General features: G+C 41.5%; 1 protein-coding gene across 50 annotated transcripts; it reads left to right on the plus strand.

Moving 5' to 3' along the window:
• The first annotated feature begins 26,094 nt into the window (after window positions 1-26,094).
• Window positions 26,095-58,419, plus strand: LOC111965695 (gastrula zinc finger protein XlCGF58.1). Of its 50 annotated transcripts, none has more exons than XM_023989926.2 (24): window positions 26,095-26,200; window positions 27,781-27,949; window positions 28,253-28,438; window positions 28,939-29,085; window positions 29,654-29,780; window positions 30,035-30,118; window positions 30,883-30,966; window positions 36,032-36,115; window positions 38,244-38,327; window positions 38,657-38,740; window positions 39,407-39,490; window positions 40,837-40,920; window positions 43,425-43,508; window positions 44,434-44,517; window positions 48,250-48,333; window positions 48,891-48,974; window positions 49,219-49,302; window positions 50,105-50,188; window positions 51,088-51,171; window positions 52,104-52,187; window positions 52,614-52,697; window positions 53,688-53,771; window positions 54,243-54,361; window positions 55,002-58,419. In XM_023989926.2, exons 2-24 carry the CDS (start codon window positions 27,905-27,907, stop codon window positions 55,173-55,175), a joined length of 2,226 nt encoding a protein of 741 aa, XP_023845694.1. In that variant the 5' UTR covers window positions 26,095-26,200; window positions 27,781-27,904; the 3' UTR covers window positions 55,176-58,419. The 50 variants fall into 50 exon arrangements, with proteins under 50 accessions (XP_023845694.1, XP_023845711.1, XP_070300341.1 ...); XM_023989943.2 differs by having other exon boundaries at window positions 28,939-29,055; XM_023989935.2 differs by lacking the exon at window positions 26,095-26,200 and adding an exon at window positions 26,364-26,573.
• Window positions 58,420-72,089: the final 13,670 nt, after the last annotated feature.

The raw sequence follows: 72,089 nt of genomic DNA on the forward strand, positions 1-72,089 counted from the left end.
TATTCTTCTTCCAAAAAAATGTCTCCACTCAACATCACAGACATAGACTGAGTGTATAAAACATTAAGGACACCTTCGTGACCCCCCCTCCCCCCTTTGCCCCTTAGAATAGCCTCAATTCGTCGGGGCATGTACTCCGCTGGCACGTGAAGTTGGCTGGATGTCCTTTGGGTGGTGGACCATTCTTGATACACAAGGGAAACTGTTGAGCATGAATAACACAGCAGCGTTGCAATTATTGATACAAACCGGTGTGCCTGGCACCTACTAGCATATCCTGTTCAAAGGCACTTCAATATTTTGTCTTGCCCTTTCATCCTCTGAATGGCACACATWCACAATGTCTCAATTGTCTCAAGGCTTAAAAATCCTTATTTAATCTGTCTCCTCCCCTTCATCTACACTGATTGAAGTGCATTTAACAAGTGACATCAATAAGGGATCATAGCTTTCACCAGGATTCACCTGGTCAGTCTATGACATGGAAAGACAAAAAGTTCTACAGGGGCACCATCGAGAGCATCCTGACAGGTTGCCTCACTGCCTGGTATGGCAACTGCTCGGCCTCCGACCGCAAGGCACTACAGAGGGTAGTGCGTACAGCCCAGTACATCACTGGGGCCAAGCTTCCTGCCATCCAGGACCCCTATAACAGGCGGTGTCAGAGGAAGGCCCTAAAAATTGTCAAAGACTCCAGCCACCCTAGTTATAGACTGTTCTCTCTGCTACCGCACGGCAAGCGGTACCGGAGCACCAAGTCTAGGTCCAAAAGGCTTCTTAACAGCTTCTACCCCCAGCCATGAGACTGCTAAACAGCTAATCAAATGGCTACTCAGACTACTTGCATTGTCCCCCCCTTACTGACATGCTTACTTTTACACTGCTGCTACTCTCTGTTTATTATCTATGCATAGTCACTTTAACTCTACCTGCATGTACATATTACCTCAATTACCTCGACTAACCTGTGCACCCGCACATTGACTCTGTACCGGTACCCCCTCTATATAGCCTCGGTACTGTTATTTTACTGCTGCTCTTTAATAATTAGTTATTTTTATGTTTTACTTAACACTTMTTTTTCTTAAAAACTGCATTGATGGTTAAGGGCTTGTAAGTAAGTCTTTCACTGTAAGCTCTACATCTGTTGTATTCAGCGCATGTGACAAATACAATTGTATTTTATTTTATTTGAAAGAGCAGGTGTCCTGAATGTTTTGTACACTCAGTGTATATCTAGTAGTGAGTCTACACTACAGATGTAGAAAAGATTTCCATCTGCATCCCCGAGCCGTGCAATGAGGGTGTTATTTTATGCTGGCCCTTGTCGAACCGGATAATGGCCCGTCACATCATCGAACGAAAGCCGAGAGGGAGGAGCATATTCTCAAATCCAACAGTAATCGCAAATCAAATCAAATTTCATTTGTCACATGCGTCCTAAACAACCGGTTTAGACGATGACCTGAAATATTCTGCTTATACAAACTGTTCTGCTGTTTTCAAATGAAACGCAATACCTTGCTCTTGTTAAAGCTTTTAGAATGTATTAAACATAACTATGAGCATGGATAGATTGTTGTAACAATAATGATGTGAACTACTCAACCAGTCTTTGCCTCCCGAGTGGCACGGTGGTCTAAGGCACTGCATCGAGGTGTTAGCTGTGCCAMTAGAGATTCTGGGTTCAAGTCCAGGCTCTGTTGCAGCCGGCCACGACCGGGAGACCCATGGGGCGGCTCACAATTGGCCCAATGTCATCCGGGTTAAGTGGGCATTGTGTTGAGAAGCAGTGCGGCTTGGTTGGGTTGTGTTTCGGAGGACGCACGGCTCTCGACCTTCGCCTCTCCCCAGTCCGTACGGGAGTTGCAGCARTGGGACAAGACTGTAACTACCAATTGGATACCACAAAATTGAGGAGAAAAAGAGGGAAAAAAATAAAATAAAAGCAGGTCTCGACAAACAGTGACATCCTTACTTACGGGCCCTTCCCTACAATGCAGAGAGAAAGAAAATATAGAAATAATAGAAAATAAATAACATGTAATAACAAAAGTAATAATAAATGCACAATGAGTAATGATAACATGGCTATATACACGGGGTGCCAGTACCGAGTCGATGTGCAAGGGTACGAGGTAATTGAGGTAGATATATACATATAGCTAGGAATAAAGTGACTAGGCAACAGGATAGATAAAAAACAGTAGCAGCAATGTATGTGATGAGTCAAAAAAAGTTTGTGCGAAAAGAGGCAATGGTTAACTATTTAACTAACTGTTTAGTAGTATTTTGGCTTAGGAATAGAAGCTGTTGAGGGTCCTGTTGGTTGCAGACTTGGTGCATCGGTACCGCTTGCTGTGCGATAGCAGAGAGAACAGTCTAACAGTCCACTACAGCCACGTCGATGTGAATGGGAGGGTGCTCAGACCTCCGTTTCCGGTAGTCCACAATCAGCTCCTTTGTCTTGCTGACGTTGAGGGAGAAGTTGTTGTCCTGGCACCACACTGCCAGGTCTCTGACCTCCTCCCTGTAGGCTGTCTCATTGTCGTCGGTGATCAGGCCTCCCACCATCGTGTCGTCAGCAAACTTAATGATGGTGTTGGGAGTCGTGTTTGGCAACGCAGTCGTGGGTGAACAGGGAGTACAGGAGGGGACAAAGCCTGCACCCCTGAGGGGCCCCCGTGTTGAGGGTCAGCGTGGCGGATATGTTGTTGCCTACCCTCACCACCTAGGGGTGACCTGTCAGGAAGTCCAGGATCCAGTTGCAGAGGGAGGTGTTCAGTCCCAGGGTCTTTAGCTTAGTGATGAGCTTCGATGGCATTGTGGTGTTGAACGCTGAGCTGTATTCAATGAACAGCATTCTCACATAGGTGTTCCTCTAGTCCAGGTGGCAGAGGGCAGTGTGGAGCTCAATAGAGATTGTGTCATCTGTGGATCTATTAGGGCGGTATGCAAATTGGAGTGGGTCCAGGTTGTCTGGGATGATGGTGTTGATGTGAGTCATGACCAGTCTTTGAAAGCATTTCAGTTAGGATCACCACTTTATTTTAAGAATGTGAAATGTGAGAAGAATAGTAGAGAGAATGATTTATTTCAGCTATTATTTCTTTCATCACATTCCCAGTGGGTCAAAAGTTTGCATACACTCAATTAGTATTTGGTAGCATTGCCTTTAAATTGTTTAACTTGGGTCAAACATTTTGGATAACCTTCCACAAGCTTCCCACAATAAGCTGGGTGAATTTTGGCTCATACCTACCTGAAAGAGCTGGTGTAACTGAGTCAGGTTTGTAGGCCTCCTTGCTCGCACACGCTTTTTCAGTTCTGCCCACAAATGTTCTATATGATTGGGGTCAGGGCTTTGTGATGGACACTCCAATACCTTGACTTTGTTGTCCTTAAGCCATTTTGCCACAACTTTGGAAGTATGCTTGGGGTCATTGTCCATTTGGAAGACCCATTTGCGACMAAGCTTTAACTTCCTGACTGATGTCTTGAGATGTTGCTTCAATATATCCACATAATTGGCCTCCCTCATGATGCCATCTATTTTGTGAAGTGCACCAGTCCCTCCTGCAGCAAAGCACCCACAACATGATGCTGCCACCCCCGTGCTTCACGATTGGGATGGTGTTCTTCGGCTTGCAAGCCTCCCCCTTTTCCCTCCAAACATAACGATGGTAATTATGGCCAAACAGTTCTATTTTTGTTAAATCAGACCAGAGGACGTTTCTCCAAAAAGTACGATCTTTGTCCCCATGTGCAGTTGCAAACCGTAGTCTGGCTTCAGTAGATATCTACTGCAGCCCTCTTCCTCCACATACAACACCCGTTCTGCCAGTCACATTCTGTTAAAGGTCCCCAAAGGACACACATCCCTGGGTCGCTCCTCTTTTCAGTTCGCTGCAGCTAGCGACTGGAACGAGCTGCAACAAACACTCAAACTGGACAGTTTTATCAGAATCTCTTCATTCAAAGACTCAAACATGGACACTCTTACTGACAGTTGTGGCTGCTTTGCATGATGTATTGTTGTCTCTACCTTCTTGCCCTTTGTGCTGTTGTCTGTGCCCAACAATGTTTGTAAACTGTTTTGTGCCGCTACTATGTTGTGCTGCTGCCATGTTGTTTTGCTACCATGTTGTTGTCGTCATGTTGTGTTGCTACCATGCTGTGTTGTCATGTGTTGCTGCCATGCTATGTTGTCGTCTTAGGTCTCTCTTTATGTAGTGTTGTTGTCTCTCTTGTCATGATGTGTGTCTTGTCCTATATTTGTATTTAATTTATTTTTWATTTTTAATCCCAGCCCCCATCCCCGCAGGAGGCCTTTTTCCGTTTGGTAGGCCGTCATTGTAAATAAGAATTTGTTCTTAACTGACTTGCCTTAAGGTACAATAAAAAATTAAAAAACAGAGAGGGTCACCTGGCTCACGCCTGAGTGGCAGCCTGGTTCCAAATCATATGCAATCAACTTTCAGCCAGTCAAAACACACCTACACGGGCGCCTGTGCGAGATTAATCGAACCACCTCAATCACAAGCTATCAGGTGAAAAGGATCTTGGAAAGGTTCTTAGTACCACCTAGTGGTGAAAACTTAAAAGGATAGTTCATCCAAATGACAAAATGACACATTGGTTTCCTTACCCTGTAATGACTAATGGACAAGGTATGGCGGCAATTCATGCTTTGGACAAGGTATGGCAGCAATTCATGCTTTGGACAAGGTATGGCAGCAATTCATGCTTTGGTTTAGTTTCCCTGGCACTGTTTCCACATGCTAACGTTTAGCAGATGCTGCACAAATCCCATTCAAGTCATGGGACTGATATTAGCATTTTTCTCACATCATGTCCAAATCATCCAAAAGTATCTAAAATGTATTGCGAAGCTCAAAAAAGTAACTTAAAGATGATTTGAAAAATGCTAATATCATTCCCATGACTTGAATGGAATTTGTGCCACATTTGCTAAAACTAGCATTTGGAAACAGTACCAGGGAAACAGACCAAAACATGAATTGCTGTCATACCTTGCCCATAGACTGCTTACATGAAAGGAAACCAATGTCATTTTGTAATTTGGGTGAACTATCCATTTAATAAAGACAATAAAGCTTGGCAGTTATAAAGCTTGACAGAGATATTTATTTAAACAGTTTTCAGACAAACAGAGAAATAAACAAACACGCTTCGAAAGAGTAAAATGAATAATACATTATAAAATTTGAATTAAAATAAATAACTTGAAAGACAAACCAAATTGTATCCCATCTTAGATGATGTAATACGCTATGGCAGTAGGCTATAGTAAAATAATTACTACAATTCATATAGGCCTATAATTTGAACTCTAACCCTTTCAAAAACAAAGTGTCGTACAGACAAATACACAATCTTAGTAAAAACGGATGCTTAAGCTACTGTGGGAGTATGCTATCCCTATTAGGCCAATGTAGTATAACAATGACTACTTTTAAAATAGGCCTATACTTTGAACAACATAACAGTTGCAATACAATATGTCATAGACATAGATATATACCCCAATTCAGCAAAACATCTGATGCTTAAGCTACGGGAATATGTTGCAAAATATATTTTTTACAAATATATGTGATCTACCTCTCGCCTACCTAGGTTTAATTTAAAACATTTAATACTGTTGAAGTATTTTCAAACTTTATTCACATTTCTGAGTGCTTCAGCTCACTACTGTAAAGTTGAGACAGATTCTACGAGAGGCTACTCGTGAATTGCACTCAACACTATTTTCCAAACCATTCCTTAATTGTACTGGACAGAAAAACTGAAGAATGGAAGGGGAATGCATCATTACCCTCTTTTCCATACCAGATACCTTAAAAGTGGTCAARCAACTGTTTGGAAGGCATATGCTATTGCAAGGCATAACAAAAAAACAATTTCATAAAAAAGGTAATCCTCCCCCTTGTCTTAGGAAGCAGCACTAAAATACTTTCCCACACCCATACATGCTTGATAAACACAGATTGGAGAAAAACATGTACGTAAAACTCATATTAAACAGTATACAATTTCCACATGCAATTGGCACTTGATGTTTTAAGATAATAGAATAGGAAGTAATACAATTAATTTTTWAAAAGTGGACAACTCTACACTGCCAGATATAAAATCTTATTTTTTGAAGTGATATGCTATTGGTGTGTTTACCCAGCTTCTTGTATGAGGGTGTTTTATGTTGTTGACAGAGGAGTTCTATCATTTTGCTTTTGTAAAATAAAAAAAATACCTAAAAGGTGTGAAGCACCAAAGTACAGGCTGGAAGAGAGAGACCTCAGGTAACAAAAGTATCCTCTGTGTTCTAATTCGGATTATCTTTGCTATCCGAAGGATGTTTGTTTTTTCCAAAGTTGCTCGGAATCCTGGCTTCAACTTCCAGCCTCGTTCATGTGACATCACACACACTGTGTCAGCTTTTGGTGTGCTCCTGAGAGAGGAAACATGCAGTATTGCTTTTAAGTAATTTATTTTGAGTGAGATAATGTGCCAAATAAAACAACACAATTGTTGCATCCCGTGCAATGTATAGATTTTGATGTCCGGACAGGGGGGTGCCTCACCTGAGCACCTATGAGTGCTGCAGTAATTGCCTGATAAGATAAATAGGCCAACTATATACATTATACTTTAAATGTGGTTGAATGAGCTCTTTACCTTTTTTGTACACCTTTTTGCGCAAGCAAATCAAGGCCATGGACAGGATCGAGATAATGAAAACAAGGACCACAAGGGTCACGATGACACTACAGAAAGACAGGCACACAAAAAGACAGCGAGTTAGCTAAGCATTTTTGGAATCACTTTATTTTAAGGTACACACACACACACACACACACACACACACACACACACACACACACACACACACACACACACACACACACACACACACACACACACACACACACACACACACACACACACCTGTCTCTTATACACATCTAGATGTGTATAAGAGACAGGACACAGACACACACACACGCGCAAACACGCACACACATATATATACAAATGTGTTGTTTATAAGTGTGTATATACAGTGCCTTCGGAAAGTATTCAGACCCGTTGACTTTTTCCACATTTTGTTAGGTTACAGCCTTATTCTAAAATGTATTAAATTGTTTTCTTCCCTCATCAATCTACACACAATACCCCATAATGACAAAGCAAAAACAGTTGTTTWAAAAAAAACATTTTTGCTAATTTATTACAAATAAAAAACAGAAATATCACATTTACATACAGTAAGTATTCAGACCCTTTACTCAGTACTTTGTTGAAGCACCTTTGACAGTGATTACAGCCTCTAGTCTTCTTGGGTATGACACTACAAGCTTGGCACACCTGTATTTGGGGAGTTTTTCCCATTCTTCTCTGCAGATATTCTCAAGCTCTGCCAGGTTGGATGAGGGGAGTTGCTGCACAGCTATTTTCAGGTTTCTCCASAGATGTTTGATCGGGTTCAAGTCTGGGCTCTGGCAGGGCCACTCAAGGACATTCAGAGATTTGTCCCGAAGCCACTCCTGTGTTGTCTTGGCTGTGTGCTTAGGGTCGTTGTCCTGTTGAAAACTGAAACTTCGCCCCAGTCTGAGGTCCTGAGTGCTCTGGAGCAGGTTTTCATCAAGGATCTCTCTGTACTTCGCTCCGTTCATCTTTGCCTCRATCCTGACTAGTATCCCAGTCCCTGCCGCTGAAAAACATCACCACAGCATGATGCTGCCACCACCATAATTCACCGTAACCATCACGTCTGGTTTCCTCCAGACGTGATGCTTGGCATTCAGGTCAAAGAGTTCAATCTTAGTTTCATCAGACCAGATAATCTTGTTTCTCATGGTCTGAGAGTCTTTAGGTGCCTTTTGGCAAACTCCAAGTGGGCTGTCATGTGCCTTTTACTGAGGAGTGGCTTCCGTCTGGCCACTTTACCATAAAGGCCTGATCGGTGGAGTGGTGCAGAGATGGTTGGGTTGTCCTTCTGAAAGGTTCTCCCATCTCCACAGAGGAACTCTAGAGCTCTGTCAGAGTGACCATTGGGTTCTTGGTCATCTCCCTGACCAAGGCCCTTCTTCCCCGATTGCTCAGTTTGGCCGGGCGGCCAGTTCTAGGAAGAGTCTCGGTAGTTCCAAACTTCTTCCATTTAAGAATGATTTCCAGTGTGTTATTGGTGACCTTCAATGCTGCAGAAATGTTTTGGTTCCCTTCCCCAGATCTTTGCCTCCACACAATCCTGTTTCGGAGCTCTACAGGCAATTCCTTCGACCTCATGGCTTGGTTTTTGCTCTGACATGCACCATTTGCCTTCCCAAATCATGTCCAATCAACTGAATTTACCACAGGTGGACTCCAATCAAGTTGTAGAAACATCTCAAGGATGATCAATGGAAACTCAATTTAGAGTCTCATAGCAAAGGTTCTGAATACTTATGTAAATAAGGTATTTCAGTTTTTTTTTTTTTATATATATTTGCAAGAATTTCTAAAAACCTGTTTTCCCTTTGTCATTATGGGGTATTGTGTCTAGATTGCTAAGGATTTTTTGTTATTTAATCCATTTTAGAATAAGGCTGCAACATACATTTTTGGTGAAAAAGTCAATGGGTGTGAATATTAGGCCTTACTCCAGTGATTTGTTATTCAAACAATATAAGGTAGTTATGTATTACTGGACCATCCTTAATAACCTTATTGTTAGCCATAATAAAGATAAAGAAGCAAGTTACATAACAAACAGATTCTTAGTAAGCGGTCTCAGTGTGGGTGTACCTTAAAATGTGTTGTCTATTCTAAAGTGTGACCACATTTTTACTTGCAGTTAACTTTCTCCAGAAATGACCTCATTGGACAGAAAGGGGCACACCTCCCCACATATACGCAATACAGCCACATTTCAAGTCGCAATTTCATGTAAACAATTAGCAACTAATTGATCAGAGGCATGCAGACTTACATTGCTATAGATCTCATGCACCCAACAGAATCCAATGGAAGCTGAGTTGGACCTGAAAAAAAAAGACAGTGTGGATCAAAACATGACCAATAAACATAGAATGGGGCAGCTTTCAGACATGACGTGAAATCTCTCAGTAGTACATGTGGGCAATGAATGCAATTTGTGGGCACACAAACCAAGTGTTGCATAATACAGAAGGAGTCGGGACTCGGGACAAGAATGGAATTTGTACTGTATGGGCTGTATTTCTAGTCATAGCACATACAATCTCAGACCACATATGTTGACAACCGGTCTTGTTTACTCAGTAACCATAGCAACTTTAGGCAACTGAAAGCAAACAACAGAACTGCAAAGTACGGTACAATATTAAACTGGAGATTGCATTTCTGTGTCCTTGTGGCTGTAGATAGGAAAAACATTTAAAAATGTATTATCTTCAAATACAACCGCATAATCACCCAATGCATAATTACCCAATGATTCATGTTTCTGGCAATCACCCATTGAGGATATGTTGTATCCATCCTTGCAGCCACACACCGTGTCTGAGAAGGTTGAGCAGGAACTAAAAGTAATCTTGCCTTCACCTGCCATGGGTCAAACAGACATATAAATACACTTAACAACAGATTGACCAGTCTGCAAGCACATAAGGAAATGAGTTACTGGCATGAATCAGCTCCTAAATCTGGGTTGTAGCAAACAAAGRATGAATGGAATAAAAAAATGTCAAGTAATCTGTATTATCCAGCTCTTCAGTACTGTGTCAGATATATACGTACATTTTAGAATTATTTTCAAGTCACATCTGTTGGGCATGCCAGTAAGAATACCAGTTAATTTTCTCCATCAAGTTATACATTATGCAAAATAATAATCTTATTTCACAGATTTTGTGTGTTTTTTACCTCTACAGTCACTGCATAGAATACAGCTAGGTCCTGTCCACGCCCCATCCAGCTGGCTGCAGTTTTTGACGGTATATCGTTCTAAATGAGAGGACATATCATGAATAACCATAAACATGAGAGGGACTGTGAAGAACAAAACAGATTGAAATGATGATTGAAACATAAAACCATCATTTGTAGGACAATAATGCTTAGATGAAATGTACCTGGAGGACAGGATGGACAGTGCTGTCCAATGCAGAGATTTACATATGCTATGGCCAGCAGAGAATGCAAGAGAATCTAGAAAGGGCAAGACAGGGTTAACCCAGCGGCTCTAGTAACAGGCAGCAGAAGAGGTGTGTGCCTGGCTACAGGTAGCTACTTTACTGTCCACTATCAGCAACATGCAGCATTGTAAAATAAAGAGGGGCATCTATAGGCAATTAACATATTTGGGACTAGGACCTAGGCGTAGGGCCCTCACAATCGGCTGATAACCTACTGCAACTACTGCATGTGCACTATTAGCCTTATAGTATAAAACTGGTAATACTAATCCAGGCTACTGTTTTACTAATTCCTACACTATATTTTATAGACCTGTAATTACATGGTTTTTGATTGGTCAATGAATTTAATGTAACAAAACATGGGAGGAACAAATGAAATACAACAATTATTAAAATAAACAGAAGGGTAGGGCAGAGGGAAATGTAACTGAACTTCATTTCATAGACAGAGCTATAGATGTAAGGTTGCCATATTTTTTTAACTATAGCCTACATTTTTACACAGTCTTGACAACAAAAACATCAACAATATTACAAAATGCAGCCCTAGATCTTGGGTTATGATAGGATAAGACACTTAATTGTATACATAAGTTAAAAATGATCAAAAATCTATGTATGACCATCGAACAGCAGGACTGTGGATTTATTTTGGTTTGTTATGAGCAGCAGAATGTAGGCTATAATGTGTTTTGGTTTGTTCTGAGCAGCAGATAGGCTATAATAAATTCGATAATCAATTATGTAGGTTTTGGATGCACTTACATTTCTGAAGAACCACATTATTCCGTTGACATTAAAGTCGATTCAAATTATTTTCACCTGAAATGGTCAGGGGTGCACTGTTGCAGACAACCAGTAATGTCCAAATAACTGTATCTCTCTGTAGCCAAAGTGAAGAAGTCCGATATGCTCAGTCTTGACGCACAGAAGTTATATGAGCTCAGACTTGCTCAGATATGAGGAGGTAGTTCGAACCAAACCCAGAGATTGTACCTCATTGGCCAATTCGAGGGAGAAACGACACACGTGGTTTTGTTCATGGCAATGACATATGCGTGTATTCATAGTTACATTGCGTTATGTTTATTGTTACACTACTGCTTATTAAGTGTGATTCAATTATGCTTGTAAAAAGTTGCCACATTTTTATTAGTCGAGACTCCTACAAGTTCTAACCCACTTTTATTTCTTATGAATACTTTTTCACAACTTAACAGGCTATACCTGTTTTTGGACCGTTTGGAATACATTTTTGGAACTTCAACTACTGCAATACTACTAATTTTGCCCAAGAAAAAATATATCACAGTGAAGGGCAACAAATCATATAATCCTTAAGTATGGATAAGTTTGTACAATGCCATCAAGACATTTGAAACCCTAAAATAGTTTCGTTTCACTGTTTGTAGGGAGCCATGAAAACAAACTGCTTGAAATGCAGGTCTACGTAACATCCGGAAAAATTGTTGTGGCCATGGCAACCACAGTCGTTATAATCAGAGTGCCCTATCACCATCTGGTCACACCCAGAGCCATATGCCTATACCTAGTTGTAATGTATTGCACAAGACATTGGGGACGTTCAAGGATTATGGGTATAAACATTTTCTGACTTTCAACTACATTTTGACTGCATGACCTTTACAACAACCATGTGTTTAAAGATCATGAACTTTCAACTGCAGTCGACTGGAAATTTCAGCAGTTGCTCCTCACTAAATGCAACTTGAAGTCGGAACCAAAGCATTATGGGAGAAAAACTTTTTTTCTGTTTATTATGATTATTTTTTATGGTTGATTTTGCCACCTATCTTTGGATATTATCAATGCATGTTTACTCTTTTAAGTGGATGACTATTTAGAGCTTATTAAATACATCTTCATCCTTACATCCTTACGATTTAATTACATAGGCCTGCCTACATGTGAACCAAATGTTTAACATAAATAAATCAAATATCCTACTTGAGCCAATATAGCTAATGTATTTATCTATGTTACTGTAATGCTGTGTCCCATGTTATAGCCTACAATTTGTCTTGTCTGTAATATTGTCGTCACCAAACACGTTGTTGTTGATTGTCTATTAAGTGTGAATAAAATGTAATACATATTGTAGGCTACACAAGGGTTATTTTAGRGGATTTCTAGTAGGTTACTGAGAAATGCATGAGGAGGCAAGCAACACACTACTGAAGCTGTACTCGGGAGGGTTAATGAGATCAATTGGGTGATATCACACAGACTGTGTCATTAAGGGGTTAAGCACAAACTAGTCTTTGAAGTTGTTGAGATATACCAAAATCCACTACTCTCTGGTTCTATACGTGAGCGCTTAGGACTCATAAATGTCACAATACCAGCGTAGCTAAACAAAGTGGAGTAGTGCCTCAAAGGACCTTTAACCAAAGAACAGCTGCTGAGCGCATATTATGACATTTTCGAAGATCCAGTGGACTCTGTGCTTCATACTGGACATAAGTTGCACCACGGAATGTGCCTGTAGCCTTGAGTGAAAGCCCAACTGGAGAAATATGAATGTGATGGACATATCACCCCAGTCACTGAGCCGACGCCTTGAATAAGCAACATGGTCGTAGTTGCCAAGACAGAAAATATCAGATTATGCATGGATCCAAAACCAAAATGCTGGTGGATGCCAGAGATGCCTTTCTCAAGTGTGAACTTGATAACGACAGCAGCAGGATGACGGGGGAGGATGAGATGGCTGAAACTTCCCTTTGGGTTGTCCGTGGCCCCTGATATTTAACAACGTAAGCAACATGAACTGCTGGGGCACCTCAGAGACATCGAGCCGATTGCAGATTATATTCTTGTTGTCGGATGCGGGGACACTGATGAAGAGGCGGAGTGTGACCACGAGAACAATCTGCATGGAATGATGGACCGGTGCAGGGAGGTGAGACTCAGGCTCAGTGTGCAAAAGCTGCAGTTCAAGCTGTAAGTAGTTAAGTTTCATGGACACTTACTATCCTCCGAGGGACTGAGAATAGACCCAGAGAAGACCACGCCCACTGATGCCAAGGCAGTACAGCATTTCATTGGATTTATGACACACCTGGCCAACCTGTCTGAGGTGTGTAAGCCACTTCGCCATCTCCTGGACAAGAACAGTGCGTGGCACTGGCTGCCTAAACATGAGCAAGCTGTACAGGAAATAAAGCATCTGGTGTCTGTCACGCCCCTCTGAGGTGCAATGACGTCTCGAAACCGGTCACTGTGCAGAGTGACGCAAGCAAAAATGGATTAAAGTGCTGCCTAATGCAACATGGTCAGCCCATGGCGTTTGCTTTGTGAGCATTGTTGTCAACAGAGCAAAAGCACGCTCAAATAGAAGGAATTTTTGAGTACTGTATTTGCTTGCCAGAAATGTCATAATTATCTGTATGGCAGAGAGTTAAAAAAAAAAAATTATATAAGGGGTGGATCAGCTTAATATTGCGGAAAGATTGTTGCTTCCATCAATATAATTGTCTGCATCATTTGGGTAAATATATATATCCATATACATACATATATGCATACATATACACATATATACATACACATACTATATAGACATACATACTTTTTTTTAGAATATACCTTTATTATTCCCCGCAAACCCTACCACCCTTCCCCCAATTGGAGTAAACTAATAAACAATAACACTTAGGCTTCTACCTTCAGTTTATACATCTTATACACATTTTACAGACACAATCTATTTTACAATAGTTATATTTTGTTTGTTTTTAGTCCTTCCTCTTTTTCTGATCTATCCAGTTTGATTTCTATTTGTAACTGTGCTATTTCACAACATTTCTGAATCTATATACATTTTACAGACCCCGTATGTTTTACATTGGTTATCTTGTTATTAGTCCCATCCTTCAGCTCCATTCAACCCCTCTCATCTATCTCGCAACACCATCCATTTTGGATTTCTATTTTCCAACTGTGCTGTGATGCTTGACAAAAGTACTGAACCTTTCTATTCTCATAGCTTCTACAGATTGAAAATTAAAAATATATTTTTTTACTAAAATAATTATTATATTATTGATTGACTATGGCTTTTCAAATCACCCAGTATTGCTATCTGCAGCGTTAGTTCTAGGCAAATGCTGCAATTCTTCAGCCATTCCTGGACCTGTGACCAAAAATGAGCTACATATGGACAATACCAAAATAAATGATCTAATGACTCTGCCTCCTCACAGCAGAATCTGCAGAGCTGGGAAGATTGTATCCCCCATATATATAACATTCTATTGGTTGCAAGAATTTTGTATATTAATTTAAATTAAAAAATTAGAAGTTTTGAATTCGGTGTTGTTATGCGTATCAATTCATTAACTATGTGCCATGGAATGGGTACATCGAAAATCTCTTCCCAACTATTTAGCAATTTATTTGGCACAGCTGTCAGTTTTTTGGTCCTTAAATGAAATTGGTAAATGTTTTTMTTTATCACACTTTTCTTTAACCATTTACAGGACCGACATACAAGTTCCTTACTTTTTTGTATGGCAGAGAGTTAACAACAGCTGAGACAGATCATAAGCCGCTGATTACAATCTTCAAGAAGCCCCTCCTTTGTGGCCCTAAGCGTCTCCAAGGCATGTTAATGCAGCTGCAAAACTAAACTCAGCAAAAAAGAAACTTCCTCTCACTGTCAACTGTGTTAATTTTCAGCAAACTTAACATGTGTAAATATTTGTATGAACATAACAAGATTTAACAACTGAGACATAAACTGAACAAGTTCCACAGACTAACAGAAATGGAATAATGTGTCCCTGAACAAATGGGAGGTCAAAATCAAAAGTAACAGTCAGTATCTGGTGTGGCCACCAGCTGCATTAAGTACTGCAGTGCATTTCCTCCTCATGGACTGCACCAGATTTGCCAGTTCTTGCTGTGAGATGTTACCCCACTCTTCCACCAAGGCACCTGTAAGTTCCCGGACATTTCTGGGGGGAATGGCCCTAGCCCTCACCATCCGATCMAACAGGTCCCAGACGTGCTCAACGGGATTGAGATCCGGGCTCTTCAATGGCCATGGCAGAACACTGACATTCCTGTCTTGCAGGAAATCACGCASAGAACGAGCAGTATGGCTGGTGGCATTGTCATGCTGGAGGGTCATGTCAGAATGAGCCTGCAGGAAGGGTACCACATGAGTGAGGATGATGTCTTCCCTGTAACGCACAGCGTTGAGATTGCCTGCAATGACAACAAGCTGAGTCCGATGATGCTGTGACACACCGCCCCAGACCATGACGGACACTCCACCTCCAAATCGATCCCGCTCCAGAGTACAGGCCTCGGTGTAATGCTCATTCCTCCGACGATAAACGCGAATCCGACCATCACCCCCGGTAAGACAAAACTCGTCAGTGAAGAGAACTTTTTGACAGTCCTGTCTGGTCCAGCGACGGTGGGTTTGTGCCCATAGGCGACGTTGTTGCCGGTGATGTCTGGTGAGGACTTGCCTTACAACAGGCCTACAAGCCCTCAGTCCAGCCTCTCTCAGCCTATTGCGGACAGTCTGACCACTGATGGAGGAATGTGCGTTCCTGGTGTAACTCAGGCAGTTGTTGTTGCCATCCTGTACCTTTCCCGCAAGTGTGATGTTCGGATGTACCGATCCTGTGCAGGTGTTATTACACGTGGTCTGCCACTGCGCGGACGATCAGTTGTCCGTCCTGTCTCCCTGTAGCGCTGTCTTAGGCGTCTCACAGTACGGACATCGCAATTTATTGCCCTGGCTACATCTGCAGTCCTCATGCCTCCTTGCAGCAAGACACATTCACGCAGATGAGCAGGGAGCCTGGGCATCTTTMTTTTGGTGTTTTTCAGAGTCAGTAGAAAGGCCTCTTTACCTGTTTGGGAAAGGCGTGCCGCTAGTGGGACACCTCGACAACATCCGGTGAAATTGCAGAGCGCCAAATTCAAATKAAATTACTATAAATATTTAACTTTCATAAAATCACAAGTGTAATTCATCAAAATAAAGCTTACCTTCTTGTTAATCCAGCCGCGTGTCAGATTTCAAAAAGGCTTTACGGCGAAAGCAAACCATGCAATTATCTGAGGACAGCGCCCCGCATACAAACACATGAAAAACATATTTCAACCAGGCAGGTGCGACACGAAAGTCAGAAATAGCAATATAAAAAATGCCTTACCTTTGATGATCTTCTTCTGTTGGCACTCCAAAAGGTCCCAGTTACATCACAAATTGTCATTTTGTTCGATAATGTYCTTCTTTATATCCATAAAAACTCAGTTTAGCTGGCGCGCTTCAGTCAATAATCCATCCAGTTTCCCTCCATCAAAATGCATACAAAATGAATCCCAAAAGTTACTAATACACTTTTCCAACCAAGTCAAACAACGTTTATAATCAAACCTTAGGTATCCTAATACGCAAATAAACGATAACATTTAAGACGGAGAAAAGTATGTTCATTACCGGAGATAAATAAGAAAGAAMGAGCTTTCATCCACTCGCTTGGAAACACTACAGCCAAAATGGGAGCCACCTMGAAGAACTACRATTTCTGGGTCATTTTTCCAAAAACCAGCCTGAAACTCTTTCTAAAGACTGTTGACATCTAGTGGAAGCCCTAGGAACTGCAATCTGGGAGGACTTGGCCTTATAATTAAAGTACTAGCCATTGAAAATAGTGGTAAGCTGAGAATGTTTTGGGGTCCTCTGGGTTTCGCCTGCCATATATCAATTCTGTTATACTCACAGACATTATTTTAACAGTTTTAGAAACTTTAGAGTGTTTTCTATCCAAATGTACCAATTATATGCATATCCTAGCTTCTGGGCTTGAGTAACAGGTAGTTTACTTTGGGCATGCTTTTCATCCGGATGTCAAAATACTGCCCCCTATCCCAAAGAAGCTTTAGTGTCCTAAGTTTTCATAACTGTGACCTTGATTGCCTACCGTCTGTAAGCTGTTAGTGTCTTAACAACCGTTCCACAGGTGTATGTTCATTAATTGCTCATGGTTCATTGAACAAGCATGGGAAACAGTGTTTAAAACCTTTACAATTAAGATCTGTGAAGTTATTTGGATTTTTACGAATTATCTTTGAAAGACAGGGTCCTGAAAAAGGGACGATTCTTTTTTTGCTGAGTTTACAACTTGGGTGTCATCTACAAGCCTGGGCTGGAAATGTACATCAGTGACGCTCTGAGCAGAGCAACAACACAAGGCAGGAGGACAGGTGCACCACACACACGGCACACTGTGTGCAACGTAGAGATTGAGCATGCTGCATTCACACACATTTACCAGACACAGCATCTCAATGTTACAAACCACAGGTTCTGTCAGATTTTACAGTACACTGAGGTCGATGAAGACTTACAGGACTTAAAGTCAGTTGTTCTCTAAGGATGGCCAGCTGTGAAAGAGGAGACCTCTCTGAGAGTAAGAGATTATTGGTTATTTCGTGAAGAAATCAACGTGGACAACAAGGTGCTGTACAGAAGACAATGTGTTAATATTCCAAGGGCACTAAGGGCAGAAATGCTGAGCCTCATACCTGCTAGCCACATTGGCACGGAAGCATGCTATAGACAGGCAAGGGACACATTTTCTGGCCGAACATGAGAGGGGAAATCAAGGACTATGTAACCAACTACTCAGCCTGTAATGAATATGCACAAGCACAGCAAAAGGATTCAATGATGTCACATGACATCCCAGAGCGCCCATGCCAAAAAGTGAGCATGGACCTTTTTGCCTACGCAGGGAAGGACTTCCTGATCATGATTAATCATTACTCAGATTACTGAGAGGTGGAGTCACTGCCAGACGTGTCATCTGACACGGTCGTCACACGCTGCATTGTCCAGTTTGCCCGCCATGGGCAACCAGACTGTGTAATCACAGACAATGGGGGGTGCTATGTCCAAACACACCAAGACAGTTGTGAAGAGGGCACGACAACACCTTTTCCCCCTCAGGAGATTGAAAGGATTTGGCATGGGTCCCCAGATCTTCAAAAACGTACACAGCTGCACCATCGAGAGAATCTGATGAACCTCCTGACCGGTTGCATCACCGCCTGGTATGGCAACTGCTCGGCATCTGACTGTAAGGCGCTACCAATCAGATCAGCTCTGAAAAAGAGCTGATGTGAAATGATCTGATTGGTCAAAATACTAATTAGTGAAAAAAAGATCAGAATTGGGCTCCCTGTCTAAACGCAACAGCCTAATTATTATATTTTTTCACTAATTGTTTTTTTGACCAATCAGATTAGCTCTTTTGGCAATAATTTAGCAAAATATCAGAATTGGGCTGCCTGTGTAAATACAGTCATAAAGGTCTCTTGCCTTTGATGTCTGATAAATMGATTGGCATTGCCTGAAAGATTATAGATTATACTGTCACAGCTTTTTCCAGTTTTCTTTTTAATTTAAAAATAACTACTAGACCTGATTTAGCCAGCAGCATACCACCCTGCATACCACTGCTGGCTTGCTTCTGAAGCTAAGCAGGGTTGGTCCTGGTCAGTCCCTGGATGGGAGACCAGGTGCTGCTGGAAGTGGTGTTGGAGGGCAAGTAGGAGGCACTCTTTCCTCTGGTCTAAAAAATATCCCAATGCCCCAGGGCAGWGATTGGGGACACTGCCCTGTGTAGAGTGCCRTCTTTCGGATGGGATGTTAAACGGGTGTCCYKACTCTCTGAGGTCATTAAAGATCCCATGGCTCTTGTTGTAAGAGTAGGGTGTCTTGGCTAAATTCCCAATCTGGCCCTCAAACCATCATGGTCACCTAATAATCCCCAGTTTACAATTGGCTCAGTTYATCCCCCTCCTCTCCCCTGTAACTGTTCCTCAGGTTGTTGCTGTAAATGAGAATGTGTTCTCAGTCAACTTACCTGGTAAAGGGAGTATGGCTATATGACTCACTGGTTTTGGTACACAAGTTCATTCATGCCTATTAAGCAATAAAATAGAAAAGGAGAGCTGAAGAAAGAAGGTGGCAGGTAGCGTGGCGGTTAGAGAGGTGAGTCAGCAACTGGAGAGTTTCCAATTTGAATCCAAGGTCTGACAAGAAAGATCAGGTGGGTCTGTGTGTCAAATCCTAAATGCTACTGCCTGCCCTTGAGCTAGGCACTTACACCCACATTTCAGTGTGACAAATAAAGTGATCTTTATCTTAAAACAGTTTCTGTACCTGGGGAGGCAGGCAGCCTAGTGGTTAGAGCGTTGGGCCGAACATGAGAGGGGAAAGGTTGCTGGATTGAATCCCTGAGCTGGCAAGGTAAACAAATCTGTCGTTCTGCCCCTATACAAGGCAGTTAACCYACTGTTCATAATCTGCATCAGCTAACATTGCTTTTTGTGAATTTTGAAGCATAAATGCAATTTTAAAAAGCATGTGAAAGCACATAAAGACTTCATAACGGTCATGTTAACTGACTGATATGATCTCATAGAACAACAAGTATAAGATCTCCTATGCTTGTGTTAACCTCAGACCTTATATTGGTTCTCAAAACCCTATTCTTTCCCTATTCATTTTCGCCATAGGCTGAACGAACAATGGCTGAACGAACAAGAGGTAACTCATTTCCGGGTTTAAGGACTACAAGTTGGCAAGCACTATAACCATGTATAATATAGTTAGTTTAGTTTAAATGTGGTATTTAGTGCCATCTGGTGGTAAAACATAGTTATGGTCATAAATATTTATTGGATGTAAGAGTATTGATTTGATGTAACATACTGAAAATACAGGAGGTGTAGGTGCTTTGAATGAGAGACTATCCACGTGGGCTGGTCTGTGAATTCTATCATTACTCAATGTAATGATACCCAGGCTGTCATTGAAAATATGCATTTGTTTTTCACTGACTCACCTTGTTAAATAAAGGTAAAACAAAAAATAAAATAAAAAAGAGCGAGAGAGAGTCCAAAACAGCAGGTCCGGGACAGGTCAGAGTTCCAGGCAGAACAGTTGAAACTGCAGCAGCACCATGACCAGGTGGACTGGGGACAGCAAGGAGTCGTCAGGCCAGGTAGTCCTGAGGCATGGTCCTAGGGCTCAGGTCCTCYGAGAGAAGAGAGCAAGAGAGAGAGAATTAGATGGAGCATACTTCAATTCACACAGGACACYGGATAAAACAGGATAAATACTCCAGATATAACAGACTGATCCTAGCCCCCGACATGTAAACTATTGCAGCATAAATACTGGAGGCTGAGACAGGAGGGGTCGGGAGACACTGTGGCCCCGTCCGACGATACCACCGGACARGGCCAAACAGGCAGGATATAACCCCACCCACTTTGCCAATGCACAGCCCCCACACCACTACAGGGATATCTTCAACCACCAACCTACTATCCTGAGACAAGGCCGAGTATAGCCCACRAAGAACTCCCCCGCGGCACGAACCCGAGGGAGGCGCCAACCCCGGATAGGAAGATCACGTCAGTGATTCAACCCACTCAAGTGACGCACCCCTCCAAGGGACGGCATGGAAGAGCACGAGTAAGCCAGTGACTCAGCCCCCGTAATAGGGTAAGAGGCAGAGAATCCCAGTGGAGAGAGGGGAACAGGCCAGGCAGAGACAGCAAGGGCGGTTCGTCGCTCCAGTGCCTTTCCGTTCACCTTCACACCCCTGGGCCAGACTACACTCAATCATAGGACCTACTGAAGAGATGGGTCTTCAATAAAGACTTAAAGGTCGAGACCGAGTCTACGTCTCTCACATGGATAGGCAGACCATTCCATTATGTATGCATAGTCACTTTAACTTTACCTACATGTACATATTACCTCAATTACCTCGACTAACCGGTGCCCCTGCACACTGACTCTGTACCGGTACCCCCTGTATATAGCCTCGCTACCGTTATTTTASTGCTGCACTTTAATAACTTGTTACTTTTATTTTTTACTTATCTATTTTTTACTYAACACTTATTTTTCTTAAAACTGCATTGTTGGTTAAGGGCTTGTAAGTAAGCGTTGTATTCGGCACATGTGACAAATAACATTTGATTTGATTCCAATAGGAATTACACATCACTTTGCAAGCTATCATCAGAGCTTATCCCTGATGTGGAAACTGCCTGGATATTCTTTCATTATGTTTTTTTCCAAATAGTAAACAAACATGCCCCATTCCGCAGGTTCAGGGTTAAAGGGYGGGATAATCCATGGTTTTCTTCTGAGCTGTCTTGTWTTATTCACGACCGTAATCTAGCTTGGGCTAAACCAAGGAAATCATGTTCTGATGCTGATTGGCTTATTTTTAGGCAGTTACGAAACAAGTGTTMTTTTCTTCTCAGGAAGGCCAAGTCTGAATATTTTATGTCTGTTACCACTGATAACCTGAATGACCCTAGAAAGTTTTGGAAGGCTATTAAGTCTATGTCTGGTAACAGTAATGTTAATGAATTACCGTCATGTGTTTTGAAGGACTCTGTTGCTGTATATGACAAAACTGAAATGCTGAATTGTTTCAATGAGCACTTTGTATCATCTGGTAGGCTGTTTGATTCAGTGTCCTCTCTCTCTGTACAACCCTGTGTGGATGAACCAGTGTCCTCTGTCTCTGTACAACCCTGTGTGGATGAACCAGTGAGAGCTGGTCAAACTTTTAGCTTTTTGCCATTYTCAGTGCAGGTGGTACATAAAGCCCTGAAATCCTTAGATCAAAGAAAGCCTGCAGGTTCTGATCTTTTGGATCCCTGCTTTTTAAATCTGGCAGCAGATTTCATAGCTGAACCACTTACATATCTGTTCAATCTAACCCTGGAATGTAATGAAATTCCGAAAATCTGGAAATCAGCATTTGTCCTACCACTTTTAAAAGGGGGAGATCCAACTCTTTTAAATAATTATAGGCCAATCTCAAAGCTGTCACCCCTGGGAAAATACTTGAAACCCTTGTGAGTGAACGCTAAAAGAGTTTTTATTTTACTAACTCTATTTTATCAACGTACCAATCGGCTTCAGGAAGAAGCATAGCACAATTACAGCAGCCATGAAGGTTTTAAATTATTCACTGAAGCCCTTGACAAATAACAGCACTGTGTCTCACTTTTTATTGATCTCTCTAAGGCTTTTGATACAGTTGATCATGCTATACTAAGGCAGAGATTGTCAAGTGTAGGTCTTTCAGAGCATGCATTGCTGATGGTTTGCAACATCTGTCTATAGAACTCAGTGCACTCAATTTGATGGGCTTATGTCTGTTAAATTGTCTGTCTTTAATGGTGTGCCCCAAGGCTCTGTACTTGGTCCCTCCTTATTCACTATTTATATAAATGATTTAGACAAAAATGTCCAAAATGCGCAACTTCATTTTTATGCTGATGATACTGTTATTTACTGTTGTGCCTCGTCTCTTATGAAAGCTTTCCAGAACTTGCAAACTGCTTTTTATACTGTTCAACATACCTTGTGTCAATTGAAGCTTATCCTCAATACTGACAAAACTAAACTAATGGTGTTTTCTAAAGCAAGAAATAGACCTCTGAACCTTTCACCTATTACTACCTGTCAGGGCAAGGAGATTGAGGTTGTAACCTCATATAAATATCTTGGAATTTTAATTGATGACGGCCTCTCATTTAAATTGCATATTCAACAACTTACAAAAAAATTGAAGCTGAAATTGGGATTTTATTTTAGGAATAAGGCCTGTTTTTCTTTTTAAGCCAGAAGGAGGTTAGTATCAGCTGCATTTATGCCTTTGGGGATATTTTATATATGAATGCTTCCGCTCAGTGTTTGAGATCAATTGACAACCTTTACCATGGCACTTTGAGATTTATTTTAAACTGCAAAACCCTTACGCACCACTGCACTTTGTATACCAGGGTTGGCTGGCCTTCTCTAGTCACTCGTAGGCTCAGTCACTGGTATACTTTTATTTATAAATCCATTTTGGGTTTACTACCTTTTTATTTGGGCATTTTTATTGTTCAGAAATGTGGTGGGTACTCTCTTCGTTCGCTGGACTTTATCCTCCTAACTGTTCCAAATGTCTGAACTGAATTTGGTAAAAGGGCTTTTATGTACTCTGCGCCATCGTCTTGGAACGCCTGACCTGTCAATGTTTTTAATTTGCTGTTTTTGATTTTTGTTATACTCTTGTGAATTCTATGGTTTTTACTAGATTACTTGTAGTTTTTCATGTTGTTTGTCTGTAATTTTTGTAATGACTTGGTGCTGCCTATCTTGGCCAGGACGCTCTTGAAAAATAGATTTTAAATCTCAATGAGCCCTTCCAGGTTAAATAAAGGTTAAATAAATAAATAAATATAATAATGTGACTTACAAGCCTGGAAAACGTGAATTTCAGGCCACTATAATAGGGTAAAACCAAGCACCCAAATTAATGACTTATTAAATAGTTATATTGTGTTGAATCATGTAATTTAAATGATAACATAGTCACTAAGAATTTTACTTGGTTAAAGCCCACGAAACGAAAACCCTAATGACTGCAGCAGGCATGTCTCTTTCACTAACAAATACAGCCATGGGTTGTAAACTCTACAATTCACCAGGAAGGCAAGGCAGTCTGGGAAATATGCAGATAAGGCTTTACTAGCAGTGTGTTAATTTAACACTGAAAAGTGTAGACCAGTATAGACACTGGACCGGTGTTAAATTTAACACTGGAGAATTTGCTGTTTACAAATATTCCGCTGATAAAAACACAAAGGTTATTGGATATCTATTTGTAAAAGTGTTTGCATAGGCCTATGCCTATTGATAGAGAATTATGCAAAACCTGGCAATCCTTGATTCGGAGACACGGTATAGCCTACCTACCCTTATCATATTCTAGTCATTTGGTAGACGCTCTTATCCAGAGCGACTTACAGGAGCGATTAGGGTGCCTTGCTCAAGCACATATCAACATTCGAACCAGCGACTTTTTGGTTACTGGCCCAACGCTCTTAACCGCTAGGGTATCTGCTGCCCCACACACTACTGGTCAAAAGTTTTAGAACACCTACTCATTCAAGGGTTTTTCTTTATTTTTTTTACTATTTTCTACATTTTAGAATAATAGTAAAGACATCAAAACTATGAAATAACACATATGGAATCATGTAGTAACCAAAAAAGTGTTCAACAAATCAAAATATATTTTATATTTGAGATTCTTCAAATAGCTAGCCTTTGCCTTTGACATCTTTGCACACTCTTGGCATTCTCTCAACCAGCTTCACCTGGAATGCTTTTCCAACAATCTTGAAGGAGTTCCCACATATGCTGAGCACTTGTTGGATGCGTTTCCTTCACTCTGCGGTCCGACTAATCCAAAACCATCTCAATTGGGTTGAGGTTGGGTGATTGTGGAGGCCAGGTCATCTGATGCAGCACTCCATCACTTTCCTTCTTGGTCAAATAGCCCTTAAACAGCCTGGAGGTGTGTTGGGTCATTGTCCTGTTGAAAAACAAATGATAGTTCCACTATGCCCAAACCAGATGGGATGGCGTATTGCTGCAGAATGCTGTGGTAGTTAAGTGCGCCTTGAATTCTAAATAAATCACAGACAGAGTCACCAGCAAAGCACCGCCACACCTCCTCCATGCTTTACGGTGGGAAATACACATGAGATCATCCATTCACCCACACCACATCTCACAAAGACACAGCGGTTGTAACCCATTTGGACTCCAGACCAGAGGACAATTTTCCACTAGTCCATTGCTCGTGTTTCTTGGCTCAAGCAAGTCTCTTCTTATTATTGGTGTCCTTTAGTCGTGGTTTCTTTGCAGCAATCCAACCATGAAAGCCTGATTCACACAGTCTCCTCTGAACAGTTGATGTTGAGATGTGTCTGTTACTTGAACTCTGTGAAGCATTTACTTGGGCTCCAATTTCTGAGGCTGGTAACTCTAATGAACTTATCCTCTGCAGCAGAGGTAACTCTTGGTCTTCAATTCCTGTGGCRGTCCTCAGGAGAGCCAGTTTCATCATACCGCTTGATGTTTTTTTCTTCTTCACAGGATTGGGCAGGGATGCAGCCATGGGTGGACTTGGGAGGGCATAAGCCCACCCACTGGGGAGCCAGGCCCAGCCGATCAGAATGAGTTCCCCCCCAGACTATCCCACAGGTGAAGAAGCCGTATGTGGAGCTCCTGGTCTGGCGTGGTTACGCGTGATCTGCGGTTGTGAGGCTCGTTGGATGTACTGCCAAATTCTCTAAAACGACATTAGAGGTGTCTTATGGTGGAGAAACTAACATTAAATTCTCTGGCAACAGCTCTGGTGGACATTCCTGCGGTCAGCATGCCAATTGTACAGTCCCTCAAAACTTGAGACATCTGTGGCATTGTGTTGTGCAACAAAATTACACATTTTAAAGTGGCTTTTTGTTGTCCCCAGCACAAGGTGCACCTGTGTAATGATCATGCTCTTTAATCAGCCTCTTTGTATGCCACACCTGTCAAGTGGATGGATTATCTTGGCAAAGGAGAAACGCTCACTAACAGGGATATAAACACATTTGTGCACAACATTTTTGAAAAATAAGCTTTTTGTATGTATGGAAAMTGTCTGGGATGTTTTATTTCAGCTCATGAAACTAACACTTAACATTTTGCGTTTATGTTTTTGTTGCGTGTAATTCCACTGACACTCGAATGGACTATGTGCATCTGACCTACAAATTGAGAGATTATTCAGACAAAATCCTAGTTGCTGTTGGTTTTTTGGAGGGGGTAGGCTGAAAATCTACGTGTATGAATACAGGCACTTTCGGGGCAAAGATACGTCTTTCTAAACTGAAATTAGACGTGGTTCAGGCTGCTAATTGATCCGAACTAAAATGGAGTAACGTTTTCACCTTCCAACATGGCAGACGTATATACCCATTTTCTCCAATCACATGGCAGGGTTCTCCTCGGGGAGCACATCCGGTGGCGTTTCCTGTGTTTGTAAATTGAAAGAAATTGGAACTCGGGCCACGGGCGTCGAAACACGACAAACGAGGAAAATTTWAAGGTAAACACCAAAAAACGACGTTTGAATATCACAAATGGGTTGACTTATTGTATGTTTAGTCGTGTATCAGGCAATATTTGACAGATTCGGCCTCCGTCTCTAAGCAAAAAAGCAGTGACTGACACGACTTGTTAGCTTGACAACAGGGGAGGGGGAGTACGCATCGACCATCACGAATGAATGTCTTTATCGGGAAATCTTGCTGTACTAGCTGCTTAGTCGTTTTTTGGCTCATCCGATCGCAATCCTCAAACTATTGTTTTATATAGTTGGCTGTATTTATCCGGATCTAATCATATCGAAATTGCCTAACGATATCATTCTATTTCGATTTGTTGATGGGTGGCAACTGAAGTTAGTAAGATGTGATGATGTACGTGGAAGCCACTACTAGCTAACGTTAGCTACGCCGTTATTAGCTAGCTATCTGTTTCTGTTTTGGCTAGCGGTTAGTTAGCCTCTCGATGATTTGTATCCGAGTTATGATTACATTAACAATTTTGTCACTAGCAGACTCTCTTAACCTGAGCGATTTACAATTAGTGCAATAATCTTTAAATGATTATAAGATTACGAGAAAATMATTTTAATTGTTGGGTTAAGTCATTTAAATGTATCTTCAAGTAGYTAACGTTAGTATTTCTACCATTGCAGGCTAACTAGCAAACGTTAGCTAACCAGCTACGTTTATTAAATCTGTTTCATTGCATATTACTACTTGATGGTCCATTGCCATGCCACACTAGCTAGTTATTTCGTTAACTTCGCCAATTACGAAGTTAGTCAGTAGCTAGCTGCATCCAGGGAAAATTGCTCATATTTGCAACGATAACTAGACATTAGTGTTGCTGCTGGCTGCATGTAATAATGTTAGCTAGCTATGGGGTTGCTAAAAGATAGCTTTAGGCTTTCCCTGGATCATTATTTAGCCAGAGCCATATTATTTGACTATTGTTATTACATTGCATATATTTAGCTAGCTAGAGTTAGGTCAACTTTTTAAATTTGGAATATCTGAATACATGGCTCTGGCCATAGCCATTAACTTTCCAATGTTGGTGCCATTGGTTTAATTTGTAATTTTTTTTCAGCTGTATGGCTATTCTCAATCATGGTAGTCAGTTAGGTTAACCTATCTACAGTATCAGCGTTTTGTCCCAAATTCATGGTAGTTAGCTATACTGTTATAGTTCTTACACCTGTTTGCTAGCTAACATTAGCTATATGATTATGTACACAATTGGAATTGGGTGCCTGACTGAATTGCTTGACCATCCCATTTTGGATATTAGCTAGATGTGTTGTATTAATGTGACCCGTGTTCAGGGCTTGTAGGAGCAGCTCTTTCAGAATCATATTTCATAGCTAGCAAAGTGACCTGATGACAGTGACAAACAAGGAGTAAACCAAATGACCGTCTACAGTTATTATGGAGATGCTAGTTTTTGAGTTATAATTGGGTTTTGTGTGATTGGAGCAGTTACAATCTGTGACTCATTGCTGGTTTTATTGTTTTTAATAATCATTTCATTATTATTGAATGTATTTTCATGTATTGTCCACATCCTCCTCTTCCTCAGTTTTAGTGCTAGATGAGTGAGGTGGGTGTGGCCCCCCGTCAGACTGACCATCCTGATTGACGGATCCCTGGATGACCTTGTCCCCGCCCCCATCCCCGCCCTCACATACACCGTTCCCACTGCAATGTCACACCTGCCCAGCAGCTCAGTCCGCGACCATATGAAATGGGTTTGTTTTCCAACAAAAAAWWAAATAAAATGGCTACAAACAACATGCCTACTATTAGGCAACATTATACAGTATCTTTTGTCACTCAGGATGTGGTCGTCATAAAATGTAAAGTGCTTGATCTTTTTTTTTTTATCATTTGGTTTCATACTGTTTCTGGTGTAACTGTGGCCTATGACAGTCTGAGTGTTTGTCTTCTCATTTGTTTATCTCCTCTACACCCAGACTGGTTCTGTTTTATATATTTTCTAAATGTCTGATTGGTACTGGATTTCCCTGACTCGGGCTCGGTTCTGTTCCTAGGCGGGGTTGCTTGGCTGTGAGGCTGTTCTCTCCAGTATGGCCCTGATGCAGGCCAGCTCCATGGCCGGTCCGCCCAAGAAGATGATGGCTCCACTCGGCCATGGACCACCACCCCAGAGGGATGGTTTAGACCGCGGTCCTCAGAGCCACATGATCCTGCCATCTGGAATGAGCTGTCCACCCCTGGTTAGGAGGAGCTGGGGCAATGCAGAGGGGGAGGAGGGAACTTTGTTGTTTATCATTGTCACCCACTGAAAGAACAACAAATTAGAAATGGATATATTTCCCATTGCCTAGGTCTCAGTAGTAACTTACTGTGGCCTGCTAATATGCCTAAATAAGTCTTCATTAATGATTTAAAGAGGCTGCCAGATTATGTACACCATTTAAAAGTAGTCATAGGTTACCTTCTGTATTTCTGTCTTTTGCCAATGTTTTTTTTTCTTTTTCTGTTCATTATTATTGGTTTTCCCAGCATAATCATGTAAATGATTCTAAAATATCCTGTGGTTCATGTTTAAATTTCACACATTTAGAAAACATTCCTTGCTTTCCGTTCTTGTTTTGTTTCTGTCTTGAAATGTAGGCCTTATCTGTAAGGTAATTTCTCATTTTAAGTTTCATGTTATCTCCACCAGGAAGGCTGATTCACAGGCTCCTGTCTCCCTCTTGTATGTGCTCCCCAGCTTATCCGGAAGGAGGCTGACTTCCACGCCCCCCGCCTGCTGGACGAGAAGGAGATGAGGGCCAACGAGGACATGCAGCTGAAAAAGAAGAACAGGAAGTCAGGAACGCCGTGTAAAGTGAGAGAGCAAGACGGGAGGGGAGGGAAGGTCAGTGTCTCTGAATTTTAAAGCAAAACAGCCTCTCAGTGTGTTTAGGAGAGATTGTTATAAAAACGGGCTGAAGGTGTGTTTGTGGGTGTTTGGCTCGCTTTGTGCTTTTGTGTGTGTGCGACTGACTTTTTTTGTCTCTCGCTGAGTTGGTGCCTTTGAGTTTGCACATTTTGTGTGGGGGGAGGAGTGCAGACGAGATGTGGAGGGGGTGGGGTTCTCTGGAGAGGAAAGAGGGGGGAGGGGAACACAATAACTGTTATTGTGTTTGAGGGGGGAGCAGTAACATGTGGGAGGGGGTTAACCCTTCTCTAGGTTTTGCTTTAAATGGCCAAAATGGTCAAAACGTTGTTTAAATCTTGTACTACCTTAATTTAATTAAGCTTTACGTCAGCACTGGCTTTTCTCATACTAAAACGATTGTATCATATGTTTTCTTCTATACAAGAGTGTGAGGGCATACTTGTTGTGATGATTTAGTAGATTTGTACGTTTTTTTTCCTTCTTCTGTATGGTGTATTTAGGCCTACAATTTTATGCTGAGCCACTATTCTGTCATCCTGCCTAGGTGGTTGTTGTGGATGAGAATGGTAACTGTCCAATATCCAAAGTGCAGAAGAACTTCATCTGTGATCACTGTTACGGAGCATTTAGGAGTGGATATCACCTGAAGAGACACATCCTCATTCATACAGGTATGTGTCCCAACCACAATGGCCTACTTCTGGAAGTTTTCCATTACCAGTTAGGGAGATGTTTAATATGCTTAGCTAATACAGTACGAAAATACATAAGGCCAGCAGAAACACCCGTTTGAATTAAAGTGACCAGTGATTTTAATCTTATTCGATGGCCTCCAAAAAGAGATTGTCTAGTGTCAGATTTTCATTCACAGTTTTTGGTGTTCTCTGTGGGGACCTTTCACTAAAACTGGTACTCTTCGGTTTAGGGGAGAAGCCGTATGCTTGTGGCATATGTGACATGAGGTTTATTCAGCGTTACCACCTGGAGAGACACAGCCTCATTCACACGGGTATGCGTCCTCTTACCGTACCCATCTCTCACTAAACAGGCTACACCTGTAGTGCTGCACCGGAACCCAAGTGTACAGGGTTTTCAGTGTTCTTTTGTCATTTGGACAGTAATTTCCAACAAAGCTCAACATTCCTTTCACCTCAACTATGTGAAGGAGAGGGTTATCACAAATGTACAAATGGGTCCCCCAACACCAATGAGAGTACAAATGAAAGATCTAGTTGGTACAAATGTTTATAGATTGGCCATAGGAGGCTGCACAAAGGTCACAGTTTTAGGACAATGTTGCTTTTAGTAGGTTGTGTTGCTAGTTTAGTAGTAGCTTTTTGTATGCAGTATGAGATTTTGAATAGAATTTACTGCATGGACATCAAGCGACTGATTTTCTGAGACATTTTGTAATATTGGTAAGTAGACGATTTGAAGAGTGGTCTATAGCTTCTCCTATATTGGAAAATAAAACAATGCTTTACACGTTTGCATTTTTAATTTACAGTGAAATCTATTTGSTTTAGATTTTTTTTGTTATCTGATATTTGTGAAATTCTCATTTGACCAAAAGCAAGATGCATTCAGATCATAGTCAAGTATTATGGGTGTGTTCATCATTTGGCCATATGTTTATCCTTGTAAATATAACCAATAATCCTACTCAAATTCATTTGAGTGGACTGTTTGCAATTTGGAATAAAACTTTTTAAATTTATTTTTTAAATTCTGTGCAGATTGAATAGCTAATATTTGTATGCTCTGTGTGTATAGGGGTGAAGCCGTACGCTTGTTCCATGTGTGACATGAGGTTTTTCCAGCGTTACCACCTGGAGAGACACAGCCTCACTCATACGGGTATGAGTCCTCTTTCCGTACCCATCTCACATAAAACAAGCGACCCATTTTACTCCTGTTTGTCATAGAGCAGCCTCTCAGTAGAAATGTATTGAGTGTAAAATCAAAAAGACAGCATGGCAGTTGGCCAGCTTCGGGAGCTCAGGATGTGACAAAGATCTTTATGCTAGGACAAAAACCATGTGGCCTTCATATAGGTAGAAATGCAAACTTAATATACAGTTACTGTGCCTTCAGAAAGTATTCATACCCGTTGACTTATTCCACATTGTTGCGGCCTAAATTCAAAATGGATAACTTTTTTTTTTCTTCTCACCCATCTACACAAAATACCCCATAATGACAGTTCTAACATGTTTTTAGAAATGTTTGCAAATTTATTGAATCTGAAATACATAAATATCTCATTTACATAAGTATTCACACCCCYGAGTCAATACATGTTAGAATCCCCTTTTACAGTGGTTACAGCTGTGAGCCTTTCTGGGTAAGTCTCTCTAAGAGCTTTGTACACCTGGATTGTACAATATTTGCACATTTCTTCTTTTAAAGTTTCTTCAAGCTTTGTCAAATTGGGTGTTGATCATTGCTAGGCATCCATTTAAGTCTTGCCATAGATTTTCAAGGCAATTTTATATAAAACTGTAACTAGGCCACTCCGGAACATTCACCCTCTAGGAACTGTCGGATCGCTGTTCGATCGCCAAACATTTCTGTACGATAAGCCTTGTGTTCCAATTTTTTTACTTCATCTCGCACTGTTGGCAGTAGATGCACCTGATTCAGCGGACTTGCACGCCGAGTAGGAGACATGTCCCATTTTTAACCATTTTAATGTCAATGTACAAACTGCCCTGTTGGGGGTAGCAAATAAAGTGCACTATAGGCCTACCACTGGCCAATCAGATTGCTCAGATTACCGTGTCTGCAGTAACGTAGCGGGTGTAAAAGAAAGCTACAGCAAAGTTGATACTGTGCGATTTCTAAACTTTTAAAACCATGACTAGAGAGAGACTGTCAATAACTATAGCGAAGCGCTGCTGATTTTATCAGTGAGTTCATGTTTACGTTTTTACTTAGCACTGTCCACACTTTCTATTCAACATTTTTTTTTTTTTAAGCCGTTCTCCCTACTGCCACTCGCTCTACAACTAGCGCTGCAGTAGCAATGAATTTATTAGCGGCTTGCATCTTTTATATCAAGGAATATTTAATTTGTCTGGTCATAGGAGTAACAACATACATTTTTGCATGAGATAGAAACAAGGCGGTGCAACTCGAATTTCGCCATCAGCTGGAAGACCTTTTTTGGTCAGTGTCAGTGGAGGAAAGAGAGAGCGGAGGGATGTTGAGAGGCGGACCGTTAGTCTGCTGCCCTCTCCCGCCGCTGAGTCTGACCATAAAATGCTGGCTCATCAGCCCAGCGAAATAAAAATATAAAGCAAATTATTTAAATGTAAGCTCACTTATTTTTTTTATATAACCTTTATTTAACTAGGCAAGTCAGTTAAGAACAAATTCTTATTTACAAAGACGGCCTACCAAAAGGCAAATGGCCGCCTGCGGGGATGGGGGCTGGCATTAAAAATATAGGACAGAACACACATCAYGACGAGACACTACATAAAGAGAGACCTAAGACAACAACATAGCATGGCAGCAACACAGACAACACAACGTGGTGGCAGCAACACATGCCAACACACCATGGTACAAACATTATTGCGCACAGACAACAGCACAAAGGGCAGGAAGGTAGAGACAACAATACATCACGTGAAGCAGCCACARCTGTCAGTAAGAGTGTCCATGTTTGAGTCTTTGAATGAAGAGATTGAAATAAAACTGTCCAGTTTGAGTGTTTATTGCAGCTCGTTCCAGTCTCTAGCTGCAGCGAACTGAAAAGAGGAGCGACCCAGGGATGTGTGTGCTTTGGGGATCTTTAACAGAATGTGACTGGCAGGACGGGTGTTGGATGTGGAGGAAAAGGGCTGCAGTAGATATCTCAGATATGGGGGAGTGAGTGAGGCCTAAGAGGGTTTTATAAATAAGCAACAACCAGTGGGTCTTGCGACGGGTATACAGAGATGACAAGTTTACAGAGGAGTTTAGAGTGAAGTGATTTGTCTTATAAGGAGCATTGGTGGCAAATCTGATGGCCGAATGGCAAAGAACATCTAGCCGCTCGAGAGCACMCTTACCTGCCAATCTATAAATTACATCTCCATAAYCTAGCATGGGTCGGATGGTCATCTGAATCAGGGTTCGTTTGGCWGCTGGGGTGAAAGAGGAGCGATTACGATAGAGGAAACCAATTCTAGATTTAACTTTAGCCTACAGCTTTGATATGTGCTGAGAGAAGGGAGTATGCCTAGACGGTACACTGTCCAAGTACTTGTATGGGTTGACTACCTCAAGCTCTAAAACAGGGCTGTCCAACCCTGCTCCTGGAGAGCTACCGTCCTGTAGGTTTTCACTCCGTCCCTCATCTAGCGCACCTGATTTTAAAAATGAGCTAGTTGATGCGCTGTATCAGGTTGGTTATACCCGGGGTTAGAGTGTGAACCTACAGGAGGGTAGCTCTTCAGGAGCAGGGTTGCGCAGCCCTGCTCTAAACCCATCAGAGGTTGTAATCACACCTGTAGTAATCACACTTAGCTGTGCCTCACAAGTAATACATTAACTGGTTTATTACCGGTGTGATCATATTGCCTACCTCAAATGTTGAAATATAATTAAAAAGTTGTCTGAGAAGAACAAGAATGCATTTAGGGCAATTCAAGCAAAGCTAATATGCGGCGATAATGTTTTGGGCCTGTAGCCTACAGCACAAATGCCATTCCTACAGTACTGTTTTTAATAGGTTGATGTTGCATAGGCTTATGTTTTTTTTAAAGTCGCGTTACAAAAAAATCTGAAAGGTAGATCTCTGCTTGCATTTTGACTCAGTGATCTCGACTCAAAAGGTTGGTGACCACTGCTCTACGATTGTTCCTGTGTGCTTAGCTCTATTCCATTTTAAATCTAGTTTTTTACAAATACAGTGGGGAGAACAAGTATTTGATACACTGCCAATTTTGCAGGTTTTCCTACTTACAAAGCATGTAGAGGTCTGTAATTTGTTTTATCATAGGTACATTTCAACTGTGAGAGACGGAATCTAAAACAAAAATCCAGAAAATCACATTGTATAATTTTTAAGTAATTAATTAGCATTTTATTGCATGACATAAGTATTTGATCACCTACCAACCAGTAAGAATTCCGTCTCTCACAGTTGAAGTGTACCTATGATAAAAAAAATTCAGACCTCTACGTGCTTTGTAAGTAGGAAAACCTGCAAAATCGGCAGTGTATCAAATACTTGTTCTCCACACTGTATATATATATTTTTTAACTAGTTCTTGCCGATGACAAGCATACCCATAAAATGATGCAGCCACCGCAATGCTTGAAAATATGGGGTGTGGTAATCAGTGATGTGTTGTTGGATTTGCCCAAACAAAACACTTTGTATTCAGGACATAAAGTACATTTCTTTGCCACATTTTTTGCAGTTTTACTTTGGTTTCTTATTGCAAACAGGATGCATGTTTTGGAATATTTTTTTCCTGTACATGCTTCCTTTTCACTCTGTCATTTAGGTTAGCATTGTGGAGTAGCTACAATGTTGATCAATCCTCAGTTTTCTCCAAGCTGTTTTAAAGTCACCATTGATAGCATGGTGAAATCCCTGAGTGGTTTCTTTCCTCTCCAGCAATTGAGTTAGGAAGGGCGTCTATCTTTTGCTACACCATCCAAAGTGTAACTTTTAATTTAACTAGACAAGTCAGTTAAGAACAAATTCTTATTTACAATGACGGCCTACACTGGGCCCGGATGATGCTGGGCCAATTGTGCGCCACCCTATGGGACTCCCAATCACAGCCGGTTGTGATACAGCCTGGATTCGAACCGGGGTGTCTAGTGACGCCTTAAGCACTGAGATGCAGTGCCTTAGACTGCTGCACCACTCAGGAAATGTAATGTCTTCATTTTTTTGTATTTATTATAAAAAAATTAACCCATCTGCCAATAGGTGACCTTTGCGAGGCATTGGAAAACCTCCCTGGTCTTTGGTTGAATCTGTGTTTGAAATTCACTGCTTGACTGAGGGATCTTACAATTATCTGTATGTGTGGGGTACAGAGATGAGGTTAGTTTATTCAAAAAATGATGTTAAACAATATTATTGCACACAGTGAGTCCATGCAACTTATGTGACTTCTTAATTAAGCACATTTTTACTCCTGAACTTTAGGCTTGCCTTTAAAAGGGGTTGAATACTTATTGATTCAAGACATTTCATATTTTCATTTTCAATTAATTTATATATAAAAAATCCTAAAACATCATTCCACTTTGGCATTATGGGGGTATTGTGTGTGTGTAGGCCAGTAAAACACAATCTCTATTTAATCCATCTTAAATTCAGGCTGTAACACAACAAAATGTGGAAAAAGTCAAGAGCTGTGAATACTTTCTGAAGGCACTGTATATGTATTTAAATTGTTTAAAACTATCGGACTCATGGGGCAAAAGTCAGTCTCTTGCCAACAGAGGGAATGGTCTCTTGATGTCCAAGCCTGGCACATTACTTACTGGTCGTTCTTCATGACTAGGTATTGTAATTGATAATGGCTTGAAGTTGGTACAGATTATTACTGATGACAATTMTTTTTCTTTTTTTTGGTAAAAACGTATTTTGATGTCAGTGAAGGGTTTCCTCTTTTACACTTTGCCAGCTAACATTTCTGTGGTTAATTCCCAATTGTTGCCATTGAACCCAAATTGAATTTGATTGGGCATAAAACATTTTCTTGTTTTAACCTTAAATACACACTAAAGTTTTTGTCTCCAGGGGTTAAGACATGGCAACAAACATTTGACCTCTAGTACTAGAACTAATCAGTCCTTACATTTGTGTGAAATGTATATGGTTATAGTTTGGGAGTTGTGTATTGTTTTGTGTTCCACTTTATGCAATAGGAACACTAGCTAATATATTGATACTCTGTGTGCATAGGGGTGAAGCCGTTTGCTTGCAACATGTGTGACATGAGATTCTTCCAGCGTTACCACCTGGCGAGACACAGCCTCACTCATACGGGTACTGGTCCGCACACCGTACCCCTCTTAACAATGGGCTATAAACACTGATGCTGCACTTAAGCACCAATACACAGGTTCCTTATGTTGTACTTGCGTAGGCCACGACAAACTAGAGTTTAAAACCGCTTAACAATTTGTGGCTTTCAATTAATATCTCTGGATTCACTATCTTGGCAATTTCATTGTCTTGGTAAATTGCCAAACCAACCCTTTAGTAGGATAGTGCATTAATAAGCTATATTTGTATACTCAAATGACTCAGGTATGCTGGTAATTGTTTTGAATTACTTTATAGCCCTTTTTAAATATTTTGAGTGCATTCATAAAGTATTCAGACCCCTTCGCCTTTCCACATTTTGATATGCTACAGCCTTATTCTAAAATTGATCAAATATTTTTYCCCCTCATCAATCTAYACATACTACCCCATAATTACAAAGTGAAAACAGGTTTTTAGACATTTTTGCTAATGTATTAAAATTAAAGAACAGRCATACCTTATTTACATAGGTATTCATACCCTTTGCTATGACACTCAAATTTGAGCTCCGGTGTATCTTGTTTCCATTGATCATCCTTGATGTTTCTACAACTTGATTGGAGTCCACCTGTGGTAAGTTCAATTGGACATGATTTGGAAAGGCACACACCTGTCTATAGAGGGTCCCACAGTTGACAGTGCATGTCAGAGCAAAAACCAAGCCATGAGGTCAAAGGAATTGTCCTTTGAGCTCCGAGACAGGATTGTGTCGAGGCACAGATCTGGGGATGGGTACCAAAACATTTCTGGAGCATTGAAGCTCCCCAAGAACACAGTGGCCGCCATCATTCTTAAATGGAAGAAGTTTGGAACCACCAAGACTCTTCCTAAAGCTGGCTGCCAGGCCAAACTGCGGAGAAGGGCCTTGGTCAGGGAGGTGACCAAGTACCCGATGGTCACTCTGACAGACCTCCAGAGTTCCTCTGTGGAGATGGGAGAACCTTCCAGAAGGACAACCATCTCTGCAGCACTCCACCAATCAGGCCTCTATGGAAGAGTGGCAAGACGGAAGCCACTCCTCAGTAAAAGGCACATGACAGCCCACTTGGAGTTTGCCAAAAGGCACGTAAAGGACTCCGACCCCAAGAAACAAGATTCTCTGGTCTGAAACCAATAACTTTTTGGCCTGAATGCTAAGAGTCACRTCTGGAGGAAACCTGGCATCATCCCTACGGTGAAGCATGGTGGCAGCATTCTGCTCTTGGGGATGTTTTTCAGTGGCAGGGACTGTGAGACTAGTCAGGATCAAGGGAAGATGAAYGGAGCAAAGTACAAAAATGATCAAATATTAGAGAGTGGTGTGTTAATGTGTTTTATACATCTGTTTTTTCTAGTCAGTGATCTCAAACCAAGTTTCTCATATATTTGATGAAAACCTGCTCCAGAGGACCTCAGAATGGGGTGAAGGTTCACCTTCCAACAGGACAACGACCCTAAGCACATAGCCAAGACAATGCTGGAGTGGCTTCGGGACAAGTCTCAATGTCCATTGGGTTTACCAGCCAGAGCCCGGACTTGAACCCGATCGAACATCTATGGAGAGACCTGGAAATAGCTGTGCAGCARCTCTCCCCATCCAACCTGTTTGAGAGGATCTGCAGAGAAGGATGGGAGAAACTCCCCAAATACAGGTGCGCCAAGCTTGTAGCGTCATACGCAAGAAGACTCGAGGCTGTAATCGCTGCTGAAGGTGCTTCCACAAAGTACTGAGTGAAGGGTCTGAATACTTATGTAAATGTAATGTTTTATTTGTAATAAATTAGCAATACTTTCTAAACCTGTTTTTGCTATATTATTGTGGGATATTGTGTGTAGTTTAATGAGGTGAGAATTATTTAATCAATTTTAGAATATAGCTAACTTATCAAAATATGGATGAAGTCAAGGGGTTTGAATACTTTCCCGAATCAACTGTTTAATAATGGAATGTATCAGTGCAAGCTTTGCATGGCTATTGTGACGTCTCAGATCATTTTAATTACTGCCATTGTTCTGGCKCGTCAGGCTTTCTTCGATGAGTGTTAAGGACTACTTAACCACAGGGCAAGATGCRGACTTCTCTAAAGTTGGTGCTCTGTGTGTATAGGGGTGAAGCCATACGCTTGCTCCATGTGTGATCAAAGATTTTTCCAGCGTTACCACCTGGCAAGACACAGCCTCAAACATACGGGTATGGGTCCGCTCACCGTACCCATCTCAGATATTTAGGTACTCCGGTGAAATAATTTGACATAAGACCATCGAGTTTGATTCTTACAAACAATGAAATATTGCAGATGGACTCCAAGAAGCGTTACAGGAACAGCTTTAATTAGTTTTGCAATGTTATGGACACGTTTCACCGCTGCCACTACTTTTAAAATAGGCCACTGAGTTTTCAAAAATGTTTGTCCATATTTTGGTGTCTGGCACAATACAAACCCAGTTAATATATGCATGATGCTCTTAACAAGCCTTATATACTGACATGACTGGTGATCTGTGTGTGTGTGTGTATAGGGGTGAAGCCGTACGCTTGCTCCATGTGTGACATGAGGTTCTACCAGCGTTACCACCTGTCTCGACACAGCCTCACTCATACGGGTATGGCGTCTGCTCACTGCTACCTTACTGGAGCTAGTGACGCAACATTATTCAGTTGAATGTACATGTTAAGTCCCCAACAGCCCCATGCATTGTCAAATGTTCTGACAAAATGTATTTGTAGGGTTAGGCTACTTTTTTAGCACTCAATTATACAGGATATTCAGTGTTGGATGTCCTTGTGTTGGTAACCCCTTAATCTCAAAGTGAATGGAATGAAGAGGCTTTGTTGGAAACTACTGTCCACTGGAAAGAGCAATCTCCATGTTATCAAATATTAGAGASTGGTGTGTTAATGTGTTTTATACATCTGTGTTTTTTCTAGTCAGTGATCTCCTAACCAAGTTTCTCATATAATTGACTCGTATTTATAATAAGGGGAGTGATTTATCACCAGATGAGATCAATTTAAGTGATGTTTTTTTAGCTTTAGAGAAAGTCATTGTATGTGATATGAGAAATGTAATTGCAAGTACTCTTAAGGCTAGTTGCACAATTTTTTTTTTCATTGTAGTTCCCCTCGAAGTGATTTGTTTATACAATAGTTTAAGTTGTATAGCAGGAAATCCAGCATGTTAATGTCTACAATACATTTAAAAAATCAGGGAATGCATATTTTAAAACTGACAAAGATGGCTAATGTTTGTCTGCTCTGTGTGTGTTTAGGAGTGAAGCCATATGCTTGTTCCATGTGTGACATGAGGTTTATTCAGCGTTACCAACTGGAGAGACACAGCCTCACTCATACGGGTATGTGTCCTCACTTTAAATCTCTCCCTCTCGCTTCAATCTGACATTGCAAATGCCCTGCATGAGCCGTCTATGTCATGTTGGGGTATAATGGAATTGAAGTCATACATATGACTGCATCAAACTCGAGTTTGTATTGTTAAAGGCATTTTATTTCAAAATCAAAGACTATTGTCCCAGCACAGCACTACCAATACTGAGCCTTGATTCCTGTCCGATCTTAGAGAAAGATCTTGAATATTGTTTTATCTATGCAAAAGCTAACCACTTTAGATTTTAATCAAACCCCCAAATCATTGCACAACATTTGTAAATCCGCATCAGATCATGTTTAGAAATAAGGCTTGTAACAGTGTTATAGTGAAATTAACTAATTGAATCAAGTCCCAGGTCCGATAAAATCTTTGAACCCCCATGTTGAAATTGAGCTTGAGGTCTGGCTAAGAGCCACAACTTCAGGCTGACTGTATTTCCAAAAATCTTTGATGGCGTTTAGGATAGCAGGAGAACCAGACCGATTCAGGAGTTTGAGGCGTCACAATAGCATGCCAAAAATCACATGGTTGTGTCAATGTGTTATGTTTAAATATGTACCAACTGCTTAAAATTTTTACATCAAATGTTCATATGAGCAGCATGATGTGAAGCCATGTGTCCACCGGCATTTTCACCCAAAATTCTAATCTAACTCAGCAAAATTGCAATTGTTATTAGCTAAACCATTGGAATCATTGGTAGCTAGTAGCCACGCTTAGGCTACAACAGTGATTTTGCTGTGTATTATGGTGGTGTATTAGAGCATTGCCTTTTCTTAGCATTGCCCTTTTGAACATAAACTGCCTAATACTCATTGGGCGCTAAAATCGAGTCCCAATTGGATTAGTAGATTGCACCTTTTTGACCAACTGCTGTAACAAGATTTTCTGTAAAAGAAAATTGTCTGGTGAACAAGACAAACTGTGCTAAGCTTATTTAGCTGCACTAAAGGTAAAGAAATAATCCACTCAAATATATATATATTTCTTTTTCATTCGTCCCAAAATGTTTTGCTTGTCAGCGATCAAGTTTTCAAGATATGGGTCTTTCAAAAAGCTATTTGTCACGTGCCACATCATCATGGTGATGCGAAACGCTTCCTCATGATGTGGAAAGTGATCATTTGGTTCTTGAAAGTCCTATATCGTAACTTGATTGCTGAAATGCGAAACATTTTGGGACCACCAACAGTGCAATAATGAAAAAAATACCAAAAGATTTTTGAGTGGATTATTCCTGTAAGATTGATCATTTTTGGCAGTTGAACTTTTTTATACTGAAGTTGGTGCTCTGTGTCTGTGTGTGTATAGGGGTGAAGCCATTTGGTTGCACCATGTGTGACAAGAGGTTCTTCCAGCGCTACCACCTGGCAAGACACAGCCTCACTCATATGGGTATGCACCCGCTCACCTTTTCCCTGTAATTAAACCCTAGTATGCAGGGTTGGCAGGATTTATTATTTAGTCATGCACAAAAAAAATATTGTTTTAATATCCCCAAAAAGTTCTTCATTTAATTTCTGTTAAAGATGAGAAGGGTTAGTTTTGCCACCGGGTGACATCATCAGCTCATGTGATGTGTTATGGTTGTGGACTAAAGCATTGGGGGTGGGGGGGAAACATAAAAAAAATCTCTCACTTCATTGGGGGTAACATTTGAAAGATTTGTGAATACCTATTACATTGTGGCAAGTATTGAAAATAGTAGTTGACTACCAATTGATTTACCATCCAAGTATATACATATAACTAAACCTAAAAAATTAGAGGCACTGAAATAATATATTGACGCTCTGTGGGTTTAGGTGTAAAACCTTATGCTTGCACCGTGTGTAACATGAGGTTTGTTCAGCGCTCCCACCTGGTGAGACACAGCCTCAAACATATGGGTATGGGTCCACTCACCGTACCCTTCTCACATATAGAAGATAGTTAAGGATGTTAGTAAAAAAAAAATCACAGGCACACATTCAATAACGATTTAGGACTTTGATCAATAATAATGGTGATTTGCAGTCCTTTTGCAAGTTAACGCCTTTGATGAAGTGTTGTATTGCATCATTGCTATGTTGTACTAGCGAAGTTCCCAGTAGAACTAGGTCACAAGCCGCCACTAGAAAACCACTTTATTTTCGCAACTTCCTAAATTTAAGCACTTTAAGAAGGCCTAGAACTTCCATCAGATAATATAATCCCTTAATCTGTGTTGTATGAGATCATGAAGTGCAATTTCTTACATTCTGAAGTCTGTGGATGGACGCCTTGTCAAATTGTGGTTTGTCATAAACGAATGGCCAATCCTAAATTTTGCACACCTTGTCAACACTTTTTTTGATGAACCCCAACAACTGCAAGCTATTGAGGTGGTAGTGTAATCAGATTCTAAACGGTCAATACCTGGGAAGTTATTGTGTGGATCGACATCAGTGTTTTTATAAGATATTTATTAAGTACACAGTGCATTCGGAAAGTATTCAGATCCCTTGACATTTGGTTACGTTACAGGCTTATTCTAAAATGGATTAAATAAAAAACATTTCCTCATCAATCTACACAATACCCTGTACGGACAAAGTAAAAACAGGTTTCAGATATTATTATCCTTATTTACATAGGTATTCAGACCTTTTGCTATGAGACTTGAAATTGAGGTCAGGTGCATCCTGTTTCCATTTATCATCCTTGATGTTTCTACAACTTCATTGGAGTCCACCTGTGTAAGTTCAATTGAACAGGATTTGGAAAGGCCTGTCTATATAAGGTCCCACAGTTGACAGTGCATGTCAGAGCAAAAACCAAGCCGTGAGGTCAAAGGAATTGTCTGTGGAGCTCAGACAGGATTGTGTCAAGGCACAGATCTGGGGAAGGGTAACCAAAACATTTCTGCAGCATTGAAGCTCCCCAAGAACACAGTGGCCTCCATTATTCTTAAATGGAAGAAGTTTAGAACCACCAAGACTCTTCCTAGAGCTGGACGCCCAACCAAACTGAGCAATCTGGGGAGAAGGGCCTTGGTCAGGGAGGTGACCAAGAACCCGATGGTCACTGACAGAGCTCCAGATTTCCTCTGTGCAGATGGGAGAACCTTCCAGAAGGGCAACCATCTCTGCAGCACTCCACCAATCAGGTCTTTATGGTAGAGTGGCCAGACGAAGACACTCAGTAAAAGGCACATGACAGCCCACTTGGAGTTTGCCAAAAGGCAGCTAAAGGACTCAGACCATGAGAAACAAGATTGGTCTGGTCTGATGAAACCAAGATTGAACCWTTTTGGCCTGAATGCCAAGTGTCACGTCTGGAGGAAACCTGGCACCATCCCTACGGTGAAGCATGGTGGTGGCAGCATTATGCTGTGGGGGATGTTTTTCAGTGGCAGGGACTGGGAGACTAGCAGGTCTCTCCGATCTAACATCTCTGTAGAGACCTGAAAATAGCGGTGCAACAACACTCACCATCCAACTTGACAGAACTTGAGGATCTGCAGAGAGGAATGGGAGAAACTCCCCAAATACAGGTGTGCCAAGCTTGTAGCGTCACTCCCAAGAAGACTCGGCTGTAATCGCTGCCAAAGGTGCTTCAACAAAGTACTGAGTAAAGGGTCTGAATACTTATGTCAATGTGATATTTCAGTTTTTTCTTAATACATTTGCAAACATTTCTAAAACCCTGTTTAAAAAAAAAAAAAAAATTGTCATTATGGGGTATTGTGTGTAGATTGAGGGATAAAAAAATATATAGATTTTATAATAAGGCTGTAATGTAACAAAATGTGGAAAAAGTCAAGGGGTCTGAATACTTTCCGACTGAACTGTAAATGTATACATCTTAATTTTGGAAGACTTTAATTGACAGACAGTGGGGCATAAAAATAATATGATGTTCTGTGTGTGTGTGTATAGGGGTGAAGCCGTATGCTTGCACCATGTGTGACAAGAGGTTTTTCCAGCGAGACCATCTACGGAGACACAGCGTCACTCATATGGGTATGGGTCCATTCTGGTGTACAGGGTTGGAACGATTTAGCCTATATTCTAGCTACTGCACGAATCAAGGATGGCTAAGAAAACGTAATTTGTTTATGATGAAAAACAATTGGTTGTATAATTTTTTTTATTGTGCTACAATCTGAAACCCCCAATCCTACTGTTTGAAATCAGGATGTTGGTAACAGTGTTCTGTGGATATTGTTGATCATGCTAAATGTGGTGTGAAGTTTATGGTATTAGATAATGAACTTCTCATCTGTGCAATTTCTTGCATTCTCAGCTCTGTGGGTGACACCTAGTAAAATTGCCTCATCCTAAAAAAAAATGTTTTTATTGGCCATCCTTAATTCGCACAACTTACCAACACCTTTTAAAAAATATACCCCAACAACCGCAAGCTATTGAGGTGGTAGTGTAATCGGATTCTTCAAGGTGAATATCCTGGAAGTTATTGTGCGTTCGATTGCTGTCGGAAATAAAAGAATATGACTTCCCAACTCCGGAAATAACCACTTGAACGACCTTCCAAGTTGGAGTGGTGGGAAACTTGGGCCAGTATAAAAATACCAGAATTTCTGAGTTGCGACATATCGTCCCTGATTTTTAAACTTTTTGACCAAATATGGTAAAGCGACGCCATTTACAGTAATGTAGCTAGTTTGGCCCATAATGTCTGGGTTGACACATTGTCAACGTTAGCAATCTAGCAACGTTGGTTCTTTGCCATCAAGTTGAAATGTCATTGTACGCACTCATGTCATATTTACGACTTCACCAACTATGTAATACGAGAACCATTCCAGCACATCACCATTGACATCAGTGGTTTATCAGAAGTAAATGTATACACGCCTAAGCTTAATTTTGGAAGACTTCAGTCAATGGAGAGAGACTTTAAAAACACTATTTTCTGTGTGTACAGCGGTGAAGCCGTTCGCTTGCACCATGTGTGACAAGAGGTTTTTTGAGCGCCACCACCTGCGGAGACACAGCATCACTCATATGGGTATGGGTCCGTTCACCGTGCCCGTGTCATTAAGATCAGGCTACACCTGAACCCTGATATGCAGAGTTGGCACGGTTTAAATGCCAACCACTGTGCAAATTAAGGATGGCCAATAAAATATACAGTGCCTTCAGAAAGTATTCAGACCCTTTGACTTTATCCACATTTTGTTATGTTACAGCCTTGTTCTAAAATGGATGAAATAGTTTTTTCCCCTCATCAATCTGCACACTATCCTAATAATGATGATAAAAATAGGTTTTCAGAAATGTTTGCAAATTTATTAAAAATAAAATAGAGATGCCTTATTTACATAAGTATTCAGACCTATTGCTATGTGACTCGAAATTGACCTCAGGTGTATCCTTTTTCCATTCATCATCCTTGATGTTTCTATAACTTGGAGTCCACCTGTGGTAAATTCCATTGATTTGGAAAGGCACACAACTGTCTATATAAGGTCCCACAGTTGACAGTGCATGTCAGAGGAAAAACCAGGCCATGAGGTCGAAGGAATTGCCCGTAGAGCTCCGAGACAGGATTGTGTCGAGGCACAGATCTGGGGAAGGGTACCAAAACATTTCTGCAGCATTGAAGCTCCCCTAGAACACAGTGGCTGCCATCATTCTTAAATGGAAGAAGTTTGGAACCACCAAGACTCTTCCTAGAGCTGGCCACCCGGCTAAACTGAGTAATCGGGGGAGAAGGGCCTTGGTCAGGGAGGTGACCGAGAACCCGATGGTCACTCTGACAGAGCTCCAGAGTTCCTCTGGAGATGGGAGAACCTTCCAGAAGGACAACCATCTCTGCAGCACTCCACCAATCAGGACTTTATGGAAGAGTGGCCAGACGGAAGCCACTCAATAAAAGGCACATGATAGCCCGCTTGAAGCTTGCAAAAAATGCACCTATAGACAGACCATGAGAAACAAGATTGGTCTGGTCTGATGAAACCAAGATTAAACTCTTTGGTCTGAATGCCAAGCGTCACGTCTGGAGGAAACCTGGCACCATCCCTACGTTGAAGCATGGTGGCAGCATCATGCTGTAGTGATGTTTTTCAGGGACTGGGAAACTAGTCGGGATTGATGAACTGAGCAAAATACAGAGATCCTTGATGAAAACCTGCTCAGGACCTCAGACTGGGGCAAACGAACAACTTCCAACAGGACAACAACCTTAAGCACACAGCCAAGACAATGCAGGAATGGCTTCGAGACAAGTCTCAATGCCTTTGTGGCCCTGCCAGAGCCCATACTTATACCCGATCGAAAATCTCTGGAGAGACCTGAAAATAGCTGTGCAGCGATGCTCTCTACCCAACCTGACAGAGCTTGAGAAGAATGGGAGAAATTCCCCAGATAAGAGGTGTGCCAAACTTGTAGCGTCATACTTAAAGAAGACTCGAGGCTGTAATCGCTGCCAAAGGTGCTTCAACAAAATACTGAGTGAAGGGTCTGAATACTTACAGTATCTGTCAAAAGTTTGGACACAGCTACTCATTCAATAGTTTCTTTATTTTCACTATTTCTACATTGTAGAATAATAGTGAAGCCCTCAACTATGAAATAACACATGGAATCATGTAGTAAACAGTGTTAAACAAATCAAAACACATTTTAGATTCTTCAAAGTAGCCACCATTTACCTTTGACAGCTTTGCATGCTCTTGGCATTCTCTCAACCAGCTTCACCTGGAATGCTTTTCCAACAGTCTTGAAGGAGTTCCCACATATGATGAGCACTTGTCTGCTTTTCCTTCCTTTTCACTCTGCGGTCCAACTCATCCCAAACCATCACAATTGGGTTGAGGTTGGGTGATTTGTGGAGGCCAGATCATCAGATTCCGCACTCCATCCCTCTCCTTCTTGGTCAAATAGCCCTTACAAAGCCTGGAGATGTGTTGGGTCATTGTCCTGTTGAAAAACAAATGACAGTCCCACTAAGCGCAAACCAGATGAGATGGTGTATCGCTGCAGCATGCTGTGGTAGCCATGCTGGTTAAGTGTGCTTTGAATTTTAAATAAATCAGTCACCAACAGAGCACCATCACACCACCTCCATGCTTCACGGTGGGAACCACACATGAGATCATCCGTTCACCTACTCTGCGTATCACAAAGACACGGCGGTTGGAAACAAAAATCTAAAATTTGGACTCATTAGACCAAAGGACAGATTTCTACCGGTCTAATGTCCATTGCTCGTGTTTCTTGGCCCAAAGAAGTCTCCTCTTCTTTTTGGTGTCCTTTTAGTAGTGGTTTCTTTGCAGCATTTCAACCATGAAGGCCTGATTCATGCAATCTCCTCTGAACAGTTGATGTTGAAATGTGTCTGTTACTTGAACTCTGAAGCATTTATTTGGGCTGCAATTTCTGAGGCTGGTAACTGTAATGGACTTATCCTGTGCAGCAGAGGTAAATCTTGGTCTTTCTCTCCTGTGGCGGTCCTCATGAGAGCCAGTTTCATCATAGCACTTGATGGTTTTTGCGACTGCACTTGAAGAAACGTTCAAAGTTCTTGACATTTTCTGGTCTTAAAGTAATGATGGACTGTCATTTCTCTTATTTGAGCTGTTCCTGCCGTAGTATGGACTTGGTCTTTTACAAAGTAGGGCTATCTTCTGTATACCACCCCTACCGTGTCACAACACAACTGATTGGCTGAAACGCATTAAGAAGGAAAGAAATTCCACAAATTAACGTTTAACAAGGCACACCTGTTAATTGAAATGCATTCCAGGTGCATACCTCATGAAGCTGGTTGAGAGAATGCCAAGAGTGTGCAAAGCTGTCATCAAGGCAAAAAGAGACTGCTTTGAAGAATCTCAAATATATTTTGATTTGTTCAACTGTTTTTTGTTTACTACATGATTCCATCCATATGTGTTATTCCATAGTTTTGATGTATTCAGTATTATTCTAGTGTAGAAAATTGTAAAAAATAAAAACCCTGGAATGGGTAGTTGTGTCCATTTATGACTGGTACTGTATGTAAATGTAATATTTCCTTTTTCTTCAAATTTATAAAAAATAAAGGAATGTCTTAACCTGTTTTTTGCTTTGTCGTTATGCTGTATTGTTTGTAGATTGAGAATGTTGTATTGAATCCATTTTAGAATAAGGCTGTAACGTAACAATGTTGAATAAGTCAAGGGGTCTGAATACTTTCCGAAGGCACTGTAACTAACTAGTATATGATGAATGTTGGCTATATCGTGGTTGTAGAGATGTTCTTCAAATTTGTATTTTTACTTTTCTTTCAACTCAATAATATTTGAATTGATCAAGTGTTACCATAATTGTTTTTCTTGTGTCTCGCGGAAACACCTTAACACGCCCAATCCTGCTGCTTGAAATTAGCATGTTGATAACAATAATGCAGCTTGGTACATATTGTGGGTAGTACTGTTATGTGGTGTGAAGTTAATGGTAAGATATCACAAACTTGTCGTCATCCAAGTGCAGATTTTATTGGCCACCCTTAATTCACGCATCTTGTCAACACTTTAAAAAAATAAAAAAATAAAAAACAACCGCAAGCTATTGAGGTGGCGGAGTATTTAGATTCCTCAGGGTAAATACCCTGTAAGTTATTGACATCCAGTGATTTAAAATAAAATAATAGGAAATCAATGTAGTATAAATGTATATACTTGACCTTTTTAATATTGGAAGACTTCACTCGATGAATAGTGAGACATAAAAATAATATAATGTTCTGTGTGTGTAGGGGTGAAGCCGTTCGCTTGCACCATGTGTGACAAGAGGTTTTTTGAGCGCCACCACCTGCGGAGACACAGCATCACTCATATGGGTATGGGTCCGTTCACCGTGCCCGTGTCATTAAGATCAGGCTACACCTGAACCCTGGTATACATACTCACGCACCAGAGCCTTTACCCCCCCCCCCCCCCCCAAAGATCTGATATACCATAGCGTAAAAAATGGCCTTCATTAACACAATAGTAGCAACGGTAGAAAGCCCTGGAAAATGTGGCTAGCTGCTTCAGTCCTTTCTGTCGTTTTTCTTTTCTTTTTTTCGGATAGTTGGTTTTCCCCACAAGCGCTACACATTGACCACAGATTTTGACGATGTTTAACCTGCAGGTCTTGTATATTTCGCTAACACACAACACGTCTCTGATTTGGAGCCATGCCTCAAATTGGTTTGCTAAGATCAAATAATTACAAATACGTCACTTCGTAAGTTCACACTCACTAAGGCCAGATTTGAGTTGTTGGTGTACCACCGGCTAATAAAGCACATCAGATGTTTATATTCAGTCATTTTAGTATACAGTTATACCTGAACTTAATAATATTGACAGAGTGAGAAACAAAAATAATATGATGTTCTGTGTGTGTGTATAGGGGTGAAGCCGTACGCTTGCACCATGTGTGACAAGCGGTTTTATCAGCGCCACCACCTGCGGAGACACAGCATCACTCATATGGGTATGGGTCCGATCACCATACCCGTGTCATTAAGATCAGGCTACACCTGATCCCTGGTATACAGGGGTGGCAGGATTTATATGCCAGTCATCATACACAAAGAAATGTGCAGATAAGATATTTGATAACAATCTCCCATAAGTTCTGATGGAAAGCAGTGGCGCTTAAATGAATACACAATATTGGAGTACTTTTAGTGGATGAATTTTGAGAACCTAAGTAATATATTGTTTTGTGTGTATAGGGGTGAAGCCGTACGCTTGCACCATGTGTGACAAGCGGTTTTACCAGCGCCACCACCTAGCAAGACACAGCGTCACTCACATGGGTATGTCATTAAGGCTATTGGTGAAATGTTTGCATGTTAGGTTTGATATCCAAAATGCCCATAATTCCATTTCCCTTAAGGATGAGAAGGCCTAATATTACTACCAGATGTTGTCATCAGCTCATGTGATGTGTTTTGTTATTTGGGGAAAAACAACTACACCGACTGTTCGATAACTCGCACCTCAATAGCATGCGGATTCGGATAACTTGCGTTATCTAATTGTTAGTTTATTTTCAACCCGAAAATATTTGAATTGAGCAAGTTAACTTTTTTTTCTTTTCTTTTTTTAAACCTTAAACCTTTTTTTAAAGTAGTTGAAGTAGGTTTACCATCTGAAAACAGGTCAGTTCTGCTACATGAAAGCAGCTTGTTGATAACAGAACGGCGCTCTGCATGTTATTAGTTGTCCTGTATTCTGTGTGACGTGGTGTTTTAGGTATGAGATGGTGAACTTGTCATTAAGTGTGATATTTCTACATTCTAAACCCTATATTTTCTACCATAATTAAAATTGTGTTCTACAAAGATAACATTTTGTTGCTCAGCCTCAATTCACGTATATACAAAAATATAACATTAACTTGTGCTTTGTTGGACTCCAAAAACCACCGCGAGTTATCGAAGTGGCGGTGTAATTTACATTTCTTCAGTGTGAATCCTCTGTTATAATTGCATAGATTTACAACAGTGGTTAATAAACAATCAACGCATACACATATTAATCGACTCGGAACATTTTCAATCGCTAGACTGTGAAACAGAAAAATAATACAATGATGTTCTGTGTGTGTGTGTGTAGGAGTGAAGCCGTATGCTTGCACCATGTGTGACAAGAGGTTTTATCAGCGCCACCACCTGGCGAGACACAACGTCACTCACATGGGTATGGGTCCGCTCACCGTACTCCTGTCATTAAGACCAGGCTACACCTGAACCCCAGTATACAGGGTTAGCAGGATTTATAAACTAGTCATGCACAAAGAAATGTACAGGTGAAATATATTGTTTCTTTTATTATAGGTTTAATATCCAAATAAGTCCAGAATTTAATTACCCTTAAGGAGGACTCTGTTAGGCTAATATTACCTCCAGATGACATCAGCACATGACGTGTTCTGGATAAAAGCATGAAATGTATTGGCTAGAAACTACATTAACCACTCTAACTCATGCCTCAGTAAAAAAAAAAGATTTAAAAAAGCGCTTAAAAWTTTTWAAAAAAAAGATGGTTGTGGAGATGTCTTACAGAATTTGTATGTGTTGTTTTTTTTCCAGACAGTTAAGTGTTATTGTAAATGGAGGTCATTGGAAACTGTTAAAGATTTATACAATCTGAAAACACCCAATCCTGCTCAGTGTTGCCAACTTGGCCACTTTGCACTAGAGTCACTAGATCTAGCAAAGTTTTGGATCCCTCCTCCCATTTTTGCCCCCTGAAAGTGACAAAGACAAATTCAGCAGTAATCAAGGCATTCTCAGAGGGTTTGCTTCTGAGAGGTTTCAGGAATTAGCAGCCGGCTATGTGATGTAAACATTCCTTGCAATTTGGTGTCATCGAACAACTTCTAGTGACAAATTGTGCAGCCAATAGCTACCCCACCCCCCCAAAAAAGTTGGTAACACCGGTCCTGTTGTGTGAAGGCAGAATGTTCATAATAGCCACGGGTCAGTCCTGCTGTTTTTGTGCTTGGAGTTGATGGTAAATCTAATATTGGACTTTAATATGGCGTGTGAGGCACAACAGTAACGTATTGATGCTCTTGTGTGTGTGTGTGTGTATAGGAGTGAAGCCGTACGGTTGCACCATGTGTGACAAGAGGTTTTACCAGCGTTACCTCCTGGCAAGACACAGCCTCACTCATTTGGGTATGGTCCGCTCACCGTACCCACCGTACCCAAGATTAGGCTACACCTGAACCCCAGTATACAGGGTTGGCAGAATTTATATGCTAGTTGTGCTAAAATAAATATATAGGTGAAATGTTGTTTTAGATATTCAGTTTCATTACCCCAAAAAGTCCATGTAATTTATCTTAAGGATGAGAAGGGCTAGTTTTAGAACCAAATGACATCAGGCCATGACATGTGTTGTGGACTAAAGCATTAAAAAAATCATTAATCTTAATTGTTGAAAATAACTACACTGACCACACAGTAACACATGCCTCAATAAGTTTTAAATTGGAATAACTCACGGTTGTGGAGATGTCTTCCAAAAGGTTAGGTGTATTTTCAAACCAGTTATGATGAGTGTTTTTGGAATTGCTGTTATTGGGAACCTGCAGAAACGGTTAAAGATGTCTACAGTCTGATAACATCCAATCCTGGTCAGTGTTGCGAACTTGGGCACTTTGCACTAGATCTTTTGGATCCTCCTCTCCCCCCTAAACGTGACTAAGGAACATTTAAGGAATTCTGAGTTTTACCTCAGAGTGTTCAGAAAGTCAGCGACTTGCTTGCAGTGAATTTTCCTATTCAGAACAGCAGCATACGCACTCACTGTGCTGATGATCACATGCCTTACACATCTGTGTTGACATTATCACGCAAATCAATTTTCTACTTTGTCTACAATTTCTAGTGATATATTGCGCTACCAATACCTGTTTGCCTTCCCCACAAAAAGTTGGCAACACCAGTTCTGTTGCGTGAAGGCAGAATGTTGATAACAGCACCTGGTGCATATTGTCTGTGCTGTATTTGTGTCTGAAATGTGTGGTAAACCTAATAGTGGAAGACTAACGAGGTACAAAGTTGTGTATTGATGTGTGTGTGTGTGTGTGTGTGTGTGTGTGTAGGTGTGAAGCCGTACGGTTGCACCATGTGTGACAAGAGGTTTTACCAGCGATACCACCTCTCAAGACACAGCCTCACTCATTTGGGTATGGGTCCGTTCACCGTACCCACTGTGCCCAAGATCAGGCCACACCTGAACCCCAGTATACAGGGTTTGCAGGATGTATATGCTAGTCGTCATGCACAAAGAAATATAGGTGAAGTATTGTTTTCAAGTTAGGTTTGATTTCCAGAAGTCTGGATGAGAAGGGATAGTTTTACCATATTGACTACAATCATCAGCTCATGTGATGTGTTGTGGCTGTGGACAAAAGCGTTTGGAAAAATACATCGTAAACAAAATTGTCGGAGAAAACATCTCCCTTTATTCTTCCGTCTGAATCCCCCTGTAAATGATTGCATGGATTGAAATAAGTGGTTAAATCATTTAAGCATAAATGAATATACTGTACTTAAACTTCCAATTGGAGTATGAGGAACAAAAGTAATATCTCAATGCTCTGTGCATTCAGGTGTGAAACCTTACGCTTGCACCATGTGTGACATGAGGTTTGTTCAGCGCTACCACCTGACAAGACACAGCCTCACTCACACGGGTATGGGCCCGCTCACCGTACCCATCACACATATAGAAGCTAGTAAAGGATGTTGGCAATGGGTTTTCACAGATGAAAGTATTGGAAGAGTTCTAGAAAAGAACGGATTCTCATCTACATCATTTTGTAACGAGAAATTAGTATTTTGTTGATTTTAAGTTTTAAACACTGCAGCAACGCTATTTGTAATACATTCTAGTACATGTTCCATATTATCGGTTTAAGAAATGCCGTTTTAAAGCTAGACCCCTAAAAATCTTCTTCGGCTAATTGTGAATTTATCATTTGGATGTCAAGTTAATAAATACATCATTTATTAGAATAATGAAATCTTTCCAACTGTTCCCAACATGGCTTGACCAGGCACTTCCATGTAGGCTTAAATAATCTATATTTTTAAAACAAGGTGACGTTTTAGGTTGTTGTGAGATTGTCTAGTTAAGTAGCTAGTGCTATGATAGTTTAGTGTACATTTTTGTTGAAACTTGTAACTACAACTAACATTGTAAAATGGTTCGTTTTCGACATTGACACAAATGGTACGTTATTTAGTGATATTTACTTTACGATATTTGGCTTTCGAGCTAGTTATTTTGCCGTGGGATAATGCATTCTGCAATGGCTTTATTGACACACAATTCCAGATTTTCTTTTGTACTTTTATTCGGTGCCTAGTTCACAATTAGTTCACAATTGCATGCGTTGATTGTTCTTATTTAGCTACTCGTGTTTTTTTTGATGCAACAATTTAAATATCAAAAGTAGTCTTCATTCGAGCTGATTAAACAAGTTAGATTGCAGCATCTTCACATCCTTGTAATAGATTGTCCACATTGTGACATGACAAAAAGCACTCTTACTGTAATTGTAACATGCTTATGGTAGCCAACTTTTCTCTCACAATAGTGTTTGGAGAGCTAGCTTGAGCTCTTTTGTTTGTACTCTTTGGAGAATGAGAGCTAATGTATTGCTCTGTGTGTGTGTGTATAGGGGTGAAGCCGTATGCTTGTTCCATGTGTGACATGAGGTTTATTCAGCGTAACCACCTGGAGAGACACAGCCACACTCATACGGGTATGCGCCCATTTACCATACCCTTATCCCCAAGAAAGGCTATTTTTAATAAAAACAAATACGACCACAACAAACTCGAGTTTGGATTGTCAAGTCATTTGATGGGATGTTGAACCAGCCTCAAACTATCAAGTAAAACGTTTCAGGGGCATCGAGTTGGTATGATGAATATATATTTTTTTAATACAAAAACGGAGATTCCACTCTAATCTACACATAATGAGTTGATGACAAAACATCTTAAAATGTTACCGGAAGTGTAGTTTCCTATCATGCTTAATTCCTGTCCAGAAATTGACTTAGTTTTGTTGTCATGAGAACTAAAGAAACCTAGTTTCCCATCACTTTAACAAACATTTGTAGATGCAGTTAATGTAACCAGGAGACTTTAGTAAGAGCAAATCATATACAGTTTGTTGTGGTTGGACTCTGTGGATTTGATGTGATGATTCTGTTTGTGTGCTCTTTTAGGGGAGAAGCCGTTTGCTTGTGACATGTGTGACATGAGGTTTATCCAGCGTTACCATCTGGAGAGACACAAGCGTGTCCACAGCGGAGAGAAGCCTTATCAGTGTGAGCGCTGCCAGCAGGTAAGAGAACTTGCGCGCGCACACACACACACACACACACACACACACACACACACACACACACACACACACACACGGCCGCCCGCATTTGAAAGATGCCTTCTCAGTGTGAGCAGTGCCAGCACATAAAAGAACATGCCTTACGTGCTTGTACTGAGGAACGCATGCATACGTGGACCCACATGGGAATGCCCTCTTACGTCACAAAACATCTGTCGCAGGGTGAGCAGTGCCAGCTCATAGCAGACTTATTATCACAGAAGCACACAAACATGCTGATACAGGCACGCATCATACCTACGCAGCACTTGTAKCAAAGATGTGCCCTACCAGGTTAGAAAAGTAATTTGAGGGCGAGCAGTGCCATCACGTAAGATAACGTATCTCACTGGGGATGCACACAGTGACACATACCAACACAAACAGATGCCTGCCCACGTCAAAGTGTTCTCCGTATGAGCAGTGCCAGAAGGTAAGAGAATGTGTGCACATACTCTGACAGGCGCACACAAGCCTCCATGCACCAGAAAGTCCCATTTGAGCAAACAGACACAGTGGGTTTAGTTGTATTGGGCATGTGTCCACACACTCATCTGTTTTTACATGAATGCTGAATAAATCCTCTATGTATGTGTTGTAGAACTTCTCGCGGACAGACCGGCTGCTTCGACATCGACGGCTGTGCCAGGGCCGGGGTGTGGCCAAGGTGGAGAACCAGCCGTGCTGCGAGCCCCGCCCTTACTCCCAGGAGCCCCCGCCCGCTCCACCAACTTGGAGCCCCCTGCACCCCCCTCCTGGTCGGCTGGCTGTCTGACTGACATTCCCCCCACCCCCATCGTCCCTCCATACACTTACACACATACACGACTACCACCTCCCCAGAGAGACAGGACAGGCCACAGGGTCTTTGTCACGCAGCCCTGCGCTCAGTGGCCACACTCTGGCAAAGACTGATCCTGCAGCTCCAGTCCTGAGGTTACTATGACAGAGGGACAAATACAGGTAACTGCCAAAATACAGGAAACACTTGAGTAAATGAGGGATACAAAGTATATTGAAAGCAGGTGCTTCCACACAGGTTTGGTTCCTGACTTAATTAACATGCCATCATGCTTAGGGTCATGTGTGAAAATGCTCAGTTGCCCCTTATTTTAGCTCCTATGGCTAGAAGGAGAGATCTGTAACTTTGAAACAGGTCTCAAAGGTGCATGGGGGTTTAAAGTGTGTGTGTGTCAGTCACCAGATCTCAACCCAATTGAACACTTACGGGAGATTCTGGAGCGGCGCCAGAGACAGATTTTTCCACCACCGTCAACAAAACACCAAAAGATGGAATTTTGCGTGAAAGAATGGTGTGGCATCCCTCCACTAGAGTTCCAGACACTTGTAGAATCCATGCCACGGTGTTTTGAAGCTGCTCTGGCTCGTGGTGGCACAATGCCCTATTAAGACACTTTATGTTGGTGTTTCCTTTATTTTAGCAGTTACCTGTTTTTATTTGTTGTGTTTTGTCGTCTTTTGAGAGCGAGTTTCCTTCGATAGTTAGTCTATTTTGTTCTTAATATATCAGATCCTTTCTCAAAGTTAAGTTTTGTATTATTTAGGTTTATTGTTTGTGCACTTGGTGGTACTCTTGGGGAGGGTGGGGTTACTGTTTGTCGTTACACCATGGTAATGATGAACTGGTGTGTGTGTGTATATATATATACATGAATATATAACAATATACAACAGAGGATGTCTGTGGAAAATGTAGAACATGTAGTTTGTGAAAGGGGGGGAAAATGAGAAGTTGTCAGACTGGTACAGGTGTCAGAACTGTTAAAGAAAAAGGGGTTCCATATAGTTCATTTAGGACGGTATAAGCAAGTGGAGGACGTCCTAACAGGTCAAAGGTGAAGGGTCAAGTCAGGATGTTTTATTGGATAGAGATGTGCTGATGACTCAGGAAGTGGCACAGGCAGGATGACAGCGTTACCAATTCCCATTACACCCTTTAACGGTGTACGTATGTACAGAGGTCTATGTGAGAAGGTCGCAGGCTCTTTCACGGTCAGTTCCATTACAGATGTACGTGGAAAACAACGGCACAAGATGGCAGCTTCAGCAAGTCCCATTACTTTGTGTTTGTACAGATCCTCATGTTGAGAGGATAGCAGGAGGTATACAAAATCTTGTGGCCTTAGAGCATGCTTATTTTTTATGTTTTGTATTTTATTCATTTGCCTTTTTGTTTTTTGAATGAATGGTTTAATTATTATTATACGATTATAAGGACGAGCCACTGCCTTTTACAAGCGGGGTATATTTTTCCAAAGCTGTCAACCTTATAGAACACTGCTTACTGCAATGGCACTATAAGGCATAGGCTTATAGTGCCATTGGCAAATCCTTCCTCTGTTCTTTGAGATAATTGATATAGTGCTGGTTATTATTGTTAATAATGTAACCCCTTGTGTAATCATTCAGTAACCCTGGGAGTTTGACAATTCCAGTGAGATGCTAATAGTGCTAATTTCAGTCAGCCAATGCTTTGGCCAGCTACAGGCCATATCGATCATTTTGTCATAGCTAAATCAGCAATTGCTTCACTACACACTAACAAATGCCTTTTACTGAGTTATGTGGAGTAGGTGTGTGTATAAAGGATTTGTGTTAGTTCTTTCTGGGGTTAGCCTTAACCCAAATAAGATCTGACTCTTAAATAATCATTGTAGTGCTAAATGATATTGTAATGAATGACTCTGTAACATGTAACAAACTTTTAAACATGTCTGTGGTTTACCCCCTCTAATTGTAAKGGTTACAGAKSACGGAGATGCTCTAGTTAATGTCTACCTACTCTGACATTTGATCTATTTCTATGTGGGTTAGTCGGTGGGTCTGTTGGTGGTGTTCCCCAGCAGCCTGTCTGTGGACTAGTAGAGCAGCCTAGGAGAGGCTCTCTGAAACTTGGCCCTGAGGACCCCCTGTGTGTGCTGGACTTCACTTCAACCGAATCATTGAATTTAATGAATGTTTCTCTATATCACCATGCTACTACTGTCAGTGAAACAATGTACCTTTGTTTATTTAGTAATACCGTATGTATATTCCAGAAATGTTGYGATGTACTGTCGGCAGTAGTTAAGAGATTGAACTGTTCAATTATGCCTGAGTGATTAGAGGATGCCATCCAGCAAACACAGGTGCTTCCTAGTACCAGGGTTGAGAGACTCCAGCTTACTGTATGATTTGGCAAGCCCATTCCCTAAGAAATGTGGGAAAGATGCCACCAGTGACCACGACTGCCCACCAGTGAGGCCATAGGGCAAGGCGGGTTGCCATTAACTTTTAAATCCCTCTGTTCTTGTCTTTTTTAAGTATTGTTATCAATCTTATGGTGAACATGCAATAGAATCTTTGTCTGATCAGTTAATACAGTGAAATGTTTTTTTCTTCTAAGCATCAGACAAAGGATGGAGCGATTTAGAGAAGAGCTCTTCTCTCTCTTCCCCATCGCATTTGACGATTCTGTTAATGTTTCAAGGACCTTTTTTTCTTTTCTTCTGGAAGTATTGTAAACACTGGAGTGATAAAAACAAAAGACAAAAAAATATATGGAATATGGATATTTTTTTTTTCAAATCAGTACTAGATTTTAGTCTTTAGACAGAGCCTCTTACTCCTCAACTTGACAAAGAAGATGGACAGAACCATTTGGATCAGTACTGTATTGAGAGCCCAGGGCATCTAGTAATTTAAAGATTAGAGGCGGTAGTACCTCAAGACAATGACTGTTTTCATACAAATCCCCTTCTATTTGTAGTAAATTATATTGCTAGAGGTAAGCAACAGCATCTACAGTAGCTATCACAGGTTAGCCTTTTATTTTTCTTTATTAGTCTTGCATGCAGTTATGGTCCTCCAGTTAAGATAGGATCTTATATTGATTATTCTTTTGTGTAGGCAAAATAAGTGCATCTAAAATAAACCTTGTGATCCAATTAGTTTTAATTGTATGGAGTAAGGGGAGAGGCTTCTTACCATTATGCTGAAATAAAATACTTTGTAAAAGACTTGAGTTTTGTGTCTGTTTTAATCCCAACATTCCTGTCTAGGATCGATGGCGTGATGGGGAGTGTATGCATATGTGTCCTCAGGAGGGTGCCAAAGTTTAGAGGAAATATGAGATGTACACAGAATGATTATCAGGAATCTACAATATGACACTGACTAGCCTGAGTGCCAGTATGTGCTATCATGTCAACTTGTCACTTAGTGTCATGCCAAGCATGTTTGGCTTGACAATGAGCAATGGACTTGGCAAGAGCACAACCCGATCTGGGACCGGGGTAATATGGTACCACTGTCTGGCTAGAATTTGTTCTTTGGTGTTTTATTGAAACATTGCTATGCTTAGTTAAATACTCCTCATTGGGCCTGATATAAAAAAACATCTGATGCTGATCCTAAGATGTAACTGGGATGACTTGTGGCGTCCTTTAGAGAGCCTACACCAAGCAGTAGTTGGTGTTCATGTGTTGGCATGAATTCGAAGGGCGTAGTTGATATAACTGCAACCCATTTCTTGTCAAATTAAATGGCCCGCCTTGGATTAAATTAAACCGTGTTTGCTGTGATCAGGAAGTTMTTTTTAAATGTATTTCCCCAGAAACACTGACCTTGGTCCTTCTCCACCCCACATCCCCCTCAAACAATCAACACCTGCGGAGGAGGAGGGCTGAACATAATGAGATGGCAGGGAGGAGGAGGACTGAAGCAGGGAGTTAGTCAGGGGTGTCCTACTCAAAGGCCTGCGTATTCACCTTTTATTTTGATAGGGAGTCACTGCTGAGACCAAGGTCTCCCTTCCAGATGAGCCCTGTTTTAATTTTAAAAATAAAATAATTTAACCTTTAACTAGGCAAGTCCGTTAACAACTTATTTACAATGACTGCCTACCCCGGCCAATTGTGCGCTGCCCTATGGGACTCCCGATCACAGCTGGTTGTGATACAGCCTGGGATCGAACCAGGGTTGTAGTGATGCCTCTAGCACCGCGATCCAGTGCCTTAGACCTAGTACAATAATTGAAATCTCATTCCAAAATSATGGGCATTTTTTWAAATTTAACTAGGCAAGTCAGTTAAGAACAAATTCTTATTTTCAATGATGCCCTAGGAACAGTGGGTTAACTGTCTTGTTCAGAACGACAGATTTCGTACCTTGTCAGCTCGGGGATTCGATCTTGCAACCTTTTGGTTACTAGTCCAATGCTCTAACCACTAGGCTACGCTGCCGCATTGATATGGAGTTTGTCCCCCCTTTGCTGCTATAACAGCCTCCACTCTTCTGGGAAGGCTTTCCACTAAAAGTTGGATCATTGCTGCGGGAACTTGCTTCCATTCAGCCACGAGCATTAGTGAAGTCGGCACTGATGTTGGGCGATTAGGTCTGGCTCGCAGTCTGCGTTCCAATTCATCCCAAAGGTGTTTGATGGGGTTGAGGTCAKGGTTCTGTAGGCCAGTCAAGTTCTTCTGCACCAAACTCGACAAACCATTTCTGTATGGACCTCGCTTTGTGCACGGGGGCATTGTCCTGCTGAAACAGGAAAGGGCCTTCCCCAAACTGTTGCCCCAAAGGTGGAAGCACAGAATCGTCTACAATGTCATTGTATGCTGTAGCATTAAGATTTCCCTTCACTGGAACTAAGGAGCCTAGCCCGAACCATGAAAAACAGCCCCAGACCATTGCTCCTTTTCCACCATACAGTTGGCACTGGGCATTCATGCAAGTAGCGTTCTCCTGGTATCCGCCAAACCCAGATTTGCCAGATGGTGAAGCTTGATTCCTCACTCCAGAGAACTCGTTTCCACTGCTCTAGAGTCCAATGGTGGTGAGTTTTACACCACTCCAGCCAACGCTTGGCACTGCGCATGGTGATCTTATGCTTGTGTGCGGCTGCTTGGCCATGGAAACCCATTTCATGAAACTACCGACGAACAGTTAATTGTGCTGACGTTGCTTCCGGAGGCATTTTGGAACTCGTTAATGAGTGTTGCAACAGACAATGTTTACGCGCTTCAGCACTTGGCGGWCCCGCTCTGTGAGCTTGTGTGGCCTACCACTTCGCGGTTGAGCCGTTGTTGCTCCTAGACATTTCCACTTCACAATAACAGCACTTACAGTTGACCGGGGCAGCTCTAGCAGGGCAGAAATTTGACAAACTGACTTGTTGGAAAGGTGGCATCCTATGACGGTGCCACGTTGAAAGTCATTGAGCTCTTCAGTAAGGTTATTCTACTGCCAATGTTTGTCTATGGAAATTGAATTGCTGTGTGCTCGATTTTATACACCTGTCAGCAACGGGTGTGGCTGAAATAGCTGAATCCACTCATTTGAAGGGGTGTCCACATACTCTTGTATATATAGTGTATATTATGTCCTGGGAATGCCCCCAATATCCAATGTAATGGTCCTTAGTGTACGGTGCTGTGATAAAGTATGTGTGGAGAGGGTTATTCCAGAAAATTCCAGAATATTCAGGATAGTGTTAACTTTCAACAAAGAAGGTTAGTTGGGGAAGATTTATTTGTTCCCATGGTTTCTGAGTTTATTCGAGATCTAACTAAAATGATCTTGCTAACTCATTGATCCTGCTTTCTGGAATACCCCTGAGGCCACACCTTTCTTTGTTTCCTCCTCAAGGATATCTTAAGCCTCACCACCTCAGGTGACCTCAACACTGACTGCAATGCTTTCAGACTTTTGGGGTTCTAATGAAACCAGCTCACTGATGCATCACTCATAGAGGGCACTCCCTCTCTATATATCTCTCTCCATCCCTTTGTCTCTCCCTTTCTCGTGGGTTCAGCCATAGACTGTAATTTACAGCACCCTAGAGCTCTGAGCACTTAACACAGAGCCTTCCTGATTAAGGGGAGAGTATGTCTGCTGATAGGGGGGGAAGGGTGTGTGCGTCTTTTCATAAAGCAGCCCACTTGGCACAGACGTCAATTCAACGTCTATTCCACGTTGGTTCAATGTAATTTAATTGAAAGGATGTGGAAATAACGTTGATTCAACCAGTGTGTGCCCAGTGGGAGGTGTCTGGGTATTGTTTTTAGTGTTTCGCTAAATAACAGACACCTGGTAAGGTTGCAGACAGTTTGGTTGGACATTTGGCATATTGCCGTGGGGAAGATTCTAGAACTTTGATCAAGCTTTTATTTATCTATTCTCATGGACCTTTCAGACGTTTCTGAAATCAGAAAGAATTAAACCCTCCTTTCCTTTCTCAATGGTTGAGCCCGGATCCCTCACTGTCATAAATCATGAGTCATTCTTTAAAAGCACACCAGACCCAGACACCCCACCCCTCTTCCCACCATGAGGTCCAGGGGTGGCCTCTCATTTAGTGGTTAATTAATAAATTAATCAGCAGCTCTGTAACTGCAGTGATTGGCCCTAGGTCATCTATCACGGTATCACCATGGTTACCGTCTGTGGTAATTAAAGATGATATTTAAGCTCGCCGATACATGTCCTGGAGGGGTCTGTGGCTTCAATGACAGCATTTAACACACACCACACACACACACACCACACACACACACACACACACACACACACACACACACACACACACACACACACACACACACCACCACACACACACACACACACAACACACACACACACACACAACACACACACACACAACAACACACACAAAGACACAGATAAAACATGTTGTTGTAAATTCTCCAGACATTATGAGAGAGTAGAAAGCTATCTGGTCCATTTCACAAATGGGTGAAATGAGATAGGAAGAGATTGTGGAATTTGATGAGAGAGAAAGTCAAGCCACAAGGGCCCAGAAGATCAAGGCCAAAGATCATGTTGACTGAAAAGGAAACAAAACGGTGCTTAGTCATATGGACATACAGTGTGATCCTACATTATCACCCTTGAAAAGAGGAGCAAAAATGACTACAAAATAAATAATTCAATTACTGAGATATATTGCTAAAAAAAAGGGGAAATTAGATTATTTTATATAAATACAATTGCTTAGAGAAAGAAATTTAGTTTAACAAGGTAGGGGTCAAAATTATTGACACTCCTGTTTTCAATACATTTTAATACCTTACCTTGCGAGGATAATGGCACTGAGCCTTTTTCTAAAATGTTGTAGTTGTTGGAAAACACACTGGGAGGGATCTTAGGCCAGCAGCATACTACCCTGCATCCCACTGCAGGTTTGGTCCTGGTCAGTCCCTGGATGGGAGACCAGATGCTGTTGGAAGTGGTGTTGGAGGGCCAGCACTCTTTCCTCTGGACTAAAAAATGCCCCAGGGCAGTGATTGGGGACATTGCCCTGTGTAGGGTGCAGTCTTTTGTATTGGGCCGTTAAACGGGTGTCTTGACTCTCTGTGGTCAGTAAAGATCCCATGGCACTTATCGTAACAGTAGAGGTGTTAACCCCGGTCTCCTGACTAAATTCCCAATCTGGACCTCATACCATCATGACCACCTAATCGGCCCCAGCTTCCAATTGGCTCATTCATACCCTCTCCTCTCCTCTGTAACTATTCCCCAGGTCGTTGCTTTAAATGAGAATGTCAGTCAACTTACCTTAATATCCTTAATACCATTAGTCTGCACTTATGGACTGCTACTCTTCAATTCAAACCGCAGGTTTTCAATGGGTTTCAAGTCCGGAGACTGAGATGGCCACAGCAACATTTTGATTCTGTGGTCAATTAACTATTTCTTTGTGGATTTTGATGTGTGCTTGGGGTTATTGTCTTGCTGCCAAGTTTCACCACCATATTTTACAGTAGGTATTGGGTTCTTTTCTGCTTATGCATTCTCATTTCGACACCAAACTGATGCCAAACCTACCACTGGTGGGTGGAGCTCTTTTCATGTCATCTGACCAAAGCACTTTTTCCATTCCAGGTGCCAATGCCGTTAAACAAACTACAGGCTTTTACATTTGTTGGATGACATGAAAATAGAGTTCTTTGGCCAACAATACCAGTGGTGGGTTTGGTGTCAAAATGAGAWTTCATGAGCATGGTTGTGGATCTTTGATGTTATTGGGCTATTTTGCTTCCACTGGTCCTGGGGCCCTTGTTATGGTCAACGGCATCATGACCTTTACCCAGCACCAGGACATTTTAGCCAAAAACCTGGTTGCCTCTGCCAGAAGGCTGAAACTTGGATGCAAGTAGATCTTTCATCAAGACAATAACCCCAAGCACACATCAAAATCCACAAATAAAATTTTAATTGACCACAAAATCAACATTCTGCAATGGCCATCTCAGCCACTGAAACATTGAAAACCTGTGGTTTGAATTGAAGATGGCAGTCAATAAGCGCAGACAAAGGATATCAATGATCTAGAAGGATTCTGTATGGAGGAATGGTAAAAGATCCCTCCCAATGTGTTCTCCAACTCATAAAACCTTTTAGAAAAAGGCTCAGTGTCATTATCCTCGCAGGGTGAGGTATTGAAAGGTATTGAAAATAGGCGTGTTAATTTTGACCCCTACCTTTTTAGAGAGAAAAAGTATTACTTGTTAACCAAAATATCTTTCTCTGATCAATTGTATTAGTGTATAATAATGTAATTTCCCTTTTGTTATTTTTTGCATACAATATAGCTCAGTATTTGAATTCTTAATTTTATACAGTCATTTTTGCTCATCTTTATCAAGGGTGTCAATAATTTCAGACCCCACTGTATATCAACAACCAACTCTGTGCCTGATCTAGAAAAGACTTAAGAGTGTCAGCTCGTTTACTCAGCAGTGACACAGTGGATTGGTGAGAGAACCCTCTGAGTTATCTTAAAGTGAGCGTGCATTAGCTTCAACTTCAACCAGGATTTAGACTGGTCAACACTCGTGCACGGAGGGGGAGCAGAGAGGTCAGCTTAATGGAGAACTGTAACTTCACATGCTTTTGAAAGCTGTGTAAATTCCTAACTGAAGGAAAAATGACACCCCGTGCTGCTTTTTCCACGTGTTGTAGAGCTTGAAAAAGGACTGCCATAACACCACCTACTTACTGGAGAACTAATGCTATTACTTCTAATACTGTCTGCTAGCCCAACTACTAGTCCCATTGTGTCTGTGATTAAGGCTAGTTGCTGTATGATTGGCTAATCATGAGATGCAACGAAACGTTGTTCAATGACCCACACATACCAAAATGTATGCAAGCATGATTCTAAGTCTCTTTGGATAAAGGTGTCTGCTAAATGGCATATATTATATCGTATTGTATTGTGGTTTCTGATTGCTTCCCTGCAGTATTGAAACCATGATATCATAGCCAATGCATGTTCATCATGTTGTTATATTTGCCATTTACTAGGACAACGTAAGAGAGCAGGCACTTTCACTGATAGACCTCTTAGCAATTCTTTCAGCTGAGATTAGTCTAATAAAAAGTTATAAATCAAAATGAATATTGTAAAAAATAATAGTCTGCAGCATCATCGTTTATTAAACCATAAATCAATGGTAAACGGGGTGAATCTCTGAATGAGAATGAGGGTCGTCTTCTCATGTTTAGCGCAATCCAGGATCCCTGGGACGACCCTAAACCCTAACATTAACTCCTACCCTTACCCTAACCTTAACCCTTACTTTAACCATTTTAAATGTCATCTTAATGGGGGTCCTGTGTGGTTCAGTTGGTAAGAGCATGGTGCTTGCAATTCCAGGGTTGTTGGTTTGATTACAATGGGGGACAAGTATTAAAATGTAAGTTGCTCTGGATAAGTGACTTACAGTATTGTAACCCTGGACAAGCACACCTGATTCAACTTGTCATCTAATCATCAAGCCCTCAGTGAGCTGAATTAGTTGTGTTTTTCCAGGGCTACAACAAAAAGGTGTACTGGAGGACCAGGGTTGAGAAACACTGTGCTAAATGACTAAAATGTCAATGTAAAATGAGTGATGTCAGAGTTGGGATATCCCAAGGATTCTGTTAAGACTTTTCCTTCTCATAGGATGGTGAAAAACAACAGCCATTTCGAGTGGGACTACTCAATTTCAGCAGCTGCACCAGGCACAAAATGGTGCTGATGTTGGCCCGTTTTAGTTGTCTATCCAATGTTAGCATACCTAAACTATGTTTACTTGAAGCTTACAATGAACATACAGTATGTGTAGGTATATGTGGGTGTATATTTTAATGTATTGATGACTGTGAAGTTCCTTGATCTTCTCTACTAAAGGTTGGACAGAGGTAAACTACGGACATTGGACCTTTCCTCCCTCCCCACTGCTGACAGGTTGGAGATACTTGAAGCACATGTGAAGTGGAGGTACAGTGTAAAAATCACTTAACTGACAGACATGATGGGTTCAGGCTTGGACAGGTCCATTACCACTGTGGCCCCGGTATCAATCTGGAGCTGATTTGGCCTCTGTCAGTCCTACCGTCCGTCAGGGCTCCTGGTCAATGAGGGGCCCCATTGTCTCCCAATTGAAGTCCTACTTTGTCCTTCGAGCAAGATTGGCAATTCACAGAACTAACTGTTTGTCTACTGGACATCATGTCAGAATGTATGAATAGACTAAGGCCCATGGTGGTTAGTGTGATCAGGAAGGAGAAATAGAGAGAATCATGAGAAAACAGAGAATTACTTGACACATTGGAAAGAACTTACAAAAAAACTGAGCAAACTAGAATGCTATTTGGCCCTMAATAGAGAGTACACAGTGGCAGAATACCTGACCGCTGTCTGACCCAAAACCAAGGAAATCTTTGACTATGTACAGACTCAGTGAGCATAGCCTTGCTATTTAGAAAGGCCGCTGAAGGCAGACCTGGCTCTCAAGAGAAGACAGGCTATGTGCACACTGCCCACAAAATGAGGTGGAAACTGAGCTGCACTTCCTAACCTCCTGCCAAATGTATGAACATATTACAGACACATACAGTGGGGAGAACAAGTATTTGATACACTGCCGATTTTGCAGGTTTCCCTACTTACAAAGCATGTAGAGGTCTGTAATTTTTATCATAGGTACACTTCAACTGTGAGAGGCAGAATCTAAAACAAAAATCCAGAAAATCACTATGTATGATTTTTAAGTAATTAATTAGCATTTTATTGCATGACATAAGTATTTGATACATCAGAAAAGCAGAACTTAATATTTGGTACAGAAACCTTTGTTTGCAATTACAGAGATCATACGTTTCCTGTAGTTCTTGACTAGGTTTGCACACACTGCAGCAGGGATTTTGGCCCACTCCTCCCTACAGATCTTCTCCAGATCCTTCAGGTTTCGGGGCTGTCGCTGGGCAATACGGAGTTTCAGCTCCCTCCAAAGATTTTCTATTGGGTTCAGGTCTGGAGACTGGCTAGGCCACTYCAGGACCTTGAGATGCTTCTTACGGAGCCACTCCTTAGTTGCCATGGCTGTGTACTTCGTGTCGTTGTCATGCTGGAAGACCCAGCCACGACCCATCTTCAATGCTCTTACTGAGGGAAGGAGGTTGTTGGCCAAGATCTCGCGATACATGGCCCCATCCATCCTCCCCTCAATACGGTGCAGTCGTCCTGTCCCCTTTGCAGAAAAGCATCCCCAAAGAATGATGTTTCCACCTCCATGCTTCACGGTTGGGATGGTGTTCTTGGGGTTGTACTCATACTTCTTCTTCCTCCAAACACGGCGAGTGGAGTTAGACCAAAAAGCTCTATTTTTGTCTCATCAGACCACATGACCTTCTCCCATTCCTCCTCTGGATCATCCAGATGGTCATTGGCAAACTTCAGACAGGCCTGGACATGCACTGGCTTAAGCAGGGGGACCTTGCGTGCGCTGCAGGATTTTAATCCATGACGGCGTAGTGTGTTACTAATGGTTTTCTTTGAGACTGTGGTCCCAGCTCTCTTCAGGTCATTGACCAGGTCCTGCCGTGTAGTTCTGGGCTGATCCCTCACCTTCCTCATGATCATTGATGCCCCACGAGGTGAAATCTTGCATGGAGCCCCAGACCGAGGGTGATTGACCGTCATCTTGAACTTCTTCCATTTTCTAATAATTGCGCCAACAGTTGTTTCCTTCTCACCAAGCTGCTTGCCTATTGTCCTGTAGCCCATCCCAGCCTTGTGCAGGTCTACAATTTTATCCCTGATGTCCTTACACAGCTCTCTGGTCTTGGCCATTGTGGAGAGGTTGGAATCTGTTTGATTGAGTGTGTGGACAGGTGTCTTTTATACAGGTAACGAGTTCAAACAGGTGCAGTTAATACAGGTAATGAGTGGAGAACAGGAGGGCTTCTTAAAGAAAAACTAACAGGTCTGTGAGAGCCGGAATTCTTACTGGTTGGTAGGTGATCAAATACTTATGTCATGCAATAAAATGCAAATTAATTATTTAAAAATCATACAATGTGATTTTCTGGATTTTTGTTTTAGATTCCGTCTCTCACAGTTGAAGTGTACCTATGATAAAAATGACAGACCTCTACATGCTTTTTAAGTAGGAAAACCTGCAAAATCGGCAGTGTATCAAATACTTGTTCTCCCCACTGTATTTCCCTCAGATTACACAGACCCACAAGGAATTCAAAAACAAATCACATTTTGATAAACTCCCATATCTATTGGGTGAAATACCAGTGTGCAATTACATGAGGGCAACCAGTGAAAAACAAACACCATTGTAAATGCACCTATATTTATGTTTATTTATTTTCAATTTTGTACTTTAACTATTTGCACATCATTACAACACTGTATATATACATAATATGACATATGAAATGTCTTTATTTTTTGGGAACTTTTGTGAGTGTAATGTCTACTGTTAACTTTAATATCTATTTCACTTGCTTTGGCAATGTAAACATATGTTTCCCATGTCAATAAAGCTCCTTAAAATTGAAATTGAAAAAATTGAGAGCGAGCGAGCGGGGGAAATGTCTACAGAAACAGAGGAATGGAGGAAAAGATACACACTGACAGGCAAATGGATCTTTGCTAAACTGAAGAGAGTTAGAGACAGAACAGAAAGATACTCTGACCAACAGACAGATAGAAGGGGAGTAAAAGTGACTTTGGCAGTTGTCTCCTGTTGATCAGCGATGCGACACGGTCATTTACAGCGCACCACATCCATATGATATGTCATACACTGCCTGGCTGCCCACGGAAAGATGGCTCTGGGCTGGAAGGCAGCAGGAGGGAGGAAAGGAGTGGGAGGATAACTGGATAATGGAATCAGAGGGAAGGAGAGGAGAAGAACAGAGGCGTTCAAACTCAGAATGCATCATGGGTAATACACAATGACCTGAAGAAGATCCTTGCAGGATCGAAACGTTAAAGGTGCGTGGAGGAGCTTATGAGTGTGCGGGCTCTATTTCTTTTATACCGACTTTTTTCGGCCAAGCACCCCACTAAAGGATATGCGTTTGATTACACTTTAATACACACTGTACCGCCTCCACTCCCCCGAGTCATAAAACCTGGCGCTCATCTCTACCTCTATAAAACACGCAGTGCAGTTTCACGCCTTCTTTTCTCCCTCATTTGAATTTCTAGCTTATTATTTTAAAATAGGAACAAAGGCATTTTAGTATAGAAGGGAAACTCCTGTAAGGAAAGGCCAGAAACAGTTAATGCACAAGGATTGACTGTAGAATATAACATGAGACTGAAAACTGCTCTCGAAGAGGTATAAAGGCGGTATAAAAACCACATCCCTGGGGCAGGGGTGTCAAACTCATTCCACGGAGAGCCGAGTGTCTGCGGGTTTAGGTTTTTCCTTTCAATTAAGACCTAAACAACCATGTGAGGGGAGTTCCTTACTAATTAGTGACCTTAATTCATCTATCAAGTACAAGGGTGATGCGAAAACACGCAGAACTGGCCCTCTGTGGAATGAGTTTGAGTCGTGTCCTAGGGGATTCTGAGTGGTGTGTGACTTAACAAAGGCTGCAGGAAAATAAAATAATAACAGACTGGAAAATACAGCAAACCATGCTGCTTCTCTCTCTTTCTTGCTGTCTGTCTGTCTTTCTGTCTCTCTCCATCTCTTTCTCTCCTCTCGTCCTCAGTCTTGACTCAGGCATACCACACGACACCCTCCTCGCTCCCCTCCCCCAGGGACGCAGGTTTTACGACAGTAACTTGACACTGCTCCTGTGTCCTATCACAGACAAGGCCGTAATTCACATCAAAGGCGGGCGGCAGCGAATCGTAGCGCAGCAATAAATTTGCCTGTCAGGCGAGGACCAATGAGAGGCAAGCTTTAAATCACTTCTGTCAGCTTGGCGGCCAATAGCGTGGCAATGGCAGTAAATCTGTCTGAGTAGGTGGGGGGTGGGCTCTGTTAATGGGCACTGCATTGCTGCTGGGGAATCCACAGGGAGCAGGATGAGGGGGGTGGACGGGTGGAGAAAAGAGAGTGGCTTTAAGAGGAGAAACATATAGGAAAATGGCAGTGTTTTTTTGTTGTCTTCCTCTTCTTCCCTTGGCTGTGTTAGAGTACCACGAAAACAGATCTCTGGGCATGGAGCCAGAGAGAGGAGGCATTTATGACAGAAACAATCCTGAGCATGTGACCATTGAATAGGAAGACCCAGTAAACCAGCCACATCTGAGCGGCAGCCTTCACCTTGTATAACATCCAAGAACATATCCACAATCATATTCAAGATGTGACCATAAACCTATCACTATTTTCTGTTTGATCACACACACAAAGATAATGTAATACAGCTCACCGGATCATGACTATAACAAGAACAGTTTCTGTTCAACATTAGTTGGCCACCATCTCCTAATCAGTTTCATAACTACTGTTTTTTTTATCATTTAGTAGTGAACAGACATAACAAACTCCAACCAACCATAATCCCAATTGGGTTAGTAAATAAAATAATGCCCTATACAATAAAAACAGTATAAATGCAATGGAATAATGGCAGTGTAGCCTTGAGTTTTATACACCAATGCCATAATGATGAATATAAATTCCAGTCTTTAATTCTTGAGGCCCATATGTTCTAGTTTCATGTCTCAGAGTCATACTTGATGCAGGGAATTCCTTTCCTCTGGGTTCCCAGACTCGGGGTGGGGTGCAGCTATGCAGCTCCACAGGAGTTCAGAAAGCATTACTCTGACATTATGTCCCTAAAAATGTTGATTTTGAGTGTGACTGATATGTGTAGACATCAGGCATGGTAGCATTGTCATCGTATGTCTATGTATGATCTCTCTTTCTCAATCTTTCAAACAAATGGAGATTTATCTTTTCCTGCCCCGCTATGTCCAATAGTAAATTACTTTTCCCTCTGTCTCTCCAGCAGCTCCTGCAGTACGCTGGGTGGAATAGGGAATAACTGTCCAGTTTGCGTGCTATTCCCTCTTGTCTAACCAACTTGTACATCTGCAACCTCACACCATTACAACCAAGTACATTTACATGCACTGCGACCACAGATGAGATTTGAGAGTAATTTATGTTCACATTACTACTTGTGGTATTGCTACACGTTTTTCTATAGAATTGGGGCGCCTGGTGGCTCGAGTGGTAAGTTATAGCCGTGGAATGAGTGGAGGGAGGGAGTTGAGGGAGGGGGTAATGTTGTGGTGGTAGTGTTGTTTTTGGCTTTCTCTCCGTCCCAGGGCCCGAATTGACAGTGAGAATCTGTAAACAACAAGAAACAGCCACAGTCATAAAGCACAGTTTAAACTGCGGGGAGATGCTGCATATCGGCCCCAGGCCCATGTCTCATAAACACACACACACACACACACACACACACACACACACACACACACACACACACACACACACACACACACCCCCCCACTCACACACACACACACACACACACACACACACACACACACGCAATCCCTGTGTGACAACAACCGTTATGCGGTGGCATTATGGTCGCCCACACTGCTACACAATCCAAGAATCCCATTTCACCCTGCTCTCATGCACGCACACACACACACAGGCGCAACCCCTGTTTGACGACAACCGTTATGCGTTGGCTTTGAACATTAAGATTGCTCACACTGCTACACAATCCCAGAATCCCATTTCACCCTGCTTTCACACACGCACACACACCTCTGGGTTTGTTTATGCAAAACACATCCCATAACGAATGTCTTTCTCTCCCCTTTATCACATGCCTTGGGTTTGCACAGCTTCCAGGGCCATAATAACAGCAACACAGATGGGAGCAGAATGCAATCAGGCAGACTCCTGCTCCAATATCCCTGATAGCACAGTGTGGCCATTCAATCATCTCATTTCGACTAATGGTGGTGTATCCGATGATGTCAACCAAAACCCTTGATTTATTTGGCTTTGCAAATGAGCTAAGATTAACGAAGATCTATGCCGCCACACTTTTCACTGTTTGACACTGAATCAAGGTGTAGGATCACTCAATCAATGTGTAGAATCACTGAATCAAAGTGTAGGATCACTGAATCAATGTGTAGGATCACTGAATTGTTTAATAGTATATAGTGCAAGTGACACTAGTTTAAATGGGAAATGTATATTTAAGCACAAGCTTTTTTTTCTCTGAGTTTACGCAAGCAGAAGTCAAGATTTGAAAGTGGGACAATTACAGACGGAGGCAAACATAAAGACATGGTAGACGCTGCAGATATTCATTCTGACCTGAACGGACAGACAAGAACTCCAACCATGGGACATTCCCGTTGTCAATAATACAC

Source organism: Salvelinus sp. IW2-2015, linkage group LG1 (assembly GCF_002910315.2).
Source record: "Salvelinus sp. IW2-2015 linkage group LG1, ASM291031v2, whole genome shotgun sequence".
Classification (NCBI taxonomy): Eukaryota; Metazoa; Chordata; class Actinopteri; order Salmoniformes; family Salmonidae; genus Salvelinus; species Salvelinus sp. IW2-2015.

Excerpts from the sequence above, each read along its gene's own strand:
- LOC111965695 (XM_023989926.2), top strand. The coding sequence starts at position 27,905 with ATGTCACACCTGCCCAGCAGCTCAGTCCGCGACCATATGAAATGG. Across the intron at positions 43,509-44,433 it reads ACACAGCGTCACTCATATGG|CGGTGAAGCCGTTCGCTTGC; the intron begins GTATGGGTCCAT and ends CTGTGTGTACAG. Across the intron at positions 50,189-51,087 it reads ACACAACGTCACTCACATGG|GAGTGAAGCCGTACGGTTGC; the intron begins GTATGGGTCCGC and ends GTGTGTGTATAG.